At 36.2% G+C, this 72,089-nt stretch overlaps 5 protein-coding genes and 1 long non-coding RNA gene across 6 annotated transcripts in view; 2 read left to right on the top strand and 4 right to left on the bottom strand.

Annotated features, from left to right (window-relative positions):
* LOC105437528 (ATP-binding cassette sub-family C member 9-like) overlaps positions 1–22,572 on the bottom strand; it is a 39,082-nt gene extending 16,510 nt beyond the window's left edge. Inside the window, exons 1-11 of the mRNA XM_030999963.1 lie at positions 22,424–22,572; positions 12,391–13,002; positions 11,681–11,911; positions 11,063–11,263; positions 10,218–10,373; positions 7,670–7,825; positions 7,195–7,329; positions 5,931–6,093; positions 5,431–5,471; positions 4,698–4,943; positions 3,681–3,851 (exon numbers count right to left, since the gene is read on the bottom strand). Coding sequence (XP_030855823.1) covers positions 3,681–3,851; positions 4,698–4,943; positions 5,431–5,471; positions 5,931–6,093; positions 7,195–7,329; positions 7,670–7,825; positions 10,218–10,373; positions 11,063–11,263; positions 11,681–11,911; positions 12,391–12,996 — 2,106 coding nt within the window. The 5' untranslated portion in view covers positions 12,997–13,002; positions 22,424–22,572. The remainder of the gene's footprint in view (positions 1–3,680; positions 3,852–4,697; positions 4,944–5,430; positions 5,472–5,930; positions 6,094–7,194; positions 7,330–7,669; positions 7,826–10,217; positions 10,374–11,062; positions 11,264–11,680; positions 11,912–12,390; positions 13,003–22,423) is intronic.
* A 142-nt stretch (positions 22,573–22,714) lies between these two features.
* On the top strand, positions 22,715–36,627 carry LOC588460 (folylpolyglutamate synthase, mitochondrial). Its single transcript, XM_788142.5, has 12 exons — positions 22,715–22,879; positions 26,737–26,859; positions 27,491–27,609; positions 29,511–29,712; positions 30,062–30,123; positions 30,278–30,380; positions 31,018–31,095; positions 31,815–31,977; positions 32,411–32,524; positions 33,054–33,280; positions 33,808–33,877; positions 35,003–36,627. Exons 1-12 carry the CDS (start codon positions 22,799–22,801, stop codon positions 35,344–35,346), a joined length of 1,686 nt encoding a protein of 561 aa, XP_793235.2. The 5' UTR covers positions 22,715–22,798; the 3' UTR covers positions 35,347–36,627.
* Positions 36,628–41,361: 4,734 nt separating this feature from the next.
* Positions 41,362–47,472, bottom strand: LOC105445735. Its single transcript, XM_011681649.2, has 3 exons — positions 47,355–47,472; positions 42,850–43,123; positions 41,362–41,961 (listed from the first exon to the last, which is right to left on the bottom strand). Exons 1-3 carry the CDS (start codon positions 47,397–47,399, stop codon positions 41,576–41,578), a joined length of 705 nt encoding a protein of 234 aa, XP_011679951.1. The 5' UTR covers positions 47,400–47,472; the 3' UTR covers positions 41,362–41,575.
* Positions 47,473–50,623: 3,151 nt separating this feature from the next.
* LOC100890563 lies at positions 50,624–55,247 on the bottom strand. The gene is made up of 3 exons (XM_003729414.3): positions 54,898–55,247; positions 52,283–52,547; positions 50,624–51,702 (listed from the first exon to the last, which is right to left on the bottom strand). The coding sequence occupies exons 1-3, from the start codon at positions 54,949–54,951 to the stop codon at positions 51,083–51,085; spliced, it is 939 nt and encodes a 312-aa protein (XP_003729462.2). The 5' UTR covers positions 54,952–55,247; the 3' UTR covers positions 50,624–51,082.
* A 5,903-nt stretch (positions 55,248–61,150) lies between these two features.
* On the bottom strand, positions 61,151–64,591 carry LOC105445603. The gene is made up of 3 exons (XM_011681346.2): positions 64,411–64,591; positions 63,598–63,802; positions 61,151–63,195 (listed from the first exon to the last, which is right to left on the bottom strand). The coding sequence occupies exons 1-3, from the start codon at positions 64,507–64,509 to the stop codon at positions 61,964–61,966; spliced, it is 1,536 nt and encodes a 511-aa protein (XP_011679648.2). The 5' UTR covers positions 64,510–64,591; the 3' UTR covers positions 61,151–61,963.
* A 1,426-nt stretch (positions 64,592–66,017) lies between these two features.
* Positions 66,018–71,405, top strand: LOC115919407. Its single transcript, XR_004061832.1, has 2 exons — positions 66,018–66,397; positions 69,199–71,405. It is a non-coding gene; the product is annotated as an uncharacterized LOC115919407 (long non-coding RNA).
* Positions 71,406–72,089: the final 684 nt, after the last annotated feature.

Genomic DNA, 72,089 nt, shown 5'->3' with positions numbered 1-72,089 from the left:
ACTTACAAGTGTGCAGTCCTTTGAGTATATAGACATCTCTATTTCTTGTCCGTGTGCCCCATCACACGAAATTCGGTTCTTGTAGTCTATCGCCCTCCTTATACAAGGAAGAACAAGTGCAGTGGCGGATCCAGGGGGGGCCGAAACGGCCGCGGCCCCCCCCCCCTATTGGCGGCGCAAAAAAGGAGAAAAAAAGAGAAAAAAGAAAGGAGAAGAGAAGAAAAAAAGGAGAAGAGAAAAGAAAAGAGAAAAGAAAAGAAAAGAAAAGAGAAAAGAAAAAGAGAGAGAGAGAGAGAGAAAAAGGGAAAAGAAAACGAAGAAAGCCCCCCCCCCCCCCCCCAATTTTTGTTCCTAAAATCTCCAAAAAAGGGTTACTTTTCACACAACAGTGTCCGGCCCGTACTACTAACTTTACCCACCGGAGATAGAGGGGTGCTTTCAAAGAGAGGGTACATAAATGCGCGTACCCTAGATAACACTGAGTGGGTGGGGGGGGGGGGAGAAAAGTCGGGAGAGAAAGGAGGAAAGACAAGGAAATGGCGCTAAGTGACAGTAACGACAAATAAGGAAAAAACTGTAATCGGGAGATTTGGGGTCATTCCAGTAGGCTTGGCAAACGTTATTGAATAGAGGGGGCCTGGCCGGCCGGCCGCATATAATCTCGAGCTTAGGGATTTTCTAGAATGCATAATTTCAGCATTCAACATTGCAAAATCTCACTTGGCCGCTACGCCCCGGCCCTCGCCCGATAACACAAAACTATGATATGACGCTCCCGGCCGTGATTTATCCATGGTTGGTGTAATAGATCTTTGATTTCTACAAACCTAATTGTGTGCTATCACAATCATGATTGTTTCATTTTCCCTTTAAAGCAGGCGCGTAGCCAGGGGCGGTAGGGGCAGTAAGAGGACATAGGACGAAAAAGGAGCAGACAAGGAATTATTTTTGAAATTCTGACAAGTCGAGATCGTCTTCTTTCTCTAATAATTTAATGAAATGTCAAAGGGGGGGAACTGAATTCAAACAAAGATTGAGAGACGAGAATGGTACAACGAATCGTCATCTTTCTCTAATAATGTAATGGAAGATCGAAGCTTCCGCGCTTCGCGCGGGAGGGGGAAAACTGAATTCAAACAAGGATTTAGAGTCGAGAATGGAACAACGAATTATCTTCTTTCTCTAATAATATAATGAAACGTCAAAGCTTTCGCGCTTTGCGCGGGAGGGGGGGGGGGGAACTGAATCAAACAAAGATTAAGAGACGAGAATGGTACAACGAATCGTCTTTTTTCTCTAATAATGTAATGGAAGGTCGAAGCTTCCGCGCTTCGCGCGGGAGGGGGAAAACTGAATTCAAACGAGGATTTAGAGTCGAGAATGAAACAACGATCGAATTATCTTCTTTCTCTAATAATTTAAAGAAACATCAAAGCTTCCGCGCTTCGCGCGGTAGGGGGGAAAACTGAATTTAAACAAGTATAAACAGTCGAGAACAGTACAACGAATAGTCTTCTTTCTCAAATAATTTTATGAAACGTTAAGCTTCCGCGCAAAGCGCGGGAGGGGGTCAACTGAATTCAGGCAAGGATTAAGAGTCGAGAATGGAACAACTAATCTTCTAATTCTTTCTCTAATAATTTCATTAAACTATGAAAGGTCAAAGTTTCCGCGCTTTGCGCGGGAGGGGGAGGGGAACTGAATTCAGACAAGAAATAAGAGTCGAGAATGGTACAACAAATCTTCTTCTTTCTTTTATAATTAATGAAAGGTCAAAGCTTCCGCGCTTCGCGCGAGAGGGGGAGGGGGAGGAACTAAATTCAAATCCGAATCCTCTCCTCTAATAATTTCATGAAACATCAGAGCTTCTGCGCTTCGCGCATAATTGGGGGTGAGGGGGGAGGGGGGACAGCAAGCTGCCCGAATATGATTTTAAAAAAAATCTTTTCTCGTATATTTTCGTGATAAATAACACTTTCACACTTTACATATTATGCTCAAATTTTTGCTTGTTCGCTTCGCTTACTAGCCGAATTGTGAAACCAGGAATTACTTTTTCGGGCAAGAGGCTATAGCCCCCCCCCCCCCCCCCCCCCCCCCGATGGAAATGTCAAAATTGTACCGGTATGGTGCTTCTAATATGACCTTGTAATAGTATTGATATGTTGAGTTTTAAAAAAAGGTCTGCCCAATTTTCAAATTTCCAGCCCCCCCCCCCCCCCCCTATTGGAAAATCCTGGATCCGCGCCTGAAGTGCACACCTTCAAAATTCTTTGAAGAATTGACATCTTTGCTGGAAGGTCTGCATTTGTCTAGAGTGAAGACCATACTTGCTGGTGATTTTAATCTCCATATGGACAATGCCAATAATACAGATTCTGCAGCCTTTACGGAGTTACTAGATTTATTCAGCCTTCATAACCACGTTGACTTTCCAACCCACTCATCGGGTCATACATTAGACTTGGTCATTACTGGCCGAGATGACGGCATTGCATCCTGTCTGCAGAACTGCAGTTATTTACATTCTGATCACGTCGCAGTGACTTGTTTGCTGAGAATGGGTCGGCCAAAGGTCCTTAAGAAACACTTTTCAGGTCGGAATCTTAAGTCCAATGGCTTCTATTGGTAAATCAATAATGATAAATCAAAATATACTTTTTTTGGTGGACAGTTGCTAAAATCGATTTTGATTCATCATTATTGATTTACCAAGCTTTCTGCATGATCTTAGAATGTCTATTGAAAGTGAAGTTGGCGACGACGCCGAGTCTTTGACATCCTTTTATGAAAGTGTACTGCGAAAGGTCCTTGACTCCCATGCACCTATCACTGAAAGAGACATTGTTATCGGTCCCAACGCGCCGTGGTATACTCCACTTTTACGTCGTGAAAAACAACTTCGGCGCCGCTGTGAAAGACGCATGTTAAAGTCTGGACTACAAGTAAACAAGGACATATACAAAATGCAATGCAGATCATACTATCATCAACTATCTCATGCTCAGACTAAGTACTACAGGAGTAAAGTTTCATCATGTGATCTACGAAGGCTTTTCGAGGTTGTTAATGATCTGACATCAAAGATCAGCAAGCCATGTCACACATGGCCGAAAAGACAATATTCTAATTAAATAATTTAACATATTTCCCACATGCCTATAACAATGAAACTACACAGAATTGTAGTTAAAGGTATGCTTGAAATATATGAGAAATGTATTTTTTTTAAATATTGTTTAATTTTTAAAAAAAAAATTTACAAAAATTGCTATTTCTACCAACTGACTGCTGTTGTGTGTGTTTGTGTGTGTGTGTGTGTGTGTGTGTGTGTGTGTGTGTGCATGGGGCAGACTGTGTGCACAGGCATTGTGATCACCCTAGTATTATACGTTGTAAAATGATAAATTGTAAAAAAAAAATTAAAAAAAAGATCTGCCTTGCAAAGTAAAGGAATATAATTTGATACCTATTAGCCTTAGAAAATATCTAAATCTAAATTGAAAACGATGTTTTCAAATCTTGTTTTGTTCTAATTATTAAATGTGTCTAGGGTGTGAAGGAGAACATTTGTTCATTTCAATGATTAGTAGATTTCATAGATCTAGTCGCCACATTATATTTACATGCAATGATGATCACCTTGTTACTTATCATAAATGGCGAGTGATATTACCTACCTTCAATGCAATGCCAGATGGAACTGTTTCACCATTCATGTTTGACATAGGAATAGATTGCGTTGGAGATTCAATGTGAGCGTTTGACATCGTTGAGTATGGAATTGATCCGTATTTCTTGTCGTAACCTCTCTTCAGTTTTTGGATCAAAGCGCTGGAAGTGGTGGCTTTCTACAAATAAATAGTACCCCAAAAAGGGAGGCGAGGCGTCGGGGGATACATAAATACATCATGAAATTGTACGTTGAAATGATGTTTATATATTCAGGTATTAGTCAGTGCTAAATTAAAAAGATGATGAAATTACTAAAGACGGAAGAAGAATGTTCGTGTATGAAGAAAAAAATGCATCTTCTACATCATTCATAAATATCACTCATACCAGAAAATAATATCAATATCAATGTCAATGTCAATCAGATTCCTCTTCAACGATTCAGTACGAACCTTTCCTTTTTTAATTCTCTGTTCCAAATTCGAAGCGACATGACTATACTATCGTAATGCACACAAGTCCTTTCATAATTCGATCACCCTGTCCGTAAATTATTTTGTTTATTCATCTATTTATCTACTTCTCATAATCATACAGGAAGCTTCATTCATCTTTAAAAATATGGTCTTCCATGATGTCCTGTTTACAACATACAGTTAACAACTTAATTATTCATACCCTTTTATTAAAATTTGATGTTTCCCCCTCCTTAACTCAACAATGAAAGGTAGAATGGTTGAATGTGGGTCTTTGTTACATAATTTTACATGTAAGCTTTGATATGTCAGATTCTGAAGACGCCTTAATCGGGAAAATCTAATGTTCACATACCATAAAAACGTATGAATTATTTTGATGTTAACTGTATATACAGATTTTAACTTTAAAAACAAAGATAAAGATGAGACAGCAAATCATCAAATGGTAATATAAAATAAGGCATAAAACATATACAATGTACCAGTTGCAAGGATGAATATATATTGTCAATTAATCACAGATCCCACAATGTGTTATCATACTTTCTTCTTTTCTTTATCATCGTTGTCCTCATCCATTTCACCGCCCTTCAATAGATTGCCTTCGATTTCGGGTGCTTTGAAGAACTTTCCTAGTCTACGTATACTGACGACAGCCATGACGAAGAAAGACGACACCCTTGGTAGTATCTGTAGAGGGAGCTGAAGCTGGTTGATGACTGCTAATGATGTGAAGGCTACGTCAGGAGTTAGGCTCTTGCCCGTGAATACACTGTTCAGGCTCAGAGCCTAAATCAGTCCAAAACAGGAAAACATAACATTTTACACTCGCTTTTAAAATAAAATACTAAAGGGCATGAACAAAGAATATATAAATACTATTCGATGCAAAATGTTATATCTGCCATTTTAAATGTTGATTTGATATTTGAATTAAGTGTAAAAGCGGCACGGTAGGTGATATCAAATTCATTGAAAATCAAAAGTATGATTAATGTTATATTATTTAAATTGAATCAGATGAGGACCCGAAATTCAATGTTGGAATTCCCAATTACATCATCAGAGAAATATTATTATATTGGGTAAATCTATATGACTAACAAAGCACCATCAATATTTTATATATCATATTTCAAAGTTCCACAAGCCCATTTTATCAGATTTTGCTTCTGTCGTTCAGAGAATACACATTATGCAAACAAATTGCCCCTCTAAAGACTTGACTCGTATCACTAAGTTGTTATGCTTAATTAAAGTAACTTGTTATACTTACTATGAGCGAAACAAGAAGTGGGACTGCATTGGTCAAGGAATCTGAAAGAAAATGATATAAATATATATTCCATTCCCATTTCTGTTAACTAAAAAGAATAAGGACGATGATAACAGTGCTAGCAATTAAAAAACGACAAGTGATAGAAATAATCATATCAACAATAATATGACAAATATCATCGACAATTATTAGGTTAACAATGATAACGATGAAAGGTTGCATCGGTAGAGGAAAGAGATAATTAGGTAAGCATTGAATATTTAAAAATACGTGAATAAATTAATAAATACTACCCCGTTGAAAATTTATACATAATATTCTTCCTCCTAACGCTCTCATTCTGAAAGGCTAATGACAATACTTTTAAACATTCTTCGATGAAACATGATGTTGCGAAGGTCCTCAAATTTTGTATCATATTTCACCGATTTTAAGACAGTTTTTATCATAAAATGTTCTCTGGAATACTTCCTGCACTGCTATGAATCTTTACTTACTTAGCTGGACCCGCCAGAACATTCGAGCCTTTAGTTTACCGACTTCTTTGTTTCTGGTGACCTCGATAGCCTGTTGAAATATTCTCTCCCAAGCGTTTAATTTGACGACTTTCATTCCCTGCAGTACCTCGTTAGTCTGCTTTAACCGTTCATCTGACATTTGCTAGAATGAACATCAACCATAACAAAACAACCAGTTTGAGAACAGTAGCCATGTTATCAATTAAGAAAGGAAAATAGATCTAGCTAAATTACGATAGGGTAATTCAATTCAATTCTTGTATTCATTCAAATTCAAAAGAATACATGGGAAAAATTTGGTTACACATTTTAAAATACATAATATTTATATAAGAAACTATATCGAAGAAAACATCTAAATAAAAATTAGCTAAAAAAAGAAATATTCCTATATTCTAGGACTACACATTAAAAAATGATGAAAAGGATAGTACATCAAGGTGAACGAAGGAAGGAAAATCACGCCAACCGATACCTGAGCCCACATGCTCCTCACTCAACTTGGTTGTACAAACACACGGAGTATAGAACATATGAGCCCAAATATCGGCTTGTCAGTCATTTCAATGAGCGCATTCTCCTTCCTGACCGTAATAATTCATATATAAAGTACTTTAAATTGTGATTCTCATTTGCAATGATCTGTTAAGCTTTTCGCGCCTTGCATTCTTCTGCCAGATTTCGTCTATTTCCTGTTATTTTACTCGACCGCTTCACTACACTTTCAATTTTTTCTGAAGTCATCCTTCCTACATGCCCAAATTCAAACAACAATAGACGTACACTCATCATGCCAGGTAAATTTATTAGCGATAGTTGTGCACAGATATTTGTATTCTAAAATCATTTCAATGTTTCATCTTTGATCTTCACTGGTTAGTATTGTTGTGTAGCAACTCTAAAGTCAACAACGATTTATTCCGTTTAGACTGAGGGTTTCCATGTAATAACCCAAATGGTGATAGTATCCACCTATAATGATTTCTCAACCTGTAGGACCTAGGCTCGCATGACGGATAAAATAGGGGCGAGGACCTTTCCCATTAACTAGCTTACTAAACAATGATAAGGCGATTAATGAACTAACTGGCCTAAATTTATTACCTACATGTAGCTTACTAATACTCAACAACTATACTGACAACATAATTAACAAGCCCTTAGAGTAATCGACTGTATATATACAATTGTGAGACAAATAGGAAAGATTTAGGGGTTCGTTCTTCACATGAATTAAACTTACCATAGCCCCCTTTTGGTAGAATGATTGTCTATTAGCAATGTAGATCTGAACAGGTATAGCCAGTAGAAGTATGACGCAACTAACCAGAGCCGACAACCCCAGTTCATTGTAGAGAATGATGATGTATACAACCATCTGCTCAACAGAAAAGTTCACAAGTTTAAATGATACGTGACAACATTACACCCTTGTTCAATTGCAGCTTTTTATAAAGCATTACTTTTAAAAGGTTTACTTCTCTCTTACATATTTTGTTCACATTTGAATGTCATGATGTGATATATCTTTGTAGGTCCATCGAAGGTAACAAATCAAAGGCTACTCTTCAAAAATAATAATAATTATAATAATAATAAGGATTAAATTACATTTATAAGCGCCTTTTCATTAGGTACAAAATGCATAGACATATGATGTATATGATATCTTATAAACATTTGTTTGACATTTCACTGATTTCGTATAATAGACTCACCTGATATGGTATAGACCAGCAGGAATGGAACCATTGCAAAGCTAAGAATATGGCCCTAGGATCTACTGACATGTGGTTGGTAATCTCACCGACAGTGAGAGACCCACTACCAATCCCCGAACTCGACAGGCGTAAGGATTTGGCATACACTGCTGACTATATCATTTAAAACAAAGTGAACGAAAGAATTTTATCAGGATGTTTAGAAAGTTATGACTCTAGAGGGAAAAAAATCTAATAGCAGACGAAATACACATAATTATGGAGGGACAAAATACGAGGTGCACTCCAGAAGGTTTAAGACTCTTTCAGGAGACATTTACTTAGTACCAAATTAAGTATAAAACTGTAGTAGGATCCTCTGAAGGCCTCCAAAGGGAATGTGTCAAGCACTCTTGTCACAGCCTCCTTCATCTCCTCAATATAATTTTAACGACTGCCACTGAGGTTCTCCTTCAGCTTCATGGGCGTAATACCTATTGATCAGGGGGGAATGAATGAATAGATCACCCCACCCCCCCTGAACAATAAGTATTACGTAAGGATTTACGCCCATAGCTTGGGGAACACCCAAAAGTCACAAAGAGCATGGTCTGTGCTGTAGGGAGGATGAGGACAGTTTTAAAATCAGTCTCTTAGTTGTTTACCAGGATGAAAGTGTGGACGGGTGGATAGTCCTGGCGCTCTGGCCAAATGGCCACAAAACAATCTCTCCCTGAACTCCTGCCTAGTGGGGGTCGATAATAATCACCATGACCTTCCCGTTGGACTTGCTCTGCCTCACCTTCTTGGGTCTGGGGAGCAAAGATCTTGTCTATTGGTATGTGGATCATGACGATAGATTCAGCTTTCGTCATAGGTCACCAGAGACTAACCTATGGACAATTTCGTGAGTTATGTGTTCAGTTTAACACAAAATGCCATTGCATAAGGAGCTCCGGACTGCATTATTTAAACTATAGTTAGCTGTGACAAGCAGTGTTTAGTAGGGTGTGTTCAAATTGCTGATATAGCCGGCGCTTTCACCCTGGTAAAACATCACAGGCATGTCAGCTTATTAGATACACAATAATGATGTACTAACATTGTAATAATCTAGGACAGTTACAATTTGCTCTCAAAAAGATATCTAAAATTTCTGGAATGCCCCTCGTAAGATAACCTAATAATTTTCAAGGTAGTAAACGTGGGTCTCGATTTAATCATCTGTGTCATTTAGGTTGTACACCCTTTTTCTCATATCTTTTTTTAATTTTTGTTAGCAGATGTTTCTGCATTTATTGATAAATAAAATATAAAACATTCAAATAACAATAATAGTATATAATATAATTGATTTACATAAAGAGTGACAACTTAAATACACACAAATAGAAAATGCATAATTGAAACCTTGAAAGTATCGAGGTAAATAAAAAAAATCAAGGTTAATGCAGAGGCCAACTATCATAAGCAAGAATGCTTGAGTCGATAGCAGCCGGGAAGGGGGGGGGGGTACATGGCGCTGGTATAGGAGTATGTAGGGGAATAGAGTGTCACGTATACAAATTTGTTCAGAAAGTATTTGAATAAAAAGTGGAAAGAAATTAAAGAAAGAAAGAAATTGTGCAAGTGTGTGCAAGTGGGTGTGTGCAGGTGAAGTAAGTGTTCGATTCGTATTGTTAATGAACTGGTCATCTAAAATTAATTTATATAAACAAACAATAAAAACCTCTGAGACCCTTATAATGTTTTTGAATATGTAGATATTAAATATTTTTTCATCGATGCTTCGAATGAATAAAGAGTTGCAGAGTGTTTAATAATATCAGGTAAAGCATTCCAAATGTCTGGACCATGATGTCTTATCGATTTATAGGCCATAATAATTTTGGGGTTGGTTAAGTGGAAATCGGATGAGTGTCGCGTAGGATAAGAATGTATATCACAATTGTAAACAAAAATATTTCGAATTGCCAAGTACAGTATTAATCCAAAATGTATACATAAAGATTACAGTTTGAAAACTGTGAATGTCAGCGATTTTTAATGTTTTTACTTTACAAAATATTGGATCATTATGGGCTAAATAATGTGAATGTGTACAAATACGAAGTGCTTTCTTTTGGATACGATATATTAACATAATTTTCATCTTAGTACTATTACCCCACACTATGTTACAATAAGATATGTATGACAAAATGAAGGAATTGTAAAGCATAAATAGTGACTTTTGTGATAGATAATATTCTAATTTATATAAAATGCCTATGCGTCTCGAGACTAGCATGCAAATGTTGTTAATATGACTATTCAAAGTTAGATTCGAATCAATCATTGCACCTAAGTGTAATGAAATGTTAACATGAAAATTACCGTTACTTAACGATGTAGCGTAAAATATCGGATATTTGTGGGTTTCTGCGGACATGTCGAAATGAAATTCAATTAAATCCAAGTTGAATAATGGTTATTTGTTATTTGTGATGGTTATTTGTTGCTGCTTAAAGCAAGTCTAACCATAATGCAATTTTCTTGCAAAAGTAACGTAGTAAGGTGCGTTTACCTGAATGGCAGCCCTGACTTTGGCTGCCTCTAAGATGATATAGTGATAACTTAGTTGAGTAGTGATCTTTTGGAAAACTAATTGGAAGAAGAGGACCGTCACTAGAACATATCCATTGGAAAAGAAATCTCCCACTGTGATATATGACTCCATCATCTGTTGGAAAAATAAACATTAATAACTCATTACTGCATAAGATACAATACTTATGCAAATACTTTTTTGGAATCTTCATGTTTTAGGCGGAGTTGGGGATCGTCAAAGGAGCGAACAAACTTTTAACGAATTTAAGGTAATCATATCGTCTAGGTTTGCGTTAATCTTATGCAAGTTATAATTATATGATTTGTTAGAAAGGGGGGTAGATGATTTAATATAATATGTGAACCGCCCCAACCTAATAACTGTGATAGACCTGAACTCAACAATGTATAAATGTGCAGATAATTATATCGACATCATCAATGGCACTTTGTCAAATAAATCAATACCATAAATATTACCATAAAATTACATTAAAAATATATTTATATTGACAGAAATGATTGAGTGCATCCAGGCGTATGGAATAGGCAATTAATTGTTTGCCATGAAATAAAAATCACATTTCAAATTCATAAACTGAATCAAGGGGGAAAAGGGATTTCTATGAGATAAGATGACATAAACAAATCTTTGTGATTAACAATTAAAGCAAAATAAATGAACACGACACAATTACATTAATGATGAACAGCAAATCAAATAAAGCGATTTACACCTTATGATTATCATATTAAGGAATGGTTGTCGCTCATCGGTGGTGACAATGATCAAAGTGATAAACTAAATTAGTAAATGCGTACGTGATTTGTTAGGACTGTCTCCTCGGTATCTTGGCTGCGTAAGGTTACCCATCTGATAACTCCAGCGATGAAAAATGGCGTGGCAAAACCTGACGTAACTCCAATAAATATGAGAATTCCCGATATGTACAGTCCTTTCTTAAGGAATCTGTAGAGAGCTCGACTGAAACTGATCTCAAGGCCTTTCTTTCTGGCCCTCTCCTAAAGGGTTCGAATGAAGAAGACAAAAAAGTGAACAAGAACAATGAGACACACTTTCCGATTGTAAATGATGAACTTTCAATGTTTGGTCTATTTACAAGATGCTTTTCCGCTCAAAACACTTGAAAGAAAAAGGAATAAAAAGTATTTAGTACAGAATTTGAAGGCCTTTGAATTATGGTAACTAAACGATGACGGTATCTTTTGACGAATTTATATGCCAACTTAATGATGCCAATTTATCCAGGGTTTAAAATTTATATGATCAAATGTTTGATCTCGTTAAATTCAATTCTGTCTTCCACAGCAAAAAAAATGTGAGCTTTCCCTTTCCCTATAATCCTAACCATTGTCACAAATATGATTTAATTGGTCTATCAAACAACTAGAATTTACGTTAAGAGATGCTAGAAGTACCTTTTCTTGGATGAGAATCTTGGCGAATCGTTCGCTGGAGTACTTTGCAGAATGCTCATCGGGTAGGCTTCCCATATCTTCATCTTCTATTGCCTGCGTCATGCCTTTCTTAAACAGGTCGTTCATCCATGCATAGAGGAGAGATGATGGTAAACTACAATCATCATGAAGATACTTCAGATTCCTCAATTCTGGAGGATGTTCTTTAGGTGATGATCCGAGGCTGAATCCCTGGTTTGCATTTGAAGATTTGAAAGGGAAGAAAGATGATGTACTGCTTGTTCGAAATGTATGAAGTAGCAGCTTAAATCAAAAAGGTTTTTACAATCACGGATAACTGCAATGTTTCAATGATAATAATAACCACACAAACAATTTTAAACTTCAAATATAGTGGAGATTACTATTTCAAAAGATTAGTAGGAACAATGAACATGCAGGATAAGGAAGAAAAATATGTGTATCCTTACCCTTTCTGGTAATTATACAACGGTATACAAAATTCTTTTGAAGCAAAACAAAAGCCGCATGCTGGCGAAAAAAGAATTTGACTTTTAAGAAGCTATCACGCACGTAGGTTTCATATTCCAACTAAGATTCTCTTTTAAAACGTATGAAAGCACAAGTGGAGGGATATGTACCTTTATTTAAGACTGAAATGCGTCATAATATATTCGACCTTGCATGCCTAGCTGTGCTCGGGTCATTACCTTTTTCATCAGAAAATAGATTTCCACCAAACACATCGCTGCATCTACAGCTATCATTGACTTATTGAAGACCCAGATCATGTGACGTGACGTAATATCATCGTGATGAAACGCAGAAGCCCTGAAACACTCTGCGACGAGGAGGCACACCCAGTATAAGAACTGTACAGGCCACATTCCCGGTAGCTCCCAGTATTCCATGTAATGATAATATACCATTACAAAGATGGCGGCCATGAATCCAGCTAATGGTACTATGTACAGTCGCGGAGGACTATCAAAGTTATGGTCATTTGAGGTTAAGATACCTTCGACAATTATACCGATACATAGAACAGTGTACAGGATATACGTCAACCAACGGACCACGTGACCTGGATAGCGGATGATGTAGCCATGATCAGTTGCACGAGAGATGCTACATACAGGTATGAAGATTAAAGCCAGTGAAGCCATCATACAAAATACCAAGTGTATGATAAGTAGTATGAGGTCTATTGTACAGGTGTTGGAGGCCCAGTTACCAGGAGGATGTAGAACGATTGAAACATTGTCTACGGTAGACAAGTTTTCTCCTCCACAAAACCAAGAAGTAACCGCTGCCATGGTTTCCTGTATAAATGTAAACAACAAAAGGAGAAAGAATTGAATAACATGCACAAAAGATTTACACTTAATAAAGTGCGTATTAAAACAAAAGTACACACTTTGATAGTATTCCCAAAAATTATAATTTCGCAATTTCTGCATGATTTGGGGGATGAAATTATGGGCGAGGGTCTATTCAGTCAGATTACATTGAAAGTATTGACGGATTGGTCGGTTATATACCGAAAGCATGGAAAGTATGTGTACCCTTAATGAGAAATTGAGACCAAAAAAAATATAGAGAGACCGAGAAAGAGAGAAACGGGAGGGGTGTTGGGAATATGGGAAATGCCAAAGATAGGACTATCCACAACACCCTCCCCTAGCATTTGTTCCCTCACGTTTCATTTCGGTGCCCTTATGCCCCCTCCCCAACCCCATGACACAGATACCCCTACAATGACTGGCTCCACGCCACGGTACACTATTAACAGGTAAGGTATCGACTGGTTTAGCAATAGGGTTAGTCTAATTATATATATATATACAGTGCGTCCCAGAAAAAAAAACGAAACCGAGAATTATCGATGTTTTATCATTACTATATCACAATCATAATTAATAAATGACACATATTTGTAAAGCTTAGATCCTCTTCCTTCATTTGATGCAACTCAAATGATTCATATATACGCATGAGTGATTTTAAACAAAATTGAATAAAGGGTACCAAACAGTCATTTGGCGAACGGTATCTGAATTTCAAAGAGAAAATCACATTTCTAGAAAGTTCATTTTTTTTGCCCTTTCAAATGACACCTCAATCAGGGAAAGTGAGCTAGGTATAACAAATTCTGTTTGTTTAAAGTAATGCTTGCATTTCCATAATTTTATTAAACTAATCCGTTCCACTGGCTGTCCGTCCTAACAACAAAGAAGACGAAAGACTTCATGCATGGCTGATCGTCAACAAAACGGAGTTTGTTGCCACGGCAGTCAGTCAGTAAAAACGAATTCGATTAATAAAATTATGGTCTTCGGCGTGAGATTCAATATTTGGGAAAACTTGTAGGCTTTGTCTTGACGCATTTTTGTGATACAAATGTGGTACATTTATATCTTAGCTTGTCTTTGTCAAATAAATCAGCTGCACTGGTTGCATCTAGATGGGATATAGGTGAGGGTGGTGTGCGGACTACGGTTATTCGGTTAACTTTTCCCAAGGCCTGGCAACGCAGCCGGGGGCACCCAGTGTTCCTTTTTTTGTGATTTGCAATTTATTGATTAATTTCATTTCTGTATTTTATATCATGTGTTTTCCGCCAAATGAAGTAATAATAACAATAAATATGGTCAATATTAGAAATTAACGAAATGGCGCCTAAATGACGTCATGCATCAGTATTAAAAAGGAATATCTTCTTTAGGTTCAATAATCATGCATAAGGCACATGTCATGTAACTTTCATTGTCATTGTTCATGGCATTCATGAGAATATGAAGCGAACAAAATCCATACTGAAAGAAATTAAAGAAAAACTAGGCATTGAATTCGTCACGGAGACGAATTAGGTGATCGAGACATAAACACATAACACAAATTCCCCCCCCCCCCCCCAAATAAAAAGGAGGCGGCCCCAAAAAAGGAATCGGACGGGGAGGCTAAACATGAATATTTTTACATGGCCTAAGCGCCAGTCACGGATAATTCATAATTTCAACTGAAGTCTCTTAGAGCATGGTAAATTTTATTAATTTATTTTTTAATTCAAACTGCATATGGAAACTTTCCATATTTTATCAGTAGGCCTATGGTGTATGGGGATATGTTCTTTGGTTAATGTCCGGGCGTTGTTATCACATTTGGCGTACATGATTTTGCTTTGTATTCTCTGTACCTACACTGCAAATGTTCACGAAGACTTCCTATGGCTGTATTATGTACGATTATGATATCGCGCACGATACTCCGAAACCGCTCTTATGAACACACTGAGTTTCCTTCGGGAAATTATGGCGGTGGCCGTCTGCTGCCCTCTATATACTCAAGCTTGAGCATCTTTAACTGGACGATAGTGATTGGACATTAAGTTTCATTTATATTTTAATTTCTGACTTTGGCCCTGAGCTTATTATTTATTACGGATTGGGCATTAAAACTGAATAACATTTAGCATCAGATGCCAGATGGGTCGTCAGTAAAAATACGATACTATACAATATCACCTGGACTGTTATACGACTAGGCCCTTGTATTATTTCATATTCAATTGACCGTACAAGTACGACCAGGTGCAGAAACCCCATCATTACCCATTTTCTTCTATTCGTTTTACATCTTTTTTTCATTACCGAATTCACAGACAATATTTTATTTCATTCGTGAACTTATGAAATAGAAGCTTCTCCGTATTTCAAAATATAATTTCTCTATGTTACATGTCTTACATCGTTTTGTTATGCATTCTTTTTATATTACGTATGAGACAAACTTAAAATATGGAATGTGGAGCGATTAAACAAAGTAATAAACTAAATTTATTAGATTTAAAAAAAGTAAACACCATAAACACGTTTTCTTTGAAAAGAGAAGGCGTTTCATCCACAAGTATAACAAAGACAGTTCAGTTCTACCGTGTCTTTAACATTTAAATTGATGTTCTAATGAAGCGGAGAATAGTGCAATAATTTTTGCCCTTCATACTTCATACATTAATACATTTTAATCGTAACGAGTGTACTCTTCATTGCAATTCGAAGTTTGATTTCCTTGTCTACATCACCCCTATCGGAGGTAAAATTATATCTACTTTCACCTAAATTCTACCCTTAGAAATATCGTTTCAATTATACCTGCAATGTTTATGTCATGTAAGAAACCCCTTTTAACCAGATTTAATTACATCTCCCAGGTGGTGTATTTACGATAGCTGGCCATTAGGCCAAAACAAAAAATCATTTGGTTGTCCTCGACCGCCCGCTCGTCATTTCGGGCCGCTCGTATTTTATAATTTTTGTTAATATTTTTTTTTTTATTTATTATTATTATTTTTTTTATTATTTTTTTATTTTATTTATTTATTTATTTATTTATTTATTTATTTTTATTTATTATTTTTTTTTTTTTTTTTGGGGGGGGGGGGAAGCAATCTTAAATGCCAAACATACCATTTTATGCATTTGCAAGGATCAAAATGCGACCCGTTGCCAGTTTGGTCTTTTCAGTACGCAATTAGGTATTTATTAAACTTGCCATTTTTATTTTTCTACTGGTATGTCAAAATGCCGTTCATTCAAATCAGGGTCTGAGCATTCTTAAACTCATTTTAAAGCCCATCTGTACTAGTTTACAGGAGGGATTAGACCACCCTGCAAGGTCACTGCACAGGTGGTTATCTCATCAAATCAACTCTCAGTTAATATAAGGTAAGGAGGATAATGGGGGACCTATGGTCACCAATTAGGCATTGTTTGCTACATAGAGGGCGCAAGTAGCTATAAGTAGTACAATGGAGATTTAAAAGGTGCTGAATTTCAAAGCCCAAAATACTTTCTGTGTTGGTTTTGATATTCATTGTACATTAAACTTGTCTTTTACCATATTAAAGTGTTTTATAGACTTTGTTTGTTTAAATGCTTAACAATCTCAATGATTTTTTTTTATGGAAAAAAATTATTATTAAAATAATTTGTTTAAAAGACACACAAAAAATGAGGTTAATTTTTTTTTTTTTTTAATCCGCCCGCTAGCCCCTTCTCCAGAAAAGTAATCGAGGGCAACCAAACATTTTTTTTTTTTGGCCTTTATGGTCTTGAATGTACTACTCATATGCTGGTTACAAACTTAACCTCATAATTATTAACTGAATTTTAAATTTCAACCATTTCCTCGACACCAGATGTCGAATTATATCAGCTTCCCCTTCAAAATCTCATATTCCTAGTTCTACAGCTGAAATTAAGTTTTATCTATGTCGGCAGTTTTTAAATGACGATGCAACAACCGTGTGTTGACAATTATAGCAGTGGCATCATGATACTGAAACGTGTATGACGAAATGGTTGAAAGTAGACATCAAAAAGCATATTATTTTACACCCACCAGTTTAAACATTGGTCTGAATTATCTACTATACGCACTATCGGTCTTTTACATAATCTTTTTGAAAATGCAGAAAACAATCAATATATCTCAACAATTGCCTGTACAGATTTCTTTTAAAGAGCTTTTGATCGCTTGCAAATAAAATGAAAACCACCCAAATTCCTCTGTACGGCCATGCATTATGGTTCAAGGCATGGCCACATAAAAGAATATTTTATGTTGGGGATCTGGGCAAAATGCAATGAATTAAAGATAAACTCCAGTACTGGTAAAAAAAAAAATTAATTCTCACAGAATCAAACGAAACTTACACTGAATGTTCAAGATTACAAATAAATGACATGTGCCAAACAATTTTGGAAGAAAATGTATACTGGCTGAGTAATGAGCATAGACAGACAAGGAAATCAAGGTAGTACTAGCCCCGACACCATGTGTGTTGTCCCATATATAGCTTTCTATGTGAGTGCTTGTTACTTTATCAAGACTCGGTCAAATTTATTATGATTTTGATGACTCCAGAACCTTGCAGTGCACACTAATACTTACATGCTACATGATCAACTGTTTCTGATCTTTTCCACACCTTTGCGTTCACAATGCAATCGCATTACCAGTACTTAAGTTTATCTTTAATGATAATTTATTGCATTTTCTTTGTGTTTCTTTTTTATTGGGGCAGCCCCCCTACGCTAGCCCCGCTGCGTACAGTCATGATTCAGTGGCAAATAAATGGCCTCGTAACTGTGAGGCCCCAGGATCAAAGCCGTGTCGATGTGCTTAGTGAGTGCCCTTTGTTGAGGCATTAACCCTCATTACTGTCAGTTATGACTTAAGGCCGTATGTCCCCTAGTCGAAAAGCATAATAGCACTCACATGCTTTAGCAGTCACCTAAAACAAACACTTGCAAACTATTATTCAATAAAATCTGAGAATGTATCCTAATATCTAGATCTATTAAGAATAAATCATTGTCAAAATCATTCCATAAACTGGGGTATTAAAAAAATCCACCTTTATGACCAACAATGTAAGTTAGATTCTATGACTATGTCTATATGGCCATAGTTCAGACTTTCATTACTGTCATAATCTGGTAAATTCTTTGTTTAATCTGACTACATGTCAAGATTCTTAAGTCTCCAGTTAAAGTTAGCCTCGATAAAGAAGATCTATTAGATCCTGACCATAATTAGGGTAAACCTTAATTTGTTAAATGTCATATTCTACTCAACCCGACACGCCAGGAGTCTATAGCATAGATTTAAAAAGACTAATTTGTTTGTTTGGGTAGATCTTTATCTAACTTGGACAGCGAGTGTGGAGTATACATCCATGATCAGTTTCAGTTTTATTTTCATTTCCAACAGAACAATCAATATTTTAACAAAATAACAAAATTTGAAGAAAAAAAAAATGAAGAGAGTCTGCAATAAAATTATACAGTTCATCAAGTGTCTCTGTAATATACCAGTGACTAGTCTAGTAAATCTATAGAACGAATTAATTAGTTATTTCATTTAAAGGTAAAGACCAGTTATGGTCATGCGATTGCATTGTGAAAGAAACGTTGTGGAATCGATCAGAAAAGGTTGATCATCTAGCATCTAGCATCTGCAAGGTTCTGGAATCATCAAAATGATAAGAAATTTGGCCCATTCTTCGTAAAGTTACAAGCACTATACACAGAAAGATGTATATGGGACTACCCTATATTTCTCACAGACCATGAGAGAAACAAATTTACCAAATATATGAATTAGTAGGCGGTTTCCCGGCAATTTTTTATCATCATGTATTAGTCAAAACATATTCTTCCGCATGATTGGTAATGAGAGCTTCCATTTCATTTTTTGAAATTGGGGCGTTTCCAATACTGGTCTTTACCTTTAACAAGCATTTTCTATCAATAGCCCCTCAATATTTATCTATCATAGTCCTTATAAATGTGACAACAATTTCATCTAAATCGAGGGAAGAATTTTTAGCTGTGTAATTAATATGATACAATGCTTGTTACGAAGATCTATCTCATTGTTGCGTTGACTTGAATCTTTTAGGGACATGTGATAACATTCATGAGCACTCAACAGAGAACCATTCGTGTCTTTGAAATAGTCAACTCCAGCTCTTTGATCGGCTACTTCACTAGCCTCTTGTCGATGCCCTCGCGCTGTTGGAGTCTCTAAATTCTGACGAGCGAAGCGAGTCAGAGAAACCGAGGCGCTTGCGCGGAGGGCCTCTTGACAGGTGATCTGAATTATATATTCATGAGACCCGATTTCCTACTGAATTATGCATGTCTAGACCGCAGCGATTGTGTGTGTGTACGTGTGTGTTCGGGATTGCCCAACTAGGCTAGTCTGCAAGCACAGACCCTAATTTGACACTTTAACAAAAAATCATTGTGCCTTGAGAGAAGCCTAGCCCAGCTATCTACTGGTACCTACTGGTTGTACCAATATAGGTCAGGATCAGCTATAGTACGTGGCATATGGTAGTCTTATAGTGCACACTCTCTTTTACGACTGACCAGGGTTTGTGCTTGCAGACTACAACTAGGCGGCCAGTCTCGCTCTCACGGAAGGAATTCGCACAGAGCGGTAGATATTACGTCATAGTAGCTCTCTCTGATTGGATGACTTTCACCGAACTCTGCTGGGTCGGAATATTCGCCAAACAAAGTAAAACATAAGAAATTCAGATCACTTGTCAAGAGGCCCTCCGCGCAAGCGCCTCGGTTTCTCTGACTCGCTTCGCTCGTCAGAATTTAGAGACTCCAACAGCGCGAGGGCATCGACAAGAGGCTACTACTTCACTCACACTCCCACAAAAAGAAATATTTTCTCATGCCAGTCCCATGTTCGAAAAGAGTTACGTAACTGCTTCCGACAAGAGGTCAAGGAGCAGGTGGCACGTGTATATGTAACGAATAGCTTTATTCAATATTAGAATCAATTAAACTAACGAAAAAGAAATTAAATCCATGCAGGCAGGGGCGTACGCAGGATTTTTTCAAGGGGGGGGGGTTAAAATCGGGCCCAAAATATTTTGCTCTCGAAAAATTTAAAATCGCGCCGGCCGAAAAGTCGCTCAGTGGGGGGGGGGGGGGGGGGGTAAGCGGGGGGTAAGCGGACACTTTTTTTTTCAAGAGCATATGTCACGGCAGTCGGGTAAGATATGTGAATGTATTTATATTCGTTGGTTAGGATTTTCTCAGATTTGCAGGGTCGCTTTACCAACCAATCTTACAGCTTGTCTTGAAAACTTCAATGAGATATTTTATCTTCTGCTTGAATCTTGCAGAGTGTTATAAGTTAGTCCAAATTTTGTAAATTCTTTGAAATTCATGTTTTTTAAAGATGAACTCCAACGCCTCCACACACATTGTTTTGTTGGAAGCTCGTATACTCTTTGAATGACCTTTCATCACTATAAATTATGAGAAATTGTTTTGTTCGTTATTTTATTGCTTGCTTATGTAAAACAAAATGTACTACTTGTAAATTAAGCAAATTACAAATGACTTTCTGAACTATCCATTCACTTCTGCAGAACATCTGATAAACATTGCGTTAGTATTTTTTGTTTTATTTACACGACTTTAGGGGCCACTTTAAAAGACAACTGATTTTCAGGGAGAGTGTATCATGGTTTCAAGTACTGGAAATAAAATCAATCCTTTTTTCCCCTTTGCATACGGCTCCCTGCACACTGTGTTTTATTCCTTCCATGGCAGTTAGCTCAGTTGAATCAATTTTGTTGAGGGGGTGGGGGTAAAAGGGGGACCTAAAAGATGATTATCAATATTCCATTTTGACGAAATCGAAGAGTAGAGTAAATCTCTTGTGACGAAAAAGGAGCAAACTAGGGGTTAATTCCACGATTTTATAATGGTTGTTTTAAATCAGTTTTGATCTATGATATTAGAAAGATCAGTTCTTTGCTTTCAGTTTTAAAAAGTGTATGGCCGAAGAAGAAATCGTGATTTGCCAAAACGGCGACTTTGTCTGAGGACATTCCACCCGAAATCAAATAGTAGTTTTTGTAACGAACTGCTGGGTTATAAACATATTTTTCCAAGAAGCCAAAAGGCATCGTTTCAATTGAAATAGTCATGTGGAGTTTTATCTAAAGTTATATCGGCCAAATGAAACATGATATATGGAAATAGACCAGCAGTAACATGTTACGTATGTTATATTCATAACTACTATCAACATATTATTTGTAACCACTGAATGCAAAAGTCATCATTGTGGTAAATTTCGAATACCTTGGCAAACTCGTCATTTCTTTGGAAGGCATTTCAATATATACGTTCACATTCCCATATATGGCTAAAGCCCCCATCACACCAAACTAGTTCTCACTACGTTCTCGAAAACGGGCTCAAACTGTGTGCGAACGGAGTTGAACGTAATAGCAACTCGTTACGATCTGTTTAAGGACTTCGTGAACGGGCTCGGATTGGACTAATGTATCTAGTACAATCCTAGCTCGTTTATTAACAGTCCACAATACGTCCAACTTGTCTGTACCCGTCCACATTTAGTTCATATCAAGTTCAGATCGGGTAAATTTGACATTTCCAAGCAGTCCAAACCATTTTACAACTAGTTTATAACCCAACTTCCCCGTCCATAGACACTTCAACTCGTCATCATCGAGATAGATCTAGTTAATAATGGGTTTAAACTGACTACGGACTGGCTTGGACTCCCGCCCCCCCCCCCCCCCCCACTCAGGTTTCGAAATGACCGCATGCGTGTTGCCAAAATGTCCGGTAAAGGGGTACTTTTCGTGCAACAAAGTCCGGCCCGAGAATTGTAAAAAAAGGGGTGTATTTGACTTTTCACCTGGAGATTTCTTTAAAAAGGGGGTGTTTTTCTTTTTTTCTCTCATCTATTTGGAATCCTGAGAAATTATTCCGAATTTAGGGGGGTACATTGAGCATTTTTCCCGTGATTTAGGGGGGTCTCCAAGGCAGGAAAAGCCCGCGGAGCCCGCGAAAGGGGGGTTCGGAAATGTTGGCAGTCCTCAAATAGGGGGTGCTTTCAAAAAGAGGGAACGAGCATATGCGTACCCTAAATAACACTGAGTGGGGGGGGGGGGGGCCGGGCTTGGACTGCCTGGAAATGGCAAATTTACCCGGTCTGAACTTGATATGAACTAACTGTGGACGGGATACGTAAAGACGAGATGAACGTATTGAGGACTGTTTATGAACGAACTAGGATCGTATTATAGACTTTTTTTTTTTTTTTACACATTCTGCCCCAAACACAACCCGGTTTAGAAGTAAAACATGTAAGAAAACAATTGAATGGAACACTCACCTGGCTAAACGTTTTCCAATTTAAAACAATTTTCACTTGAGATGTAATGATCTTCTTCACCAGTTTGCGGCCATTAAATCGTTCAGTCTCAGCAAGGAGTTCTGATCTGAGCAACCATGTGTTTGAACCACGTTGTGGAAAAGTGAGTCCAGCACCAGATACAGAGAGAGAGTGAGAGAGAGAGTCATATGCGCATGCGCGCTTCTAGACGAGTGTGATTGGCCGAAAACAACAGTATCTTTATCGTGCAGCTTACCAGCATATAAATGATGTGGAATGATGTTCATATAAGACATAACATCTCTACCAAACAGAGAATCTGGAAGGACTGAAGATATTGCTTGAGAGTAAAAATTGAATTTCACAAGTGCAGCCATGGAATCGAGAGTTGAAGTAGGAAATGCGGGACGAGAAGCGGGATTGAGTGAAGATCAAACTGGAGAAGAACTTTATCAGGTGGGATGACATTTTAAAGATTTTAGAAACTATTTAGGTTGCTTATTTAATTCCATTTTAATCACTTGTTATTCATATCTTTTTTCAACTTTTATATAGGCCTACAATATAAATTTCTCTGTATTTATTATCGAATAACTATTTCCAAAATTCCAAATGAAAACATATAGTTATAGCCAAAAAATATTTATTTTTAATTGTTTGGATACCCACAGATAGAATAAACTTAGCGTACCCTGTACGATACACATAGAAAAGGCAAAAATGGTTCAATATTTAAGACATACAGAAAACTTCCTCGGGCATAAACGCCCTCACATCTGCATGCATTATCCACGCCCATGCGGTGTCACATGAAGAGGAGAGAAGACGGGACAAGAGAGAAAGAGAAAAAGTATGGTAAGAGAGAGAGAGAGAGAGAGAGTGGGAGAAACAAAACAAGAAAGACGTTATATATTTAAAGGGACTTTATAACATTGTTCAGATGAGGGGAAATGGTGCTTAGGTAGCGAAATCAAGGCTAGATGTACAATTGAAGATTATCTGAAAGTTTAAGTGAAAACAGATTACCATTGATGATAAATTTAGGGAAAACTAATCTGATCGATTCCTAACTTCTCCCGTCCATATTATTATAATTCAATTAAATGTTAGGTGAATATATGCCGTCACAAAGCAATAAATTGGCTCTATATATATATATATATATATATATATATATACCATTCCAAACATTTAAGTGTTAAAAGCTTTTTAAAATCCTGTTTTGTGTCGTATTTTTATGAAAAAAACGGTTGGGATTATTCAAAAATTGGTAGGGAGAATTTACGGTTAGATGGAGTTACACGTGACGCTTTCAAAGAAAACCATAAATATCTATGTGGCTTAAAAATTTTGTCCAGAATGTTTTGCATGGTGGAGGATTATAACAGTAGAAGGAATAGAATAAGTAACATACTATACAAAGGTTAGGCAGATTTATTCAACAACTTTCAACAATGTTACCGGTTTCACTATTAAGGGTTATATTGTAAAAATGATACTCGATCGCGACCCTAGATACGGAAAACTTACGTTGGAACGCAAGCAAAGTAAAAATAGGTATAGGCCGTAAGCATAGCAAAATATAGACATGGTATTTAATTATTTATAAAAATGGTCTGAGTGCGGGCAGATATGCTTTTAGTATAGACCAGCAATAATTGAATAATTGAAAAATAATCGACTAATTGAATGATGGTGGTTATTTTACCGTAATGAGGATTAATGCATTACCTTAACAAACTAGCGCATCGACTTGGTTTCGAATGCGAGTCACTGGTTTACGAGACCACTGCTCTACCGACTGAGCTATCGCCCCTTGCACATGATTGATACTAGAGAGTACATTTCTATTTTTAAGAGTAAATATGTTTTAAGACATTCATATTTTAAAATCAAACTACCACCGGTTAAAACTAACTTTAAAAGAGAAATCCATAATACCGAGGAGCAAAACGAGGAAATGAATTCCCTAATGATGTAAAAGCTTTGAGCTTTTACAGATTCAAATAAGACAGAGTGAGATAGTATTGTATGGGCTCCTTTTCTCCATCTTTTTCTCTCCCTCTCTCTCTCTCTGTATATCTATCTATGTCTATCTATCTATTATAGTCATAATCAATGTTTGCCAGTTTGTTAATTCGCTTGTATTGCGTCATGAGGTTTATTGTTTTAAATATATATCAATTTTCAATTTTTAACTTCCAATTCCTAATTTTAACTTGGCTCTGACTTTATTTTATTTATTTCATATTTGCATTTATCAATTATTATATTATGTTATTTATCACACTCATTACATTTATTTCCATTGTATTTTATTCAATTGATTTTAAATCCGCTCTTTTTACTGTTGTAATTGTGTAATTTGTATTGCGTCTTATTTTGAATTGTATATATTGTGCATGTGATTTATTTATTTTTTGTTATATATTGCAGAAGAACAGCCGTTGGCTATAGCAAGTATTCCGTGTTGAAAAAAAATGAAAATGAAATGAAATAGGACGGGGCTTAAAATTATATTTAAAGATAAAAATTGTGTCAAGTGAAGACAAAAGATGGGTCGCCTAAGCACTCTGCGTACATTGATTGCTTTATATTAACATTCTTACATATCACTAGGAAAGGTAATTGATCTCAATTGAATATGGAATACCCATTTGGATTCCTTACCAGAAATATTATTGATATTATCATAATATGTACTATCTTCATTATCATTATTCTTTAAATTATTATTATTATCATAATTGTGATCATTATCGTCATCATCATCATCATTAGTAGTAGGAGTAGCAGTAGTAGTTGTAGTAGTGGCATCGTCGTTGGAAGTAATAATCATTATTATAATTTATTACAATTTGGAAAGAAAGAAAAACTGCAATATTATGTTCTGTAATCTGTTATTTGTATCGCTACGTTATATGACATTATCCTTAGTACATAAACCGTTAGTACCGTGATAGAATAGGACTTCAAATTGCGTTAAAGTGCGGGTTCATAGAAAATCACAAATATGGCAAATAGCGTAATACTAGAAACTGGTAGGCTAACAGATGGCCATCATGCAAGTTTTTGGTCAACTACATATCGGTGATTTATAAAAAATACAAATAAAACAACCTCCGTAGCATCTGGAATATGCGAGAGATTCGCCGGGAAAATAACGATGTTTTAATGCCGTCACAATATGAACCAACCCTGCCCAAGCAGACGACATCCCATAGAGAATGAACACAATTGCAATTCTTTTATTTCTCAAATTATAATGAGTTTAGTGTATATAAATGTGATGGCATTTTACACCATTCAAAAAGGGATATGACCCCAATTCTGATAACTAAATTCTTTTGTTTGTAAATATACAGGATAGGGGTTAATGAACACTCAAAGAAACCACACTTTCAAATTAAAAAACCTCCGGAATGATAGCATGGACGTCACTTCTTCCCTCTTGAAACGCCCAACATGCCTGTATGCAGCTGAAAATACAATGGCGTTTTATTTTGTTAACAAGCGACGGGTTCCTTTTTTTTTTTAAACCTAGCATTTTTCATTAGAATAAAACCATGCACGGGGTTTAAAGTGAGGCAATAGATTACAAATTTCGCCTGAGGTCATTGAAGTAAGAGAAATAACTGAAGAAAAGATGACTAAACGGGCACTGAAATTGTGTGAGATGTCATGGGACATCGTCTGCTTGTGCACATCATGTTCAACATGTGACGTCATATCTCAGCAGCGACCGGGGAGCTTTGCAGGTGCTATGTCGAGGCTGTATCTAAGCGTTTTGTAATTTTTAATAATCATTACTATAACCTTGGCCAATCAAAGTGTCACCTTTGCAATAATGACATTAAAGTTAGTATTTTAAATCAATGAACCTACTATCTGAAGCTACTCAAGGGGAAACGGGCACCCCTCTCTGGAAATAGCAAGAAGGTCGTCCCTCTACATTTAGAAACTGGACAAGAACATTTTATTTAAACGATGTTTGAAACAGAAGGAATTTGGTCTTAAGATCAGACTTTGATTTGCATGTGTGACAAAAAGCGCTCTTTAATGTAAAGTTTTAAACAAAAATTTAAATCATTCTTAAAATTAACATTCACAGATCCGAAACTTTGGAATAACTGACCGTCGGAATTATGAACCATCGGAAATGCCAAATAACACTTAAATCTATACTTAATTTACGTTTCGATGAATGTGCATGGGCAATAATAACAATGACCATTTAGTTCATCGTATATGTGAAGTCGTCAATCGTTCTTATCAGTGCATAATCATTTCTCGTTTGTGTTGTATTCTTGCAGCTATTTCTTCGGAAGCATGCAGAGCTAACATACGAAAGGCAGGGGTATTGTCCAGATGAAGAGAAATTCAAAAAATTCCTGGTATCAGATTTCAGAATCTTCTTAGAAAGGCTTGGAATTACGGTAAACTTTCACATTGTTTGGAATAAAGTATGATTACAATAATAATGGTAATAATCGAATATTGGTTCCTGTAATTCAGGATGAAGCATGAGATGCCTACCGTGACACAGAAATGCCATGGTCTAATCAAATAAAAAATGTTTGATCAACTATTTTCGAAAAATCAACTCAACAGCAGTTTTAATACACTCATGTAGGCCCCATGGACATCAAGTTCGGATTACGTCATACGTCATAAACAAATTCGAACGTTTCAATAGGAGACGCAAAAGGCCATTGGAATTACCGTAGGTTGATTTTTCAAAAGTAGTTGCAATCGTGTTATATGCTCTTTAAAAAAAAAATCGATTGTGTAATTTCCAATGTTGTATAATACAACAACAAAATTAGCCTGTTGTCAAAAAGTGAAAATAAAATTACATATTAAGAGCATTGTTTTGAAAGGAATTATAGGAAAAGCATCAGAAAACTTACTCCGAGTACATATTTTGCAGCACTTGCCCAAACTTTGTTTTGATATAATTTTTTCATATTACCAATGATCTAAAGAGTTAAATGCTCCTTTAAACACCGTTTCTTTAAGAAACAACGTGTGATAAATAATACATTCACTTATCTATGTTTTATTTAGAGAAAAGATTTGGACCCTTTATCGTGCATCCATGTGGCGGGTACTAAGGGAAAGGGATCGACATATTCTATGACAGAAAGGATATTAAGGACATACGGCTACAAGACAGGCATCATAAGGTATATATTAAGCTTCAGAGTCATTAGACTGACAGATGTAGTGAAAAAATAAGTTATAAAGTTAATGCCTAGGTCACATTTGCCGCGGCGGTCGTGGGGTCTAAAAGATCTACGGCCGATAGCAATTATAGGGCCGCCGCAGCATTCCCACGTTCACATATTACTGCAGCAGTCACAAACGTTAGGGTAGCCGTACGGCGTATTTTGAATCTGTGAACACAGAAAATCTGCGGCTGCCGTACGGCCTTTGAAGTGATGACGCACGGTCGCCTTAAGCCGTCCCCGCGGCGGCCGTAGGTGTTTGACAAATACCAAGGCAGGCGCAAGGTAGCCACGAGGCCACCGTACGCCCGACGTATGGTCGCCGTGGAACCGCTCTACTACATGCCTACGGTGTGTCTAATTGCCTAATTGCTGTTTTCATTTCTCCTTTTGCCTTAGCGATTAGACACGCCGTAACCATGCTGTAGAGCGGTTCCACGGCGACCATACGTCGGGCGTACGGTAGCCTTGCGTTTTTAAATACTCCAGGGGTGAAGCGGTAGCATCAGTCTTGCCGCACGGTCGCCGTATGGTCCCCCTTCGGCCGCCTCGCGGTCACCTGGCGGCTACCTTGCGTCTGCCGTCGTAGCAACAAACAGAGTTGACAAAAGACTTGACTCCCTTTCGTTGACGATCAGCCATGCATCAAGTCTTTCGCCTTCTTTGTGCATGACTGATCGTCAACGAAACTGAGTTAAGTCTTTTGTCAACCCCGTTAGTTGCTACGGCAGGCAGCCAGTGATAACGAATTTCGTTTAATCAGATTATGGAAATGCAAGCATTACTTTAAACAAACAGAACTTCGTTACTCCTGGCCCATTTTTCCTGCTTGGTGTGTCCCAAAAAAAGATCATTCTCGTATAAAGCAAGCACCCTATTTAATAAACTTCCTCCCTCAATTCAATCAACCAAATCAATTCAAATATTTAAGCGCGGATGCCAATTGGCAAAGGATTTACTATAGTAGAGTCTCCGTTCTTATTTCCCTCTAACGGTATAATTATTTTTATTATGTTATATATGTTTGTACTCTATATTATGTCAAATATGTCAATGTTTAGTTTGATGAATGTTATAATTTTTTTAAATATATTCCTTGTATTTTTGTATATAACAAACTTGTTATGTCGTTAGAGGGCGTACTTGGAAAGTAGTTTTGTTAAACTGAATGTACCTACCCTCTATTTTAAATAAAACTTGAATGAATAAATAAATAAATAAATAAATATGAAAGGGCAGAAAATGAAATTTATAGAAATGTGATTTTTCTCTTTGAAATTCAGATACCGCCCTAAAATCATTATTTGGTACACTCTCTTCAAATTGTTTTTAATCACTCATGCGTGAAATATGCATCATATGAGTTGCATCAACTGAAAGAGAAGGATTTAAGCTTTACTAATAAGTGTCATTTATTAATTATAATTGGGATTAAGTTCTGATAACACATCGATAATTCTCGGTTTCGCTTCTGGGACGCACTTTATACTTGTTACGTGTTATGACTGTGATTCGACACGTACTTTTAGCTCAATTTCGTTTAACTTTTAGTCCAGGGCACGAGTGATTCTAGAAATTAACAAAATGAGGGGCTGGGGGAGGGGGGACTTGGGACTTCTGTTGCGAGGGAGCGGGGCGACTGAAGGGTATAAATGTATTTGAGAATTTGTTTCCATAGCAATGTATATCGATTTGTTGAACAAAGTCACTTGTATCAAGTACCACATGTGTTTAATCAACCATTACCATTCCAGGCAAGATTCTTCTTGGTTTTTACTTACTGTTTCGTATTTTGCATCTTCTCAAAATAAAAACCAATATCAAAAAAGCATTTTGTATGTTCATCTCTGTCCTTCCAGTTCACCCCCTCTATTAGAGGTTCGTGAGCGAGTCCGTATCAATGGGGTACCAGTTTCCAGAGCCTTGTTTGGAAGATATGGAGTAGAATGTCTTGAACTGCTAGAGAAGAACAAAACGAAATTTGGTCAAACAATCTCGAGCGGTATAGGTCCATTTCCGATATTCACACTCGTTGCTTACTACATTCTTGTCAAAGAAAAGGTGAGACCGCTGTCAAAATTAATATCCACAAAGTCACTCTCTGTTTCATGTTTTTATTGTTATGAATGATATGAGTTTAATTATGGAATGCATTATTGCTCTAGTGAATGTTGCATTGCAAAAACAATATCGGGGTCTGAAGTGGCCTGTTGAACGTCGGGAAAGAAGTGGAACGTGGTAGAATCAACGATAATATCGTTCTGTAAATGGAAAACATCTATTGTCATTTAAATAAAAAAGTCTGATGAAATATCTTAATTATTTCGATAATAGCATATCAATGTTTGATCACGCAAAAAAGGAAATTGTACAGGTTATGACAGTTTTACTACTAACTTGTCGTTCATAGGTAGATGTCGCTGTTGTGGAAGTAGGACTGGGAGGCGAATATGACTCAACTAACGTTCTTTGGTATGTATAAAATAATACTAACATGACGATCGCAAAAACCTTCGAGAAAACAACTCCTGTGGGCGATTGCAATACCTTTTGTTTATCCCACAGAAATCATGTTCAGAACTCAGATTGTGTAATTAAACGTTGTATTGTTGGTACATTTTAATAGGTCTCCAACTGTGACTGGTGTTTCGTCTTTAGCCATGGAACATGTCTCACTACTCGGCGACACACTGGCTAAAATCGCCTGGCATAAATCAGGCATATTCAAGGTAAATCTATACATATCAATGAAACTCCTTCCTTCGCGTTTCAATTTTCGAAAGTAATATTATACAAATATTGATAGCTCATGAGGAAGATGTTGCACCACCATCCGATTACAGGGCAGTCCATATTTGTTTTATATACCTCATCCTTTGTATCGATTCATGAATAAGTCTAGAAAAGAAATCCAACATCAAGAGTCATTTACAGTCTTTCGAAGTTCAAAAGTTTCAAATATCCAACACTAACAGAACTCCAACATACAGAAATTTAATCTATACAGGTACTGCAGTCACGTGATAAAGTTTTGACCAATCAGTGGATAAGAATCAATGTATGAGGTATATAATCTGCGATATTTCCTATAAGCTAGCCATGTTGCAATACGCAATAATCGTAATATTTTAAAAAAGCAAACAATGGGCCCACAAACACTCTGGTTGCCATAAATATATTATAAGAAAAAGTGAGTCAAGGATAGCTAGGGTTTAATTCATGAATTGGAATAAAGAAGAAGCAGCAAGATAAAGATGAATACAAATTAATAGAGAGAGATATTGCGTGATGCGTGATGCAAGATTCAGACAAAACAGTAGAGATGTCTTTAAACTTCATCTTGGTTCACATAAACTATTTTTTCAGAATGGTCGACCTGCTTTTACAGTGCCACAGCGAGACGAAGCGATGAATGTGCTTGTACAACGGGCAGAGGAACGAAACGTAAGTCACATGACCTCAATAGTATACAAAATGAACATCAGCGCCAAATTATCAAGAAATGTGAAACGTATTAGCTGACAAGTATAGAATATATTCTAGTTACCGTTTATCTAATCATTTTAATCATATGTCCAGTAATGTGAAATCATGTATAAGGTACTAGTAATGAAGTAACAATTATACAATACTATGGAATTTAATCGTTTTCTTTAAGTTTTAAGCACTGTCAAAGTTCACCAATGCCATATAGTAAGTCCCAAAGTTGAAGTCTCTGTATATTTGCCATGAAGACCCAAGGCGTTATGATTTTTAAATATTCTGAAGGACTTGCAGAACTGCAAGTAGTCAGTTGATAACGCATGATGGATATGTTTTAGTTTAATTTTAATGACTGTTGTGAGTGTCGTCAGTGACTTTAGTCACTAGTAAGCTAAAATCTATTACGGAATAAATTTGTTTATAAGGACAGTTCTCTTGAACTTTCGATATTTTTCATTCTTTAATTGTATTTCGTCATTATTACTTCAAATATTGCTGTCGAGCGCTCAGTTTTAAGAATGGATTCATTATATGATAAGAGTTCATGAGTATTGGCGACATAAATTATTACATACAGGTACATTGTGCAATATTTGGCAATCATTTTCGTGTCTTGCATAAGCCCAACACAATAAGTCCAATGACAACTCCTTCCATGACAATTCCTTCCTTCCATTTAGGCACCTTTACGAGTTTGTCCTCCTTTAGGCGACTACGAATGCAATGGCGTCAGTGTCAAGTTAGGTCTTGCTGGAAAACATCAACGCAGTAACGCAGCTTTGGCCGTTCAACTCACTAAAACATGGCTTGATGAGAAAGCTCCAGGGAGAATCCAATTCCAAGGTAATGTTCAGGACAGATACTCGTCATTAACCTTTTTTTTTCTTCAGAGACGACATGACAATATTTCATAGCAATTACATGTAGTCTATACGAGCCTCGTACTAGGCATACTAAAGAAAAGAAGAAAAACACGTTACGTACATAAATACTTAAAAACGTATATATTTATATAGCCCTACATACATAACAATGCATTCAAAGGAATAGACATAATTATTTTAAAAATATATATACTAGGGTTAGGGGAAAAAGTTGTGTTATCATTCATATATTTCTAAAGACAAAATTATAAATCTACATTTGACACATACATCCTTTTGAATATTAGTTATGTTGTGCTATGGTAGAAGTACTGTGGCCACATTTGTATTGGAAATGGAAGAAATATAGTACGCATTGTTTTCATACATTATATTTGTATATATTTGTACAGCTATCGGACCACATAATGGAGATATCAGCGGCAACTCGTCAATTGGCGATAAACTCGGCGATGGGAAAGTTCAGAGAGCGACGCCATTCTTTCTGCCAGACGAATTCTTACGAGGTAATTCACGCTCATAATGCCTCCGGCTCATGATGCCCCCTTGCAAATAGCAAATAGCAAAAATAAGTAGGATAATAAAGTCCATAGGAAAGTTAATCATAGTACATGGAGAGCAATGGCACTGATTTTAATTTCACGGTATACTGTAGTTACTCAAATAAAGAATAGAATTACAACAGAAACAAATCAAATTATACCCAAAACATACACACGCAGTGTATGGGTTGAGGAGTACATACTTAAAAGATCTAGAAAGACTCTCTTGTTTACAGACATCTTCAGGTAATTTGGTACATCTAAAAGTGTGCGACATTTTTCGACAAGGAAAACAGAATATCATAAAAATGTTGTTCAAAAGGTGTTACCATGCACAGCTCCCTAGACAGATATCGCAAGAATTACACATGATTACGATATATCAAATGCTGTATTTACAGCACATGAAAATGCTACGTTTTTATTTTAGGCAGATAAATCATTGACTTTTTGTGATCTACATAATTTCTCATACTTTGAATATTGCTCTCAGGATTCGAGTTATCGAAGTGGCCAGGACGTAACCAAACAATCCGGAAAACCGGCGTCACTTACTACATCGATAATGCACATACCGAAGACAGCGTGGCCTTCTGTAAGAATTGGTTTGAAGAAGAGGCATCGAATGAGGCCAAGATGATCCCAGGAGTCATCAAAAAAGTTCTCATCTTCAATCTAGGCGGGGATAGAGACGGTTACACGATACTACGACCTCTTGTGGTAAGTATTCGTAGTTGCAATGTTATAAATGGGCTCAGAAAATTGTAATGGTGTCTTCTGTTCATTACTGTTCGCCTAATAACCTTATATTTCAAAAGAAGGTTCTAGGAGGGATTTCCTGATACATTTCCTAATGCGTGATAAAGAAAAAAAAAGAAAAAAGAGAAAATCCAAACAAAATAACATATTTAATACCGCTTTGTAATCAACGTAAATAGATATAATTATAATAAAAACGAAATAGGGGAAAAACATCGTGATGCAAAGATGCAATGGGAAAAAAAGGATGTTTTAAATATTTTTTTTGTGAAAATAAGAATAAAACTGTGTGTGACGTAAATTACATTTAATACATGCACATTTGCCATTGACAACTCCGTCATGTTTGTTTTCAGATAAGTAAAGTCCCATTAGTAAACTCCCATTCTTTATATCTTTAATGGTTTTCAATAAAGAGATATTACTTGAATTGGCCGTTATTACCTCTTTCATGCTGAAGAAATTATCCGATCTATTTTCTTCGTCAGGAATACGGATTCGACGCTGTTGTGTTCTCGGTCATGCGAACCGTAGTAACTCAAGAAAATGAAGTGAGAGGTAAGTCACTTGGTTGTAGCTGAATTTAACACTTTATTAAATTAAATTCTCATACTTGAAGGCTATCCAAACTTTGAATTTAAATCAAAAGAAGACCGGGGTGGATACATCCCATTTAACCTCATAACACAAAGGCGCATTTTATTTGGATATATCAATGATTAGAAGACAACATGATCAAATACACATAAAAAAACCCGATAGGCATTGTTCGTAATGTAATCAAATTGAATGGACTAATCTTGATTAGTGCCTCGTTACCTATCATTTCAATCACTGTATTTCGATAGTCAGAATACGAATTGCATACATTCCGTGTTTGTTAGGTGGACAAGCCATTAGAATAAATAAAATAACATATGGTACCCGAGCACCAGTTCGTGCTACAGTTTTTTTTTTTTTTTTATTAAAATAAAAAAATTAAGTACCGCAGAAAATTAGAGGAAAGCTCAAATCACGTCAAATGAATAACTGTGCAGGGCTATTTCATCTCATAATTTATAATGGAATACCATTACATGGACTACCATTACATAATTTATAATGGACTACCATGACATAATTTATAATAGACTACCATGACATAATTTATAATGGAATACCATTACATAATTTATAATGGAATACCATTACATAATTTATGATGGAATACCATTACATAATTTATGATGGAATACCATTACATAATTTATGATGGAATACCATTACATAATTTATAATGGAATACCATTACATAATTTATAATGGAATACCATTACATAATTTATGATGGAATACCATTACATAGTTTATAATGGAATACCATTACATAATTTATAATGGAATACCATTACATAATTTATGATGGAATACCATTACATAGTTTATAATGGAATACCATTACATAATTTATAATGGAATACCATTACATAATTTATAATGGAATACCATTACATAATTTATAATGTAATACCATTACATAATTTATAATGGAATACCATTACATAATTTATGATGGAATACCATTACATAATTTTAGTATAAAATTTCAGTTTAAAAACCATGCATATTTTCTACAATCTGCCATGTGATTGACCAAAGTTTCCTCTCATAATAATTTAGGTTTTCATTCTCAAAATTATTCAGATTACAAAAGTATGCCGTCGTTAGATGATCAGCTGATGAAATGTCACCAGCATCTGGCAACCTTTAAGAAGCTCCAAGGTGAGATGTGCAACTCATTCCAAGATCAACGTGACGTCATACAAGCGCCAATCTTTAAAGTATCGCCTTCCGCTACAGAAGCACTTCAATGGGTGTTAGGCTCTCGTATGTGTCTTGATGATAGGGAATCGATGGACATGCCCGATGGTGAAGGGTTCTTGCAAGCAGCTGACCATCTTCAGGTGTTGGTCACTGGGAGTAATTTTATTGTCGGATCGGTTATCCACGTTATCGAACCTAACATGTTCGATAAAATAGAGTACTAACATTTCTTTTCTTAGAATCTCTTGCCGGGTCAGATGTCTATGTTTGAGTTTGTACAAAAAACAAACGAATCGCGTGATTTACTTTGTAGAGGGACCCAAATGAGGTAAATGGGTACCTGGCAGGAATTAATCCTTGAAATGCTAGAGCGCTGTAATGGCAGCTAGGCTAAGCCGGGGTAATATTAAATGCACCACGGCAAATAATTTCTCTATAGACTGTGCTATAGAAATGCCTATTATTATTATTATTATTTGTCAATAATGTATTACAATCTTGTGTTTTCGGTTACTTTCAGTTATTCATTCAAAATTGGAAAAAAACACATTAACATTTTCACGCAGTTTCAGAAACGTTTGTATTCAGATTTAATTCTGTTACTTCTTTATTTGCTTTTCATTGCAACATACCTGTACATTTTATTTTATTTATTTTGATGGGAAATAACGCACTGTGCTGGTTACCAACACCCCATTTCTCCCACTTTCTGCTCTAAATGAGTAGAAAGCAAGCAAACTAATCTGTAACACGTGCCCCTTTCATGTTGCATGACCTCTTTCCCGGCCCCTTTATGCCTCGCAAGGAAGGGGAAGGGTGTACGGGAGACAATTAATCCCTCCTTTATAGAAAGGCAGACAAAAATAGTATAGAAAGACGTGGTAGAAAGATAGATAAATTGAGAAGATCACGAGGAAACGATGACCAGACTCTTTCTCAGGTCTCCCGCGCGGGCAATAATCGCACCACACTCTGTATACTCCCTCGCATTTCGCTCCATAGCACATGTTATTAAGAGTTCAATTATTATCTGAATATGAGATGGGGTCGTCGTAATAACAATAATAAAATATTACGTAAAATATAGATGCTCCAGTGTTATGGAAATAAAGATCAGACTCAGTCGATATGTTTATATCACTATAATGCAAATAATTATGTACACATGTTATTATAGGAGATATAAAAAAACGTTTTGATATCATTCGAAATAGAAACTGTGGTTGAATATAATCATGATTATATCTGCCCATATGCATGCAGAGTGATGATATATTTAAATTTATGAATTTATATTTTGTTTATTTACATTGAATTATGCAATAGTAGTATAAACAGTTTGGTATGGTGGTTAAATTATATTATATCATTAAATATATTATATCAATATAGTTATTTTATCACAGTGGTGATGGGAATTGAAATTAATTAGAGATTAAGTGTATGTTTTGTGGAAAATCTGTGTGAAATATCATGAAATTAAAATGAAGTGTATAGACCATGGGCTTCTTGTTTCTCAAAATAGATTTTTATAATGAATGAACGAACGAACGGACGAAAGAATGGACGAATGTATGATTGAATGAACGAACGAATTTATTACGATTTCTCAAACCACCGTATGAATAAAAATTCCAAGATGTTACCAGTTGCAAGGAATTAACGAAAGTGGTTAGGGAATTATAAACCCGGGTGTACAGAATTGAAAGAGAGGGAAGTGGGTAAAGAAAGAGAGGGAGAGAGAGAGAGAGAAAATGGGAGGGGAGAAAAAGAAGGAGAGAGATAAAAAAAAAATGAGAGGGGAGAGAAAGAAAGAGTGAGAGAAAGGGAGAGGGGAAGTAAGGACGAGAGGGTATTTTTTTTTTCAATGATATTTTATTTTCTCCATTGCTTTTCACAAACAGTAACAAAATCAATACATAAAATAATCTGCATGATAATATTATTATATAGAATATGATTTTACATTCACATCTAAATAATAAAAATGAACTTTTACTATTTTCATCAAATAAAGCATGAAACATGCATGCATGAAGAAGGCATGAACATACAAAGACTTTTAAGAGAATGGTATGGGTGAGTTAGCGTAGGTATGGGTGAGTTAGCGAGAGAGAGAAAGAAAGCGAGAGAGGGACGGGAAAGAGAGAGAGCATGATAGAGTGGGAGAGAAAGGGGAGAGAAAGAGAGAGCGCGCATGATAGAGAAAAAGAGACTGGCAGACGGATAGACAGAGAGAAGGGGAGAAGGGGGAAAGGGTGGAGAAAGTGATAAGAATGAGATTATACTAAAAGCAGAATAAATAAGCTATATTCTTCGTTTTATAAGATAACGACATTTCATTTCATTTCATTTCATTTATTTATTTAAGCACGGTCACTCTCTCAGCCTATCGGTTGATTTTCAGAAAGTCCGTGACTGAATAAAAAATATACAAATTATATCACAAAACGAATTCCAGTAACAAAGACAACAAAACATAAAAATATGCAAAATAATCGAAACAAAACAACAACAAAAAATAAACAAAGAAAACATGAATTATTATAATGTACAAAATAAAAATTAACAATAATGAATAAAAAGTAAATAATTAACAGAGAAGTGTATTGTAAACCGAGAGTCTGATTGACTCTCCTACCAAGGGTCAGCCCCCCACCCCCCCCCTACCTAGGTGGTGACATGATCTGTTTTCTAAAAACATTTTTATTCTCTATGGATTTCAGTTCCTGTAAAATTGTGTTCCAGCATTTCGCTCCTTTATAACTTAAACTCCTTATTTTATAATTCGTTTGGCCTTTAGGTAATGCAAAGTTATGAAAAGAGTGTCGGGTATTATACACAGGGTTGTGCTTTTCAAAGAAATGTAAAATAGGTTTTGGTGGATTATTATAAAATATTTGGTGCATAACTATTAATGTCCTTTTTTTAAATCTTTCTAAAATGTTATCTAACTTAAAAAGTATGAACAACTAATCTGTTGGGAATCTTGGGTCTTTCCTTAAAACAGTTTTTAGCGCTTTAATTTGTAAAGTTTGAAGTTTTCTTAAGTTCGTAACCCCTGTATTTGCATAGACTATATCACAGTAATCAAAATGACATTGTATCATGGATTTATAAAACAATTCCGCTTGGCGTTGTGTAATAATCGGACGAATTCTCCTTAACATATACAATTTAAACAAAACTTTTCTTCTTATTTCGTTGATATGTAGGTTCCAACTTAGATTCTCGTCTAGAATTACGCCAAGATACTTACACGATGAAACTCTCAGAATGGGGACACGACATATATTAAACAATAGTTTTCAACTTTTCATATTTTATGTATTAAAATAAGAATCATGTAAACAGGCGAAATATATATTGAGTATATTTGCACTGCGATGAATTATTTTCACGATAACAATATTGTATTATACTATAAACATACATTTATTAGTTACTCATTGTATTGAGAAGCAGTAGCTATATTACTTCATCCACAGTCATCAAATCAAAAAATGACAGCACATGAATAGGTTTCTAAAACTTGAATCTAATTCCATTCATAACATGTTGTTACACAATGGTATGTAATACCAGCCTAATTCAATTACATACCCTCTTAAAGACAAAGAACGAAGCTGAAAAGAGAAGCAATCTGTATTGTTTGATATACATTCACATTATATAGCCCATACTGATCCAATATTTTATGATTTAAAAACATTAAAATTTGCTCATATTTTAAATATTTTAAACTTCAATCTTTATGTATAATCTTCGATAAATACTATACCATCAGCATTGCGAAATATGTTTGTGTACAATTAAACCTACATTCTTATCCTACACGACATTCATCCGGCAACCTCTATTTAAATGACACAAAAAATATTCTGGCCTAAAGAGGGATAAGACGCCATGGTCCGGATTTTTGGATGATTTACCTGACAACATTAACACTTTGCATCTCTTCATTCATTCAAAGCCTCGATGAAAAAGTATCTAATATCCAAATATTCATAAAAATCATATGGATCTCAACAATTTTATACTATTTTGTTTTAATATAATTAATTTAAGATGATCAGTTCATGAACAAAACTAATCGAACACTTCACCTGTACACACCAACAGGCACACACTTGTAGTTTTCTTTTTCTTTTGTTGTCTTTCTTCCGACTATTTATTAATATACTTTTTGAAGAAAAAACGCAATTATTTAGACGTGACACTCCATTTTTCTACCTACTCGCATCATGTGCACCCTCACCCACCTCTAACTGATATCGACTCTGCATTTATCTTGATTCTTTGATTTTTAGTTGTCACATTTTATGTCAATCAATTATACTTTTATATTATTATTGTCGTTGGAATTTTTTTAAATTATATTTTCAATAAATGCAGAAATCATCTGCTAAAAAACAACTGTACAAGCATTACGTAATTAGAAATGCGATATCATACGTATCACTCCGACTTTTCCACACAAAATATCTAAGGCTTTCGTTTTAACAGAATTATAATTGTATTGCACTTCGATGGATTCATAAGATCATGAGTTTGAATCCTTTGACAAGACATATAACTACACTACTATGTAAAGCGCAAAGAGACTTAATGAGTTTAACGCTCTATATATAAGAATGTACTTTTTATTACTATTAAGCTCTAAATGATTTTCGATAGCGACATACAGCCTTGGGCGATTTAAATTACCTTATGCGTCACATTTTGAAATGATTGACCTTTCGAAAAGTACAATTACATAATACATAATGAGAACATGATACCGATAGGCAATTTAAGAGGGTAGAGAATATACCCTTCATTTGATTTGTCATAAGTCCTTGTGATCTTGTTACTACTTTTGAAACTCTCGGCCCAGGTGCAATAAGTGGACACCTGGCACGGCTTAGGGTAACTGGTATTTTATTGGAGAACTTTAAAAAGCCATGTGTGTGGTAAATATGCCCGCTATTATAACGATTATTAATATCATCATCATCACCATCGTCATAATGATGACCTGTAAATGGTACTTGTTTAAGGCCTAAGAATGAAATCTAGTTTATCATTAAACCTCATAATCAGAGAGCTCTGACTTTTTAGTCACATCGAGAGTTTTTAACATGTAATGTTGTGTTATCTTTGATTTCCATTATCATAAGTGGCTTATGCATCCGCAGGAGATTTATTTTAGGGTCAACATTTACATTTTCTTTCATGTCCATGCTTAAAAAGTCTACTTTATAGAAATATTTGTGATATTTTATGGTTTGTAAGGCTTGAAAAGATGGAAAATGTGTATACCATCCCATTCAATCCCATGCCTACTTTTCAATTCCGCTTTAATACGACAATCATGATCCTAATAATGTAAATATCAAAGAATCCCCCCCCCCCCTCCCCGCGGGTCGCCATTTTATTTTCTTCAAGCAGACATCGACGAGATAGGGTGTTCATCGCTATAACATGTGGCTATAAAATATGAACAATTCATACTCTCGGCTGCTTGGCACACGCTGTTAATAATAATGCAGCCGAGATTTATGAAGTATTCATGTGTTCTAGCCATCGAATCATTCATTACATATATATATATTATATAATTATGTTCTAATCGTTGTTATTAGCTTGCAATAAATGTATGGAGTTGCCTCTCTGCATGTGATGGGTGAAGTGTATTAGAGAATAGAAGCAATTCATAATGCTTATGAGGATGTCTAGTAGACACAGTTATTTTGTTGGATATTTAAACGTAACTTGATTAAATCTTATCACAGAAAAATTTACAATGGGTCTCTTCATGGTAATCCTTATTCATGTATCTTCCTTTTTATCCCATTATATATACATTTAATTTATTTTTTACTTCCATGGGGAAGCTTGGGGGCGGTGATCTGGATGTACATTTTATTTTATATGCATTCTATATCTGGTATGTATAACAAAATTGTTACTAAATGGCAGTCACTTCAACATTTGTTCGTATGAACAACAAAGAGAAAAATGTTAGAGTATTAGAGCAAAAAAAAATCAGAATGCCAAATAACAAACGTAACGGATAAAAAGGGTTATTAAGAATGATATGCAAACTCGTTGATTTGATATCACAATATGCATGCACGCTATACGTATGCATAGGCGCCATGCCAGCCTCTTCTTTGACGCCGGGTCGAGCGGTCGCGTCGAGACTTATGAATTATTATGGCATATTGTTATGGCATAGAGCTATATAATTTTTTTTAAATGGGTTATGGTAAAAACTGCCCTCTCGCGTCGGTGGCGTAAGTCCTTACAGAAAAAAAAGATCGCCCCGAGTGCGTCATCGTGAGGTTTCTGCATCATTCAGAATCAGTGTCCTCACAACTAAACTGTAAAGAAATGTTTTATCGCATCGATTCTTCGCCTTCAAACTCCTGTGACACTTTGATTTACCAATGAGACATCACATCATTTCCTTTATTTGGTGAGCACTACAAGTAACACTATAATCAAGCCACCCGCCAAGATGACAAGCACAAGCAGTAGTTGTTTTTTATATGACTTCTGTACACTCTGGCACGTGACATTGACAGTATCAATGCAATTAAATGCACATTCCTGATAGGATGGGATAGATTCTGGTGATTGGCCAGCATCTATCAGAAATGCCCGAAGCTCCTCCCACTGGTGATCACCTATCTCCACCCTCTCATCTAGCTTCCCGCCCATCATCACTAAGTTAGCGCATTTGAAGGTTGTCGGCTGCTGCGACTGGAAAGCCTCAATCCGAGTTCGGTACTTTTTGACGGTGTTTAGATCCTCCGCTTTGAAATCGTGGACCAAAATGCATATCTTTGGTTTACCTGTAGACATAGATCAGCAAAATATCGACATTAATTACTTTAGTAGACGTTTTATTTATTACTTTATTTCATTGCTTGCCCCGGGCGCTATAATCACTGCACTAGATACACCACTGCCCCCCTCCCCCTAAAAAAAAAAACAATAATAAGGATAACAACAAATTTGATTTAATATCATTTTTATAAAAATATATACAAAAATTGAAGATTATTTTCCAATTATTTGGATTATCATGAGTCATTTTTAATACAGTGGTTGTATAATGTTGGGAGGAAAATGTCAAGTTTTCGTTAATATGATCATAGTCAACGCTTAAATATAGAAAATACTTGCGACATTATTCGTTATGTTTTCTACTATCATTTGGTAAATTGAAAGCCAGTTCACGGTTGCAGTCTGAGCATGAGCAGAGGTCATTGCAGAAAAGATTGTGAAATACACGGAGACGAAATACTGGATACGTGCTCATGAAAGTTATGTAATCATTATTCATTCATGCACAAGCAGTGTACTCCATTATACACAGGTGGAAGTATTCTTTGAAAAGGGGAAACAAAGGCTATTTATGTAGCACCTTCATCGCTGTAGGAGTGACTATTTCAAAATCATTACAAAGTGGGACCTCTTCATGTTTTGAAGATATGTGGATATTCGGGGTCCTTGCAGCAATGTGCTAACCGTGAACTGGTCTATTATGAAAGATTTCAAGTTAATACAAATTTACCTTTGTGAGTTGATATTAAGTCAGAAAAGGCGTTTTGATTAACTATATAATTGTTCGTATCAATGTGGAATGTCTTTGCATCTTACATGAAAGAAAAAAAAACATTTTGAAGGTTTTTTAATAGAAATAGATGTCTATCCTCTCTAATATAAAATATACCAACCGATAGCTCTGACTGCATTGTACAAGAATTTGTCGTAGAGGGCGTCCATGACATCTGTGATGGCGAACCTTCTGTTTTGGATGGAGTGACACAAGATCATGACATCGATGCCCGTGTTTCGAAAGAGAAAATGATCAATGTCGTTGTAGGGCAGCTCGAAGTAGCGGACATCGCCAACGATCTCGGTAAATTTCAGATGCAACTCATCGATGAAGGCTTGGTTGTTATGAACTTGGGCAGAAGAACAGACAGATACCCTTGGTCGCCTAATCGTCTAAATGTCAAAATAAGAACAAAGATTGCAAAGACTTTTGTTACAAAAATTATCTTGATGGAGGAGATAAAGAAACCATGATTAGAGAGGGTATAAAAGATCAAGGGACTAATTGTAAAAAAAAGGCTGTATGTTAAGTGGAAAACGGATGAGAGGTAAGGGTGAACACTAATATGAAACCATATAACCACATAAACGAAGCGCTTTTTTTGCAATACATGAATAGGGTTAATTTTTGTCTTTGCACCCGAAGTGCACACCAAGTTACAATATGTAATTTATGGCAAGATATAATAAGCTAGTTATATACATGTAGCATAAAAAATGGTCTGTTTATGATTTTTTTTTTTTTGGGGGGGGGGGGGTCTTATAAATTTTACCAATATTCCTAGATATAAATGTAATTGTATGTCGTTTGTGTTCCTTCCAGCTATGATTTTCATCAATAAGAGTATTTTTAAAATGTGAACTTTTATTTCGTTCTAATGGTAGATTAACAATATAAAAAGGAAAATCTAGGCATTTACATTGGCATGTTTAAAGTATATGAAGTTCGTTTTATTAATATTACTACTTTTAAACCAATTAGATACTTTGAACATATTTGTGGCTTACACCCAGTAAAATAAGATCGATTGATCGGATCTGTAATTGAAAAACAAGTCAGAAAAAATCTTGGAACCAGCGGGATTTGAACCTGCCATTAGTGGCGGATCCAGCCGGCGGGAAGAGGGGGGGGGGCCAATCCGTGAGAAAATATTAGTTGTGACTCAGTTAACGGTGAATAAGCGGGAGGGGGGGGGGGTATGAGGCACTTTTTTTTTTGGTCCAATTTTTCAGGAAATATTTTGCGCCGACTCAGTCAGCCGGTGAATAAGCGGAAGGGGGGGGGGGTGTGAGACCACTATTTTTGTTTTTTTCACTTAATTCGTTAGAATTTTTGTTTTTTTTTAATTCTTTTTTTGTTGTTGACCCGTCAGCCCCTCCCCCCCCCCCCCCCCCCGTGGATTCGCGCCTGCAGAGGATCCAGACGGCGTCAAGGGGGGGGGAGCCAAATCTTAATACAAAATTAAGTGCCGACTCAGTCGGCCGGCGAATTAGCGGGGGGGGGGGCTTTTGTTTTTTGTTTTATAAAGGTTAACTTTACGTTATTATTCTATTTTTTATCGTTTTGGGGGGCTAGGGGGGCCCGGGCCGGAATAATCGCTACGTGGATCCGGCCCTGCCTGCCATCTACTGCTTGCCGGGAAGCGACTCTACCACCAGGCCATCACTGGTCCATGGCACAGTCACGATGAACTAAAAAAAAATACCCAAGCTCTCCTGATTCATTCTGACTTGTTAATATTCATTAGTCCGCCATAAGCCATTTTTTTTATAAATGTAATGCTTCCTGGGAGAAATTTCAATAGTTTCAAATCCCGCTGGTTCCAAGATTTTTTCTGACTTGTTTTTCAATTACAGATCGATCAATCGATCTTATTTACTGGGTGTAAGCCACAAATATGTTCAAACTATTGAAATTTCTCCCAGGAAGCATTACATTTATTTTAAAAAACAGTTATATACTGTGGGTAATTCTATTTAAGAATACGAATAAGGGCATTAAAATTCTCATCAGAGTAAATTTTCATGAATGTGAAAGGCCACAGCCGCTACACCATCACCTTTTCTTCCTTCACGGCCTTCTCTAACCGTATGATAAATTCTTGAAATTAAATGAATCAGCTAAATAAGAGTTTGACCGAGTCTGTGTGATACCAATAATGGAGAAGGGGAAATTATCAAGAGTATAAAAAAGCGTTTCTTAACGTCTACATTCAATATGAAATAAACAAATATAATCGGCGTTGGTTGCATTCATAAAATTGTCATTAATTTCTATTGGCGTGTGATACTTACTGTCATAATTTACATAATCCTGACATACCGCATGGATTCGACCGTTATTGCGTACGTACATTTTCCATTGATAAAATTAAAAAAAGAAAATAAGATAATTTTCCAATAATTTATTGCATTTTACCCCGGTTCCCAACATAAACAAATCCTCTGGACGGCCATGCATTATGGCTCAAGGCATGGGCACACAGAAGATTTGTTTATAATTTAAATTATGGAAACTGCCCCCTACCCTAGCCCCCCCCCCCCCCCCCCCCCCCCCCCCCCTGCGTACAGTCATGGTTCAGTGACAAAGCAATGGACTCGTAACTGTGAGGCCCCAGGATCAAAACCGTGTCGATGTGCTATATTAGAGCCCTTTTGTGGGGCATTAATCCTCATTACTGTCATTTATGACTTAAGGGCGTAGGTCCCCTAGTTGATGAGCATAGTAGCATACACATGATTTAGCAGTCACGCAAAACACACATTGGCAAATTATTATTCATTATACAATCTGAGAATGTATACTATTATCTATTTTTAAATTATTTTTTAAATAATTCCATAAATTGGGGTTCAAAAAAATATTCCACCTTTAAGAGCGACAGTGTATGTACATTTATATACCAATAATATTTTCCGTCGATTTACGATGAAAACCGAAACTAGGAGCATTTTAGTAGTGAAAGTAATATAATTAGGAAGGGGAATGCAAATAAACAAAATTCTAGCTGAAAGCCGATGGATATGTAAAGAAAGGTAAACAATCTAGTTTGAAAGCATAGTAAACACGGTTAATAAGGAAATTAAACATATTTCCTTTTCACATATTTTATTGGAGGGATTAGACCACTCTGCAAGGTCAGTGGAGAGGCAGTTATCTCATCAACTCAGCTCTCAAAAAGAGGATCATGGGGGACCAATGGTCACCGATTAGGCATTGTTTTCTATATAGAGGGAGCAAGTAGTTACAAGTAGGACAGTGTGGCTGTAGTACATGAGCATTAAAAAGGATATTGTATCGAAATTTAAAATATCTGGACTATCTGTATTAAAATCGAGTATCAAATCGAGGCAAGATGAACAATTATTTTGAGATGTGCCATGATTTACCATTACCTATCATTAAAGATTTTGAATTAATTTGAGGGCACTTATATGGAGACAAGTCTGAAGGCCTTATAACAATTATTTTAATCTAAAAGCATGTAACTGAAAAGACTAACACTGCCATGTAAGACACATAATGCAATAAAACATACAAAATATGCCTTAAAAATATGCCAATTAATCAGTTTAAATTGTGATATTCTTTTTAATGAAAAGGACATTATTTGCCTCATATAAACAATTTGCTTGTAGGCTATTTACTGGCTAATACATACATAATGTAGAGTCCGGTGCTACAAGGTGAAAATAAAACAACTTTAAAACATATGACCATAGAGGCAATCATGTTTAAACAGGTAGAAATGGAAAACGAGAGGATATGCGCTCACCGAGCACTATATTATACCCTCACAACAACAACAACAACAACAACAACAACAACAGTAACGATGATGTTGTTGATAAGAATGATGATGATGATGTTGATGATAATACTGCTATTAATAATACTAATAGTAAGAAGAAGAAAATAATAAGAAAAAATAAGAAGAGTGATAATAATAATATAAATAATGATAACAAAACATACAAATACAAATGATGATGGTAAAAAAAAATAATAACAATATTTATACAACAACTTCTGCTACCACCACTACTACTAATACACTGTACTACTACTGATAAGAATAATAATGATATAAAGAAGAAGAATGATAGCAAATAACATAAATAATGACAATATCAATATTACAAATACAAATGATGATGATGAAAACTACAATGTCAATATAATTATTGCTACTACTACTGATATTAATATTAACAAAGTATATAATAATGATGAGGAATGATGATGAATGATGATGAAAGATGATATGCCAAAATCAGATGACTCATTCGTCATCTAGTCTCACTCTCTTACTCACATATCCCTTTGCTTACGGGAACCTGGTGGTCCCTGTGTTAATCCTATATGGGAACTATAAAATTCAGTAGTCAACGGGATATTTGCTGTTATAATAGGTCAGAGCAGTAATTACATGTAAATAGCCTACTAGAATTATTATGCCCTATCTTTATCAAGTCTGCGCGTGAATGCCAACGATGAAAATAATGTTTGTCAAGGGCAACTCTTGTATGTTACGTGAACTTCGTAACGTCATACAACATGATTACCGTTGAACATAGAGCGGCTAGATGTACAAAACAAAACAATATATGCCAAGCTGTTTACCGGGGCCATGTTTACGTTGTAACCTCGTCTGTCTCTAGATGCCATGTTTGCTATACGTCCGTCTGAATTTTCCTGAAAACAATGCCTGACCTGAAGAACGCCTTATTCTACTTGTAGCTTTATACAGGCGCGGATCCAGGATTTCTTAGGGGAGGGGGCCCAAATTTTTTTTTTATTTTGCTCCCGGAAATTTGAAAATCGCGCCGGCCGAAATGTCGCTCAGTGGGGGGGGGGGGGGGGGGGGGGGGGGGGGGGGGGGGGGGGGGGGGCACAATTTTTTTTTTTTTTTTTTTTTTGCTCCCGAAAATTTGAAAAACGCGCCGGCCAAAAATTCGCTCAGTGGGGGGGGGGGGGGGGGGGGGTAGTGAGCACATTTTTTTTTTTTTTTTTGATCCTCAAAAAAATTTCAATTTGCACCCCCCCCCCCTTGAGCGCCAGGGGGGGGGGGGGGCCCAACCCCCAAAAAAGGTAAAAATCACGTGATTTTGCATGATTTTTTTCTCAAGGGGGGGGGGGGCCGGGCCCCCCCCCCCCCCCCCCCCCCCCCCCCCTGGATCCGCCACTGGCTTTATAGCGTCAAGTCTGGGTGAGAATCTTGGTGTTGAATGTTTAGCTCGTTTTCAACCCGTAGATGACAAAGGCATAACGGTTTATGTTGCGTACATAGAACATCCGGGGAATCCCCGTTCATGTTCGTACCACGTCAACGATTTCTCTGTGATGGCTGACAAGGTTAAAGTTCACTTTCGTATGTGATACTCATGAGTTGGTGATTACATTATAGGTTCAGCATCATGTGCCGACTTTGGAGCGATGACAAAAAATTATATAGGATTGGACAATAGAAATAAAATAAAATAAAGTTGTGCATGCAAGGAATTAATTACACCAGCTAATTTGATTCATTGACGCGTGTTAATACATGTAAATAGATTTTTAAGTTTAAATTTGATTAGTTCACCTTTTAGTAGTTATGAACTTGAATACCATCTTTATATTCGACATTCAGATTTGGAATTTATGGATTACCGAATCCGCTGTTATATTTCATATATCATATGCATGTATATAAATTTTGTTGATGATCTATTAAAGGTTTTTATTGGTTCTCCCCATTCTTCAAATAACAATACATTGGCAGTCATTCGAAGAATCTGAGTAATTGTACCCAATTCGTTTGAAAATACATAAATGTTAATGTCAGATAAGGAAATGATGACGGTCAAGGTAAAGAGAAGTTTCCACTTTGATCCAAGGTTTTTTTTTCTTTAATGATGTATAGCTTCAATTCGCCTTCTATATCAACACAACACCACGAAATGTTTTAAACAAGTCAACATTTGATTATATTATCAATGTCCTTCCAGGATGACTGGCAACATTCATAAAAATATCTCACACACTCGATCATAATATGTGAACGTCTTGTAAATTAATTCCCGAATATAATTTTGTAATCCTTCACGACAGTTAAATATTTGGGGTAGAGCAGAACAGGGCCCCATTCCACAAAACTTGTCATCAGTGACAAATGACAGTCTTTGTTGTAAGCTACTGAAATCCTTGCTTCTGATTGGTTATCAGCAGATTCGTCACTGATTGTTGTCATTTGTCATTGAAAAAAGGCTTTGTGAAACGGGTCCCTGGTCTCGGAACCGGATGGTCCCGGGTTCGAAACCAAGTTAATACGCCCGTACCCTTTGGTAATGCATTAATCCTCATTACCAAGTCAAGTCACTCGGAGAGAACTTAAAGCCGTCGGTCCCCGGGTTGCTTACCAACAAGCATAAACATACTTTCGTATCAGTCAGATAATACAATCATCACAATCATCATCATCAAACATTCAGCTCAGAGGATTGCTATTAGAAGGAATTAGCATGTAAATGATAAATTCTTTGTAGGCAAAAGTGTTCACCGCTATAAAGTAAGCTGTATTCAAGCTGTATCTAAGATGTTATCAAATAACAGCAATTTTACATTAAATTTTATTTCAATAAACATTAGGAGAATATCGATATTATGTAAATTGATCTATCATTAGGGTAAACAAGGATTGCATCACTTTACGAATAAAGGAATGACGATGAAGGAATATTAAGTGTCTCATCGTTATTATATGCAAGTATTGTAAAGTATTTAAAGTCGTCATATTTTACATGTACTTCTGAAATTACTGTTAGATTGTTATTTTGTTAGTGAAGAGGTAACTTCCACTTACAAAAAAAAAGGATTGCCTTTAATTGAATGATATTTACTTGCTACTATAGCAGGTATCAGTTCCTTCACCAAAACTACAACAACCACCACATCTTAAAAGTCAGATCATTTTTTTTCAGTTGACTTTATTATACATTACTCATGTAAAAAACAAGTGCAGATATAAAATTTCCCTCAAGGTTTAAAGTAAAACACACAAATATACAATATTAAAATATGAAAATAAACATGAATATGAAATAAACATAATTACAAATAGTTTTATAAAAATGTATGGATTACTTTTTGTTTTGACGAATGAAAATACATTGTCCTACATAATTCTCTCCTCATAACGTGGATATTCTCTTATTTCCGCTTACATTTCTATGCCAAAGGATATGTAGCTTATATTGCACTCTTTCATCTACTGGTTGCTATACTAAATTATATGATTTACATATAAGTGCAAAGTGCATTTTGATAACAGTACAAACGAATTTATAGAGATCGTAGTTTCTGTTCTGTTCACATTTCTTTTTAACCTGTGTAGGGTCTGTTTAACTATGGTATTACGAACCGATTAACTAATGCAATTAACCCATTGCCTACTGGAACCTGGAGGCTCCTGTATTAAACCTATGAGGAATGTGACAATTTAGTAGTCAATGGGTTAACGGGGATTAAAATGGATATCGTTAAAATATCTGGTTATAATGAATGTGACACATTTTCTCCTGGGTACAGTTTGCAATGGAATATTCGTTGTCTATTTACTGACATATAATATAAGAAAGTGTGCAAACAAAGAAATATAAATACCTCGTTCGTCACCTGGCAAACATAGTTAAAGTTCGCTAAGCATATATGTACCGTAAAGGTGTTCAAAACGTAGACATTTACAACTTGTTATTAAAACGTTTTACAACGCTCTAATATTCAGATGAATTGTGATTCTCAAAAACGATATGAAATGACATGTGTAATAAATTTGATTTCGACTAGATGATTTAAAAGAAAATTATTTGATATCTGATGTAAACGAAACCGCTAGATTAATTTTTAAAAATATATATATTCAAAAGGCGTTTGACTTACAAACACTGAGCCCTGGATTTCTGTCAAATCTTAACGAAGCTTATACCACGTACAAAAGACTATCAAAACATATCTGGAATCGTAAACGCTAAATGTGGACCAAACCTAAGTAAATAAAAGTAAGGTTCTTATTTGAGATGTATGCAAGTATTCAGGTACATTGCTGATGGCTCATGGAGTGATTACCTGGAATGGGTATAATTAGAATCATTGTATTTGATTTGTCAACTAATGTAAATATACCTATTGAAGACACATCGAACAAGGGTAAATTGAATTAGACTTTTCAGTAACTTCGGAGTTACCAATGCAGATACGGTAGAAGGGAAATATTTACGTCGGTTCTTCAGGCAAATTATAGTATACATGTACCTATATAATTTGGTATCAGATGTGGGATGGTTGAAAAGGTTTTGAGGGGAGGAAAGGCTCTAAGTAAGTCCACTCAGTGTTTGATTGATGATTTGGGAATATGACGGGGTGTCGGTGATAGTTGTAGGAGACGTTATCTCATTTGTTCCGTTTATAGTTGTTGAATCAGTTGTCAGGTCGGATGATGTGACAGTTGTCGGGGCCGGATGAGAAGTTCCTTGTGAAGTGGCTGGTGTATCTGTTGTTGAAGGTAAAGTAGTTTGAGGATGCCGGGTAGTCGATGGCGGGAGCTTGGTAGTGGTGGCTGCAGGCAACGAATTTTTAACTTCCACAATGCAATAAATGACACCTGCTAGAGACATGAAGAAAATAATTAATGAAAGAACTGATACAAGGATCGAAAGTTTGTTCACTTTCATGGATGTTGTACCTCCACAGCCTTTAGGAATCTGCCTCTTCTTGACGGCGTTCTGGAGAAACTGCTTCAGGTCATCCCAGTTGCTTTCCTGCATCTCAACTGGTCCGTCTAGCTTACCACACATCATAACAAGGGCAGCATTCTTGAACGTTGTTCCTTGCTTTGTCTTGAATGATTCCATTTCTGCCATGTACTGGTCAGGTTTTTCCAACTTCTTCTTTGGAGGGAAGTCGTGCACTATCACACACACGTTCTGTTTGCCTAAATAAAAGACGAAATGAGAAAGAAATATTCAGACCACTTCACATTCCATGAAAAAGAATCGGTAGGACGTGATAACCCATCATAATCGGAGCAATAAAGCTTAACCGATGCTCCTTGAACAATAAATTTAACCTGAACTTACGTGAAGTCAGATTAATGATTTGTTTAAAGTTCTTAAATATTCCTGTTGATAGACGTTCATGGTCGTAGTTGGTTTGTTTGGAATGCGGTTTACTTTACAGAAAAGTTCAGTCGCATGAAAAACCTTGCGAGCTAGTCTTATGAAACTTTCAACATAGTTACGTTGTTGAATTTTATTATTTACATGTATAAAATTAATTAGTATAGAACCTGCTCAGTCCGCTATGATTGTCAATCATCCTTTTCAGGACTACACACCCCCAAGAAAGATTACCGAGTCAGAGTCCTTTTCAGGACTCCTCAATCCTCTCTCTCACACATGGTGCACCCGCAAGCCTACTGTATAAACATGTATTTGTTTTTAATTGTTTGTAATTGCATGTTGTAGAGATTTCTTTTCATTGTTTTAGAACGTGGATTACGTTGTGCTATATACCTAATGTCTTTGCAGCGTTGGGCAAGAATTTAGTGTAAAGGGCATCCATGACGTCAGTGATAGAAAATCTCCTATTGTCGATGGAATGACAGAGGATCATGACATCCATCCCATTTCCTTTGACAGAGAAACGATCAATGCCACTGTAGGGAAGCTGGAAGTAGTGGGCATCGGCGTGGATAGTTCCGAATCTGTGGTTGAACTCGTCGATGAATCCCTGCACGTTCGGTTGAACAGCAGACGTGCAAACAAACACCTTGCATGGCTATCGGAGAGAAACAAAAAATAGATAACTAATTCACACCTTGTTCCGTTTTCACCTATACCTCTCCAAGGACTGGGGGACTAAACAGGCTCCAGCTCGGCCCGGAGGCTTTTGTGGAATAAAGTTTTGGGTCAGTGTTACAAGCAATGACAGTGATTTTCTTCTTTTTTTAACCCTATTTAGCCCGGGGGGGGGGGGGGCTTTAGAAGCCCCCCCCCCCTCCCTCGACATTTTTCGCGATAATTTTTTAACGCGAGAAAATCTTGCACTGAAATTTTGTGACTTTTTTCTTTCAAGTCTTGCACATCTTTTGAAAGAAATTTTTCGAAAATCGGACCTACCATTACAAAGTCACGTGTCCTTTTGTCTGTGCATGTCAGCCCGAAAATCGCTCATTTTTGTGATTTGTGTACAAAACATATGGAAATCTCATTTTTCAAATAAAGAGATAAAACATTGGTTATTTGGTCTTGTTTATAATCTAGGTGTTTATTTTGGGGTCAAAATAGTTGAATTATAGTTGGAAATGAAATAAAACAACAAAAACAATAAAATACATAAGTTAAAAAAACAAAGAAATACATAAGAAATTATCAAAACAATAGATAACATAAGGAATAACCCTGGTTATTCAATTTTTTGTGTTGTATTATTATTCCAAATGGTCTAACAAATATATGTAGTCAAAAGCAATGCTTAAATATGAATAATGTCTGATTTATGGGCAAAAATGTGAATTTTATGACCTTATTTGCATAAATTACCATAAATATGCAAATGAGTGAATTTTTCAAACAATTGAAATTACCATATTCTATATTACCGTATTCTTTACACTTCACTTGACATGTATGCAAATTTTCGCGGCGATCGGTCGTTACACGGCCGAGATCATTGGGGGGGGGGGGCTTTAGAAGCCCCCCCCCCCCCCCTGGGCTATATGCAGTTTCAAAATAGCCCGGGCTAAATAGGGTTAAGGGAGGGATCACCGAAGCCCCCTTACCACGGCTCCGTAGCCCATACTGTCAGTCGAACATACATTTTTTTGGTAATAACATACATAACATGAACTGTAAATGGTACATGACTTGAGCATTTGTCTATATCAATAACACACTTCTTGTAATGGCCAAAATTAAACCGATTGAATCTTTGCGCAGCACAAAACGTACGACCATTCGGTACAAGGGTCAAACCATTTAATAATTTAATTAATGGCGCGAAACTTACGAGCTCCTAAAAGGATGCAGTGACTAACGACAGTTTTTTAAAAACAAAACAATGGTCTATAAAGTAGACTAAATTAGACTGGTGCTCCCCCTCCCCCTATGACCGCGCCCACGGCGCTACGCCACTGCCCAGTCTGACCTCATTTTGTTTAATATTATTTTTATTTTTTAGCAACAACCTTTATTGTACACTGTCGCTCATAAAGATGGAATTTTTTTTAAAATCCCAATTGATGGAATTATTTTTAAAATAATTTAAAAATAATAGATCTAGATAATAGTATACATTCTCAGATTTTATTGAATAATAATTTGCCAATGTGTGTTTTGCGTGACTGCTAAAGTATGTGTATGCTACTATGCTTATCAACTAGGGGACCTATGCCCTTAAGTCATAAATGTTAGTAATGAGGATTAATGCGCCACAAAAGGGCACTAATATATAGCACATCGACACGGTTTTTATCCTGGGGCCTCAGTTACGAGGCCATTGCTTTGTCATTGAACCATGACTGTACGCAGCGGGGGCTAGGGTAGGGGGCAGTTTCCATAAATAAAAAAAAACAACACAGAAAATGCAATAAATTTTCAATAATTTTTGGCATTTTACCCCAGTTCCCAACATAATTTTTTTTCTGTGTGCCCATACCTTGAGCCATAATGCATGGCCGTCCAGAGCACAATTTTTTTTGCTCCCTGAAAAACGCGCCGGCAAAAAATTCGCTCAGTGGGGGGGGGGGGGGGGGGGGGGGGGGGTAGTGAGCACATTTTTTTTTTTTGATCCTCAAAAAAATTCAATTTGCACCCCCCCCCCCCCCCCCCCCAACCCCAAAAAAGGTAAAAATCACGTGATTTGACATGATTTTTTTCTCAAGGGGGGGGGGGCCCGGGCACCCCCCCCCCCCTGGATCCGCCACTGCATACATACACAATCACTATCTACCCTTGCCCCCCTCCCCCTACCCCCCCCCCCCCTCTCTCTCTGTCTCTCTCTCTCTTACTCTGTCTCTGTCTGTCTTCCTCTCTGTCTCTGTCTGTCTTCCTCTCTCTCTCTCTCCCTCTATCTCTGTCTCTCCGAATGTCATGACAATAATCAACCTTTACTCATCGTCTTTACCTACCTTTCCTGTATTGTTCTCCTCATTCAAAATTCGAACGCTCACGTTTCCAGACATATTCAATTCCTGCAGTAGGCCTGATGACGAATGATAATGCTATGCACTCTTAACGGTTCATGTTGTTAAGTAGTGCTCACATGAGTGATACACCCCTTACAATCAGCAGACCCGGCAGCAGACATCATGTGACTCGTGGAATAGTCTGATAGCCATCACGTAAATTTATTTTATTTTGTTCATTTAGCTTCTTACTGACAGAGTCTACAATGGTGTACTTTGGCATTGCAGGAAACACTCACGGAATCGATGTACTAGTATCCTGAACATATATGACCCGGGAATTCTCTGCGACATGTACGCATGTTCAGTGACCTCGACTTCTTCATAAATCGATAAAACCAGGTATAAAACCAATAGGCCTGATAAAAATTTAGCAAGAATATTTCATGTCTCGATATATTATGAGATTTTTGTTTTAGGAAGGGGTGATATAACATTCATGTGATATTAAGAGTCAGAGGGTTTAGTAGCCATTTTTCTTCAGTACGGGGAATCCCCATACGTATTCCATGAACAGTAAACAGTACGTCTTGAGTAATTTATGAAGTTAGAGATCCGAAGTAAGCATTCGCATGGATTGAATATGTTGAGTATTTCCATAATATATTTTGAAATACACATTTTAGCATTTATGGTGTGCCCTCTCGTGATTCAATGGATCGATCGTTATAGACGCAAAATCGGCGTTTAATTTGCTTTAAAGGCCTAAATACCTCTTAAATTGTTTCGCCCGTCACGCCACTGTGGTGGATGACCCAGATTATAAAGTCATGGCCCTATAAGAACACGTGCCCCAAAATCAACTGGCGAAAAAACAGGAAGAGGAAGAGAAAAAAGAGACAGGGGAAAAGAACATTATACGACCCGCTCCCAAACCCTTTCCGAATCGATGATGACCTTGGTAATTCGCATTTCTTCAGCCATGACCCCCCCCACCCCCCCCCCCCCCCCCCCCCCCACGCCGCCAGCGTCATATAAAAGGGCAGAAAATAAACTTTCTAGAAAATGTAATTTTCTCTTTGAAATTCAGATACCGTTCGCCGAATGCCTTTTAAGTACCCTATCTTCAAATTGTTTTACATCACTAATGCGTAAAATATACAATGTATGAGTTGCATCAAAACTAAAGCGGATGATCTAAGCTTTACAAATATGTGTCATTTATTAGTTATAATTGTGAGCAAGTTATGATAAAACATCGATAATTTCTCGGTTTCGTTTTTTCCTGGACGCACTGTATATACTGTATATATAAAAAAATATATATACTTATATAATAGCAAGCAAAGGCATATCAATGCGCCCACAAAGCAAATTATTGCAATTGTTTACACAAACAATTCGCGTTATCCAACGACTACCGTATTCTATTGAGGGTGCGACTGAAATCAGAATGTTTAGGTTAGGTGATGTTTAGAAATATTCATTATATTTCCTTTTAGTTGAATCATGCTCCATTTAATAATGTACATTATAAACCTCTCTTTAGTATATGTTGAATAAATTTATTCATCTGATTAGTCTAAATTGGAGTCGTGATTTTAGAGTTTAGCCTGCCCGCCTGCCGGTCAATAGTTTGTTAAAAGATGCCCGCATGCCCATCTACCGATCAATAGTTTTTTTCAAAGATGCCCTTTAATTGCCCCGGGTAACGGTCCGCATAAATAAATTTTGCTGAGATCCCCATCGGTTTACGTGTAAAAAGTTTCTTTGAGCGAGCGCGGATACCATTAAGATGCATTTTGTCTGCGATTCCCGAATGATCGTAACATTCAGGCAACTTCCCAGCGAAGATTTACAGACAGTGTCTCAGATTTGCTGTGATGTTTTAACCAGTCAAGAAAAGGATAAGCGAATGAACGCACCCCTCGTCTCTTTTTCACTAGTTTACCCGACAATATCAAGGGCGCACAGGACAACAAGGGTGCCAAACCAAAATCTATACTGGTCAAGTTCTGTTCCTACAGGAAAAGGAGTGAGATCATGCTCGTGAAAAAGAAATTGAAAGGTTCAGGAATTACAATCGCAGAAGATCTGGTTAGTGAAAATTTCAAACTTCTAATGACAGCTAGAAAAAATCCAGTGGTGGAAAACTCCTGGTCCCAGGACGGAAGAATATTTGCAACCATTAAGACAAACGGTGCCAAACCCATGAAAAAACTCATAACCTCAACAAGTCAACTTGACAACTTAAACTTGGAGTAGGTGCTGTGAACACTTTGCTATTTAAGATGTCTTTTATAATTCCTTACACTTTTCTTTTTTTAATGCAAGACAAACTGTTATTTTTTCTAATATGATGTACTTAGATGTGGGATATTTGTTTAGATATTTCTCTCTCAAAATGCATGTAGGTTATTTAAGGATGGATTTTTATTGTAGGATAGTCTACTGTGACCATTATGTAAATGACCTGCACCTAGATAGTGGATGATTTTAAATGTAATTGTCTAGGAGATGTTGGTATATGTTGCAAATGCTGTTTAAAATGTCATAAAAGTAATTGTGAAATAGTTTTATTGGCAGGTAAAAATCATTCAAGTAATCCTGATTGGATATGTTGTTTCTGTCTACGTGACATTTTCCCTTTTAATCACATTACTGATGGTGTTGAATTTAAAGAGAATGTGCTTCCTGTTAGTCATGAGTTTAACAAAGTCGAAATAATTTCACACATTGCCCAATCTCTAAATATAACCGAAGAAGATACCAACAATGAACGGGATCCAGATGTAAATTTTGATCAACTACGTCAGGAATGTCAGTATATACTTCCAGAAGATTTTACTCATAAGTATTATAAAGATGGTCGTCAAGATTTTAGCTTGCTTCACATCAACTGTCGAAGCTTAAATAAAAACTCATGTGATGTTGAACAATTAATCAATTCTTTAAATTACCCTTTTTCTGTGGTTGGGTTAACTGAAACGCGGATATCAGACCATAATCTACCTTTATTTAGTATTCAAGGTTATGAGTTTATACATTTAGACCGAAAAACATGTCGAGGAGGGGGATTAGGTTGTCTTGTCTCTAGTACTCTAACATATTTAATACGAAATGATTTAAATGTTATAACAACTACTCAAGAGTGTTTTGCTATTGAAATCACAGTGTCTCGTGGAAAAAATATTGTAATATTGGTTATATATAGGCCACCGAGCTCAAGTGTAGTTGACTTTAATACCTATTTTGATGATATTTTACAATGTTTAACTAAAGAGAATAAGCATCTATATATAATGGGTGACTTCAATTTAGACCTCCTGAAGTCCTCTAGTGATACAAGGATTAATACTTTTTTTAACAACGTATATGCTAATGGTTTAACACCTATGATCAACAAACCAACCAGACTTACAAAAACTACTGCATCACTTATAGACAATATTTTTATTAATTCTTATACTTCAAATTTAAATGCTGGTATCATATACTCTGATGTATCAGACCACTTGCCAGTTTTGTAGTACTACATGTAAATAGTGCTCAAAGATGTTATGAGTACATGTATGATAAGGGGAAAAAATAAGACAAATCAATGATAACACGAAGAAGTCATTTTTCTGCAAGTTATCTTCTGAAGAATGGACAGATGTTTATAGAAGTAAAGATCCCAATGTTGCCTATGAATTTTTTTTCTCCAACTTTCAAAAGCATTATAATGAATCTTTCACTTTTGTTAGGAGTAATAAGAAAAATAAAAACAAAAAGTTATGGGTATCATTAAACTTGTTGACAAAAATAAGATTGATATAATGTGTTAATTTCCAAGGAATTTACATGTTTTGTTAATTTCTTTAGTAATGTTAGTAATGTTTGATCTTCTTGGTAATTTGAGTAATGTCAATTTGTTAAGTTATGATAGAAATATTTGATTTTCTTGTTAATATAAGTAATGATAATTAGTTAAGTTATGTAGGTAATATTTTGTTTTCTTGGTAATTTGAGTAATGTTAATTCCATTAGTAATATCGATTTTGTTTGAAGTAATTTTGATTTGTGTACATGTACAGCGCTTTGAAACTTTTGTCACAAGCGCTATATAAATTTGTCATATTATTATTATTATTATTGAAGAAAAACTTTATAAAAGGTTTTGTTGTAATCCTACATATGAAAATGAAGAAAAATATAAGAAGATTAGAAACAAAGTGTCATCTGAATTGAGAAAGGCAAAAAAAAAATGTATTTTTATCAAAGGTTTAATGATTGTAGAACTGACCTCAAGAAAACATGGCGATTGATTCATAGTATATTTAAAAAACGAAAACCCATCTTACCACAATACTTTATACACGAAGGAAGAACACTAAATGATCTGCAATTGATATCCAGTGTTTTTAACGATTATTTTAACAATAGTGGACCAAAACTAGCTTCTTCCATTGATGCAACTACTTGTAAAGATGTAAATTTCTCCTCTTTTATGATACCTCCGATAAGGGAAAGTTTATTTCTGAAACCTATTAATGAAGACGAAATTTTGAAAATAATGTACTCATTTAAAAATGGAAAGTCGTGTGGATGGGATGATATTAGTCCAGATATTGTTAAGTATGTCAGATATGTTATTACAAAACCTTTAGCTTATGTTTTTAATCTCTCTCTTCAAATTGGAATAATACCCTCACAACTAAAAGTATCCAAATTATCCCAATCTTTAAAACGGGGGATAAGCACACTATTGGTAATTATCGTCCTATATCACTTTTGTCATGCTTCTCAAAAATCATGGAGAGATTAGTCTATGATCGTATATACAATTTTGTACCTAAACACCATATATTACATGATAATCAATTTGGATTTCGAACCCATTATTCTACTGACCATGCTTTAATATCTATTCATGATATAATTGTTAATGCCTTGTATTCAAAACAGTTTATATTTGGTGTCTTTATGGACCTGAGTAAGGCGTTTGATACCATTGATTTTTCCATTCTCTTTAAGAAATTAGTTAATTATGGTATCAGAGGTATTGCATTGAATTGGATTAAGAGTTATTTTTCACAAAGGTACCAATTTACTGAATATAATGGATACAGATCTACCAAATTACTGATTAAATCTGGAATTCCTCAAGGGTCAAATTTAGGCCCCCTATATTTCCTTTTATATATAAATGACATATGCAACTCTTCTCATTCCTTAAAATTTGTACAATTTGCTGATGACACCTCTTTGTTCTTAAGCCATAATAACTTATACTCGCTGGTAGACCAGTTTAAAGAACACATGAAGAATGTATCTCTGTGGTTAAAGGTAAATAAACTATCGCTTAATTTAGACAAAACCAAATGTATTCTTTTTAGAACAGCTCAGTGCAACAAAAGAGAATTGAAAAATCAAGTTCCATCATTATATATTGATCAAACAATTATTGAAAAAGTTTCAAATATTCAATTTTTAGGTATTCTCATAGACGAAACACTGTCTTGGAAATCCCATATTGCCATGATCTCTACAAACCTTAGTAAAGGGAGGGGTAGAACAAATACATCCGCATTACTCAGTATTATGTTATTATATCTGTGTAATTTTTTTATTCATTTGGACGCCTGAATCAACAAGCTAACATAAGCTTCCTACAAGTGCTCCCTTTTCCTTCTACTCATTTTCACAGTTTGTTTAAATTAATTTAACACAATGCTCATAATTTGTATATTTTAAACTGTCTTTACTTTATCACATGTATATATTTGTATGTTTTTAACGGAAATAAAGTCTTTTGAATTGAATTGAAAAAAAATAACCAAGTACCGTGTATTGCCTGAATATGTTGATACATATTCAGGGAATCATTATTACCAATCATTATTTTCTACCTCAGCAGGTGGATGGGGAGGGGGGGGGGTTAGAACTCCAATGCAAACGCCGTGCGATTCAAATTGTGTCATGAAGTGGTTCATAAGAATAATTATTCAATATTTAAGCGCATGTAATCCAAATGCGTCTTCTGATAAACGAGATTTCTAAACTGAAGATAAAAAAGATTAAAAAAGAGAGGAATGAGCGCGTTGGAAATTGATAATTCTGTAATTTATTCGTGTATCATCTCACAACTAAAATTTTTGCAACAAAAATGAGGTCACATGACACAAGCAGACAAGGTTGTAGTAAAATCTCAATCTATGCCCCCCCCCTCTCCCTCTTTTCTCTACTCTTCTTTATCTCTTTTACTGTCTGACCGTAGAACTCTCTCTCTCTCTCTCTCTTTTGTTACTGTTAAAGCCTGCCATTCCATTTAGTCTTGGCAGTTAAAAGGGAGTAGAAAAGTATATGCATGTAGTTAACCATTAATCCAGCAGTATTACATTACGAAAGATATTCTGTAACGTTGATCACTAGCGAAAACTAGCACTATACGAAATCGTATATTGTTCTATAAGTAGTATAAGTAATCGTTTTACGAGTTACAGTATTCATGATTGTTTTGGTAGCTACATATTAGGATTATTCGTCTTAGAAACACAACTTATTTCAATTTCAATTCATTCAATTCATTCAATTTAAAAAACTTAAACTCTTGTTTCATATGAAAGTAATGCATGAACGCTTTTACTTTCTCTGGCATTTAGCTTCTTTCTTTCTGTACGCATTTTATATGTACATGTATATATCATCCACTTTATCACATTGTTCTCTCTCTCTCTCTCTCTGTTTCTTTGCTTGCGTTCGTAAAGACATTTTAAAACAAAGTTTGTTAGCCCTATGTGGCGCTGAGATTAAGCCCAAAATTATACCCGATACTTGAAAAAAAAAAAGTTGCCAATTGTACAAAAAAAAAATTGGTTAAATCCAATAATTTGCCTACTCCAGAATTCGTTTGAGCTTTAACTCATTGAGTCATGATTGCAGGTCCATTTATTCATTATCAAGGTAATGATTATGAAATACCTGATTATCACCATATCAAGGTAGAGTTTGAATATCAAAACATGACTATAAAAGTGATTACGATTAATTAACATGATTAAAAACATCGAGCGTTTTCTACTCCCAATCATGTCGGCCTCGATAAATAAGTAGGACGAACATTATTCATCGCATTTATGACGAGGATAGCACGACGATTACTCTCTATGTCGATGGGGACGTTGAATTTTCCATCCGGAGTATGGGTGGCGATCAATGTCGGCGCGGTGGGCATTGATCTTGGTCGTACCTCTACTAACGAGTTGCCATCGGCAAAGCAACTACGGCGATGCTGCTTGACAACATGAAGGTCTTCAAAGATGCCCTGGGGTAGTTCATATCTAGTAGATGAATTCATTGGGTCCATCATTCCCATTGAAGTCATCACAATGTTCTTCCGAGTCTGAGATATGTTCGACATCAGCGATACTTCTTGTGAGCTCTTCACACGATTAATTAAGGTAGAAGAAGGCATTTTAGGAATCGATGCCGGTATACTTATCCTACCGTCTGGTAAACTAATAGCTCCTGGTCGACGGTGTAAACTCGTGGCATGCAGGACTCGTTTCTTTTGATCGGGACTGTTGTCTGATAGTAATATCGCAGGTCCCGACGAGGGCCGCGGATATTGCTTATGGTTCCACATCAGCGTAGCCTGATCTAAAGAATCCTGTGGAACTGGAGAGGCACATAAACTTGACAAATACCCTAATGGTTGTACGGTGCCTGCTTTCTCAAGGTAATTTGAGACCGAATCTGTCCTAGCGGGAATATTGGACGGAGCAGACATACCTACCAAATCTTTTCTCAAACAAACGCTTTGTTTTTTGTCTGCCACGACTTCCTCTGTGAGTACCATAGAGGTTTTCTTGAAAGGTGGACAACCAGCACTTACAGAGGAGCTCGTCACTTGAACTCCATACTTTATTGAACCTGCCACGTCTATGACTCCGATGTTTGCACCTTCCGTACCATTCGTCGGTTTGCTTGAAGTAGCTAGACACGTTTTCCTGTCTTCGCTGACGGAAAAACTGTATTCTTGGAGTGAAATGTTACCCCCTAAGTTTGATCTACTCGGAAAAGGTTGATCTCCGCATGATGTATTGTTGATAATCGCCTTCCTTTGCTCACTGTTTATCAACTCTTTTCTTTCCATGACTGATTTGTCTCCTTTAGAATCGTGAGATGCGTCTTGAGTCACCCCTGTCTCAGAAAATACCGTATGAATTACATCGCCAGACATCTCAATGCGACCTACAGGTACCCCATGTATTTTCTTGGTGTCCGAATGTTTATATCTCCGTTGTACATCAATGTAACCTAAACAAATAAAATAAATATGTTGTAATTGAATACGTTAAGATAGTACGATATAGCTTTATGAATGTCTGCATACCTATATTTCTTTTTATTGACACATTGACACTGTCTTCGTGCAAAGATCGATCCAAATTTAATAGTAAATCTATTCCTTTTCAGGTTTTGAACTTACTACAGTCTATTCAAGTTGCAATTTTGCTCGAAAAGTCACGACAAACATTCCTACAACTGCAATATCGTGTATTTATGACCTGCCCACAAGAGGTAGAGGGTGGTAATGGTGGGGGAGCACTTACCCTACCATATGCTGTAACTATCAAAATTACCCTTAGGATTCGCAGTGTCTAAAAATGTAAAGGTTATATCTTGATCAGCAAGACAGTCACTTATATTCATTCCTACCTGAGCAATCTGGCTTGGAATATCGGCGTTGGAGTGCTCGAAGCAAATCTGGATCCCCTAATGCAAGCATGAGCCTTGCTGCTTCCTTTGATCTGATAGTTGACTTCTCATGAAAGATACGATGTAATGCTCGGTAACAAGCCTTGCTTTTACCAGGCTGTGCCGTGTTGGGAGCCAACTCTGAAATCAGATGACGGATGTCAGCCTGTTAAAGACAGAGTAAAAGAAAATTAGTTAATCGATGTTCTGTTCATTGTTATAAAAATTGAAATTCGTGTGTATTGATGAACTATTGGGTTTTCTTTATATCATGATCGACATCCTCTTGTGCTCAATCTGATATTATTCCTGATACTCTAAAGAGCAATTTTAACATTGAAAAAAAAACTTCCTATGTCTGCGCACCCATTCATTCGTTCAGGGATTTATACATGACAGGTAAGTTAAAATAAGACCTTTCTCAATATCTTTGAGACTTAAATAACTACAGTAGCTAGGTATGTCTACTGTGTCTGATCTTGGCAAAGAACTCGTCATCGGGTGGGTAAGGCTATCCTAAGGCTTTTTTCATTCGGGGATAGACTCTATGTTCTGTCTGCTATACACACTGCTGTTGTTTACTACTGTTTTCACGCAAAATACATGAAAAATCTCTTTATACACAAAAGTAATATAGGGTCTAGATCTATTTTATCTTCCTTGAACGTCCCTACCCACCGCCCCCTTACCCCTTTTCCGCTTTCTCTCTCTCTCCCTCACTCTCTCCGACTCTCTCACTCACTCAGTTTGAAAGGAAAGAAACAAAAGATTCACCTTTATTAGTCGATACATCTTCATGTACTTAGACACCTCTTTCTTCTTCTCTAGATCATTTGCTTTCAAATGTGAATACCAGTGATTATTGCGAGGCATCTCCGCTTTCTTCCTCTTATCTTTCGATGATGTTTTAAATCAAAATCAAATGAGGATCTGTGATATATGATGAAATCGTGTATAATCATACAAATATACAGCTGCTAGCTTCAACGCGTTTAATCCCGCGGCTTTTAATTGCGCATATAGGCCTAGGTTGCGTATTATTTTAGATTGCGCGTACGCGCGTTAATGGGTCAATAGTTCAACGCACTTTTAATGTAAACAAACCAAGTACCGAATTGATGATATCACAATGTGCTTAAACAATGCCACGCGCAACAATACTGTACGCGCACAGTGCAGTGTGAGACGGATCTACTGGAACCAATCGGATCGCTCAGGCCCAAATTTACAAAAAGAAGTTAACAATTCAGTTGTTTAACAATGGTACAAACCCCCATCGTTGACTAATAATCAATCGTGCATGCATGTTACCCGTTTAACAGTGTGGAACTGAACTTCGTGCACTCAACGACCCACACATACTATAAGAGAATACTTCCTGTCAAAAAGGACAATGCAGTCATATATAAATAAAAACAAAAATTATATATATATTCATTAAAAAAACTGAAATACATAAAATCAAAGAATAGAAAGGACTACGGTATGTGTACGAATTGAAATTGAAAATAAAGAAGTTTTTAATACAAAAGCAGAGATCCAGCAATTAGCCACCCATGTTATGATCACCAAAATAATTACGATTTTAATGCGAAATTACGGTATTACTAGTGGGCACATTATAAATGAAGATTTCCTTCTCCTTCTTCTTCATTATTATTACTATTATGATTATTATTATTATTATTATCATAATTATTATTATTATTATTATCATAATTATTATTATTATTATCATAATTAATATTTGTCATCAATGTCATCTTTAACATTAGTATTATAGCAAGTTGGCTCAGTCGGTAATTTGAGCGTCAACGAATCTAGCCCATGTAAACAACAGTTACAGTGGAAAACACTTCGTCCCTCGAATAGGATGTTAAATTGAGGCCCTGTGTAGAGGAGAGTCACCACCTTGTTAAGAAACCACTTTATTATTCAAATTAGTCCAGATTCTGTCGTTTTGTTATGTATTTGTTATTCTTCAATCTGATACGCCTCCTTAACACTCCTCTCACATAGATCGCGCGATCCCCGAGCTCAAAGAACCAAAAAAAGTTTGTTTTTGTTATTTTTTTTTTTTTTTGTTATTTAAAAAATTTGAGGGGGGGGGGGGTACCCAAAAAAAACACATAAAAAACATGAGGGGGTTCGCCCCCCCCCCCCCCCCCCCCCCTCTTCCCTGCGTACGTGCCTGGTTAGATCTTGAATCTTGAGCCCTCACAATTCAATGTTACACCTGATTGCATTATTCTGGTGGACCCGATTACGCACTCGGGGGGAGAGAGAGAGAGAGAGAGAGAGAGAGAGAGAGAGAGGAGCTTTACTGATTCTCCAATCAATCGTCTTTCTATAAATCAACAGCGCCATCTCTTGATAGCCTTCCGAAATTTACTTGTCAAAAGTCCCTCTACCGCAACATAGTTTTATCATCCCCGTCCTACTTTGGACGAACCTTGTAAACAAGCAAATTTCTCTGCTGCTAGCTAGCTGGAGCCGACAAGTGCACCCAGGCTCGATACTATACCCGGGTTCATTGTGCAGGTTCTGTGGCTCTGTCCTGTAAAGAATTACTCTGTCCGTGTATGTAGCTGTAGATGGCCGCCGCCTGGACTAGGAGAGGGCAAAGGAAAGCGGTGGAAAACGCTACTCGGGCAGGTGTAGCCTGATTTTTGATTGGATTGTGTTGAGCTGCTTTTCACTCAGAGTGAAGGAGTTCAATTTTGGCAACCTCAAGAGAGGGTGTAGTTCATCTCTCTACCTCGTAAGTATGTCTGCTAATTTTATCTAGCTCCCAGCTCCTTGTCATAGATCTCACACATCTGCATCTAAATAAGTCAAATCAGCTAGTTGAACAGGTTCCATGAGCAATACACATGGCATTCTTGGTCTGTGGCTACGGTCTACTCGAGGCGCGCATTTGTGTTTTGTTTGTTTTTCTGTTTGAAAAATAAGCACATAGATTCTAGACTAATCTACAACAAAATGTTTTAAAATTACTTTTAAAAGTAATTCCTGCAAATTAGGAAAAGAAAAATTGGTTAGAGGAGTCTACAATCTTATAATCTTATGTTAATTGTTAGGGCATTTCAAATGTAATGTTCACATTTTAGCATTCAAAGTGTCCATAATGTTTTGGGATAATACTTTTTTAGAAAAATTCTCTGAATTATTAACCCATTGCATGGTCACAGGAACCGGATGTACAATGTACATGTAGGTGCTCCTCCTGTACATGCATTGGCCATTAAGCCGATGGAAATGGTAATTCAGTGTCGATGGATAAACTAGCTGGATGGTGTATGTCCATGCACACTCTATGGAAATGGAATTAGGCTTGACAAACAGTCCTGAATGTGGGAAACTGGTATAAATGGAGGAAAAATAGGAAGGAGGAGGAGAAGAGGAGAAGGTGGAAGAGCAGGAGGAGGAGAAGAAAAAGGAGAAGAGGAAGGAGAAGAAGTGGAAGAAGAAGTAGAAGAAAATGAAGAAGAAGATGAAGGAAAGAAGGAAGAAGAAGAAGAGAAGAAGAAGAAGAAGGAAAGAAGGAAAAAGAAAAAGGAGGAGGGGAAGAAGAAGAAGAAAAGGGAAGGAGGTAAAGAAGAATAAGGTGGGGGAGATGAATGAAAAGAAGAAGTTTAATGAGGAGGAGGAGAAGATGCAGCACTATGCTAAATTTGTTCACCAAGACTGATCATTTCTCAACATTCTTGTGTATTGTTTCCCCATGTGCCAGAAATACTCTCAGTGGGTTGCTTTAGTTTGTATTTTTGGTTGTTATTTAAATAGTGCTGTATCTTTTAAATGGAAGGTGAAGAGGATGATGCATAGAAGGATCAGGAGGTGGAGATAGCTTAGTGTTTAATTGGTAGTATTGCCTCTGGACTGGTATCTAGCTAGAAGATGAACATTTTGAAAAGAGGCTGACGTATTTGAACATTAAATGGTTATCTTCATAGAATAGGAATAGAGGAAAATGATAGGGAAATTCAAATTGAAATTCTGAAATTCACAAATACCAAAATAAGTTTTAATTTGACCCAAATGACAAGGTCAGTGCAGAAAAGAATTGAATTTGATGGAATCTATTGGAATCATTGGAAAATCTTCTTGTTTTACGTTTTCTACAGGTGCATGTAAATTACATTTCATATCATGCTTTCTTTTGTAGCAAACCATGGACCTGATGATTGATCTTTCAGCCTGACTTGGTTACAAAGGCCGAATTCCATTGATGATAGTTGTTTTATAAACTTCCATTTCTATATTGACAAATTTTTGTGGAAGGATGTGGATGGATGATTTGTTGTCTGGTTTGTGATTGTGGTATCCTGCAATTATTTGATATGCAATTACCATCGTTTGGTATTCTCTATTGGCTATTGCAATATAATTTTTTACTTTTTTTTCCAAAAAAATGATTGTCTAAAAAGTAATTTTCCGGAGCACTGTTCTATAGTATTGAATTAGTTCATCAATTGTATCATAATTGCTATTCAGAGTTTTCAGACATCAACACTCCTCTGCTAAATACTTACCACCCCCCCCCCCCCCCATTTCCTCAATATCTCATTATTGTCTAGACAAGTCTTGCTGTTTTCCGTCTGTACACCTAAACCTCACCACCCGTAATGCAGTAGTTAGAGCAGATGCCACCAAAACCACAAAAATCACCATCCCAGGAAGTATCCCAAGTGTCATGGCTTCCAAATCATAACAATGCTATGCCATGGGGCTGTTATTTTCAGGATCCTGATAAATTGTTCTGTTTGTTGTATAATCTGATTTGCAGTAAACAGTTGTGGAAATAAAAGTGCAACTTTGTGTCACAACAAAGGTGTGGGAGTAATATATTCAGGTTGACTTTGTCCTGGAACAGTCTGAATTTAGAAATGGATTCACTTTTTGCATTGAATGACAGTAAGACTGGCCAGGTTAGAATTCTTTGTAAAATTGACAAAGGCAACTAGAAATAAAGTTTTAAAAATGATTTGGGTTTTAGCATGTTGACATTAGTGCCAGGGAGGGATGTGTCTTTGGAAAATGTATGCCAAGTATCTGGTTGAGTCCTATGTTGAATTATCTAGTCTTCAAAATGGATAGATGACCGGCAGCAAACTAAATATATCCTGTGTCAATACCTCACGTACATGTAATAATCTTGATGAAGATCTTTATGAACATGTATAAATCATTACTTGATGATTTGAAAGAGATGTCCATTCAATAAAGTAGTCCATCTCAAACTATTGTAAATCTAGAAATAATTTGTTATTGGTACATCAGTTCAGGGTTTCTGCTTTTGTTCTTTCCAATTGTTTAATTTGATCTTTAAGCAATTTTTATATCTTTTAGGAAAAAATATAGTGCCCATGTTCAAGACTTTATTACAGGCTTGAAAAAATACAAATTGAGCAAGTTATATTCACTATTTATGTTGATTTGTTAGGTATTACAGAATTCACACTTTCTCTTTTCCTGACCCCTTTCAAAACTTCAAACACCTCAGTCTATGCTGAAATCATGTCAACAATTTGTGTTTTTTGCTTGTATCAATCTTCACAGGGGAAAGATATAGATCTGTCAATATGCTGCATTATACCATTTTGGTGCTATCAATGAGTGGTAAGTACACTTCTTCCCATTATTATCTTTACTTTAAGTTTTATCGGTGATATAAGAATATGACAGACCCGAAGAACAACCATGATGGAGTTACAATGTACTACATGTACAAATAGCTCTGTTGAAAGGCTTTGTGGACTGACCCTGTCTCAGATTGTGACAAACAGTCCACCGCATACATATCAATGGGCACTGGTAGGGGGATGGGTTTGAGCGTCCATTCAATTTGCATCAGTTTTCTCATCCCCCAGCTTAATACTTTGTGCTATGAGAGGGTTGGGTTGGTATGAGGGGTCTTTTGTGTCATGTCAATTCCTGTTGAATAGAGAGAATAGGCCCTGGAATACACAATGTAGGATCTCTGCTTGGCTGAGCCCCTTCAGGAGTGGGTATTCTTGGGGGCTATTGTTGAAGTGTCCTACTTAAAATACATGTAGGAACTCTTGTTGTGCCCTGTATGAGACTATTTTCTAACACCCTTCCAATTGTCACCATTATTTGTGATGAATGTGGATGTGGTTTTGTGATAGAACAATGTATTTCCCTATTGAATGTACTAACTTAAACTTTTTTCAATGTCTATGGATCAGTTGAAGTTTTGAATTGGAAATCTAATATGACTGTATGACCAAGAAGTGCTGAAAGTTCTAGTCCTGTACAGATGCCTTGTAATGTTGTAGTTCTATGCAACAGTCGTTGTGCTGTTAGGCAAGATTAGTTTGACAGCTGTAGTACACATGCCATTTTTTAATTCCACTCCCTGTCAATTATGAATTATGCACATGTGTATGATTAAAGGACCAATCACATATCAACCATAATTATTAACTTTAAAATATATTGCATATTGGTGTTGTACACTGCTATTAAATGAGCCTCCAACAACTATTTTCTGGCATCCAATATCTTCTTTTTTTAACGATTATATTGTTAATCATTGTTAAATCGTAATTGTTATTGAAGACATTTGTGTCTACTCTACATGCTGTTCACATGTCAAGTATTGTCACCCTTTTTTTTCTATTAAATATATGGGAGGTTTTAGTGTCGTGCACAAATCAACAGCGATACGCACAAAGCTGTTAATTACATTGTTTCTTGTCTGAGAAGAATAAGATTAGATAATGTTTCCTGTTAGTGAATCAATGACTTTATTATGTTTTGAAAATGTCTACAGGTCAGCAACAACTTGATGCACATTACCCTATCCTACATGTATAGCAACACATACTATTCTCCAATAACAATTTCCCTCGAATAGGAGTTAGATAATTTGATTTAAACCATGGGTCCATTGGCTTCTTGTGGGCTTATTTACTCGAATTCTGGTTAAAGAAAGTATACCGGTAAGTTAGACAGTACTGTTTTCACACTGACTGGACTAAAACTGTGTGTGTGAAAAGCCCCAAAAAGTTAGTCCGGGGCTAAGGATAGTATGGGGTTAAGCAAAATGAGTGTGAAAAGAGTAAATGGCTACATTTATACATGTGGGAGTGTTATTTGACGAGTGATATTTCAACAATCCTGCTCAGAATGAGAAGTGGAGCCATTGAAACTGACTGCTCGGTTCCCTCGAGAGGGTGAGCTACATTCCTCAGTGATGTGGTAATGCTGTTAACTTGTTAAGGGCCTTGTTCAGCACACAGTTTTGTGTGTTGTATACATGGTCATAGAGGGTCAATGTCAAAGAGCTATTTGTGAACCGACAAACTGGGGCACATTTCTGTCAGATTCATACAATCTTAGTTGAAATGATAACTTTGATATTGATTACAACAGCTTTGAGTTTGAATGTACAACTATTAGTATTAGTATTAGAATTAAGAGAAAGTTTTTTTGTTCACATACAGATTTATTTGTTAGAAATGACAATGAACTTGTATTGATCTCCTGACCTGGAAATTTTTCGATATGGTTGTGGGAAGACTAACAATTGGTGTAGGTGCATGTTGCATTGGTGACTTGTTAAAAGACCTCTGTGCACTTTATTTGAGTATGGGAAGTTTTTTTATACTCCAGATGGAAAATGGTTCTACCTAGAAATATGTCTTTGACCCTAAGATTATTGGAAAATCCTCCTTTTTATGTGATATAGACCTAAGATATTATGATTTCTTGCCCTCAGAACATATTTTCAAATTACACAATTAAAAAAAAATTAAATATAGAAATATGAATCTCTGAGACTGAATGACAAATTCAAGTCTTTTCACTTTATCACAGACTACAGACATAGAAGAAGAAGAAAGCGGAATATGTGAATTTGTTAGGTAGGCCCTACATGTACGTGTACATGTAATAAAGGGAAATGATGTTATTCAATTTGAACAATTTCCTCTGTTTCGATCTGAACTGTGTATCAATTTCTGACTTGATGAAATAAGCATACTCCAAATTTGCTTTTGAATGGGCCTGGAGCCACAGACTTTCTACCTAAAATAAAAGTGTCTGGACTTTATACGTGTAGGTCATACCAAAGATCATACAGTGTAAGTGTGTATTCTGTACATATTGCTAAAGTCTGGCCTATATCGGCACAGTGAGAATTTGCAGCATGTTCACATTGTGATATTTCTCTTTTTCTGTCTCTTTCACTTACCTCTTGCCCAATTATAATTTTCTAGTACAAAAGCAAACAAAGACAATAAACAGTGATAACTTTCTACAAACATTTCTAAGGGGCCATAGTTTACAATATTGTTTGTGACAAACCAAGTCATCTGCAATGATTTGTATGTAATATTTAATCTTTTCACACTTGTTTTGCTTAACGCAGTACTTTGCTTAGCGCCTTAGCCCCATACTATCCTTAAGTCTGGAATAACTTTTCT

The sequence above is a fragment of the Strongylocentrotus purpuratus genome, unplaced genomic scaffold (assembly GCF_000002235.5).
Source record: "Strongylocentrotus purpuratus isolate Spur 01 unplaced genomic scaffold, Spur_5.0 spur5_scaffold_6, whole genome shotgun sequence".
In the NCBI taxonomy this organism is placed as follows: domain Eukaryota; kingdom Metazoa; phylum Echinodermata; class Echinoidea; order Camarodonta; family Strongylocentrotidae; genus Strongylocentrotus; species Strongylocentrotus purpuratus.
Note: the sequence above shows the minus strand (reverse complement) of the source record. Positions and strands in the feature narration are given on the sequence as shown.

Excerpts from the sequence above, each read along its gene's own strand:
- LOC588460 (XM_788142.5), top strand. The coding sequence starts at position 22,799 with ATGGAATCGAGAGTTGAAGTAGGAAATGCGGGACGAGAAGCGGGATTG. Across the intron at positions 30,381-31,017 it reads ATAAATCAGGCATATTCAAG|AATGGTCGACCTGCTTTTAC; the intron begins GTAAATCTATAC and ends CTATTTTTTCAG. Across the intron at positions 31,096-31,814 it reads AACGGGCAGAGGAACGAAAC|GCACCTTTACGAGTTTGTCC; the intron begins GTAAGTCACATG and ends CCTTCCATTTAG.
- LOC105445735 (XM_011681649.2), bottom strand. The coding sequence starts at position 47,399 with ATGGCATCTAGAGACAGACGAGGTTACAACGTAAACATGGCCCCG. Across the intron at positions 43,124-47,354 it reads ACAACGTAAACATGGCCCCG|ACGATTAGGCGACCAAGGGT; the intron begins GTAAACAGCTTG and ends TTTGACATTTAG. Across the intron at positions 41,962-42,849 it reads CAATGCAGTCAGAGCTATCG|GTAAACCAAAGATATGCATT; the intron begins GTTGGTATATTT and ends CTATGTCTACAG.
- LOC105445603 (XM_011681346.2), bottom strand. The coding sequence starts at position 64,509 with ATGCCTCGCAATAATCACTGGTATTCACATTTGAAAGCAAATGATCTA. Across the intron at positions 63,803-64,410 it reads AGATGTATCGACTAATAAAG|GCTGACATCCGTCATCTGAT; the intron begins GTGAATCTTTTG and ends TGTCTTTAACAG. Across the intron at positions 63,196-63,597 it reads TTCCAAGCCAGATTGCTCAG|GTTACATTGATGTACAACGG; the intron begins GTAGGAATGAAT and ends TTATTTGTTTAG.
- LOC100890563 (XM_003729414.3), bottom strand. The coding sequence starts at position 54,951 with ATGTCTGGAAACGTGAGCGTTCGAATTTTGAATGAGGAGAACAATACA. Across the intron at positions 52,548-54,897 it reads AGGAGAACAATACAGGAAAG|CCATGCAAGGTGTTTGTTTG; the intron begins GTAGGTAAAGAC and ends TCTCTCCGATAG. Across the intron at positions 51,703-52,282 it reads CAACGCTGCAAAGACATTAG|GCAAACAGAACGTGTGTGTG; the intron begins GTATATAGCACA and ends TCTTTTATTTAG.